The sequence below is a fragment of the Lepisma saccharinum genome, chromosome 1 (genome assembly GCF_977018435.1).
Source record: "Lepisma saccharinum chromosome 1, izLepSacc3.1, whole genome shotgun sequence".
NCBI lineage: Eukaryota > Metazoa > Arthropoda > Insecta > Zygentoma > Lepismatidae > Lepisma > Lepisma saccharinum.
In genome coordinates, this window is record NC_139229.1 from 183,720,646 (window position 1) to 183,792,734 (window position 72,089).

At 36.6% G+C, this 72,089-nt stretch overlaps 1 protein-coding gene across 2 annotated transcripts; it reads right to left on the reverse strand.

Moving 5' to 3' along the window:
* Positions 1-14,612: 14,612 nt before the first annotated feature.
* Positions 14,613-51,722, reverse strand: EMC10 (ER membrane protein complex subunit 10). 2 transcript variants are annotated; one of them, XM_083144069.1, is made up of 6 exons: positions 51,469-51,722; positions 48,105-48,275; positions 46,129-46,221; positions 28,617-28,798; positions 25,541-25,637; positions 14,613-15,210 (listed from the first exon to the last, which is right to left on the reverse strand). In XM_083144069.1, exons 1-6 carry the CDS (start codon positions 51,526-51,528, stop codon positions 15,133-15,135), a joined length of 681 nt encoding a protein of 226 aa, XP_083000195.1. In that variant the 5' UTR covers positions 51,529-51,722; the 3' UTR covers positions 14,613-15,132. The 2 variants fall into 2 exon arrangements, with proteins under 2 accessions (XP_083000195.1, XP_083000186.1); XM_083144060.1 differs by lacking the exon at positions 14,613-15,210 and having other exon boundaries at positions 25,123-25,637.
* Positions 51,723-72,089: the final 20,367 nt, after the last annotated feature.

Below are 72,089 nucleotides of genomic sequence, written 5' to 3' on the forward strand. Positions count from 1 at the left end.
GGAAAAGGCATACAGGTGATCAAAAACTGGGTGGAACATGTACAAAGTTATATGCTAATGGGTACAATAATAGTACGTATTTATATTTAAATAGGCATTCCATGGTATTCTAATCTGAATTCTTAAAAAAATTCAGGAACAAAAAGCATTATGATACATTTATACATCAATATAGTCAATGTGAAGCAGTAGAGGTGTGCTGCACTGAAATAGCCTAGTGATATGAGGCAAGCATCAGTTCAAAAGTGTACAATTTCCATCTTCACATATAATTCTAGTTTAATAATTCCATGGGTTTCCTAATTAGGAATTTACTAACCATGTGCATTGCACATGACTCCAAATAGTGTTAATTTGTATATTATTGGGTGGGAGTGGTGGGACTTGCATGAATATGCACAGTGTAACACATAATTAACCAATGGCAGGGTATGACATAGATATATCAGTCTGTCCACAGTCACATGGCGGTACATTAAATACACTGGCAGGTTGGTCTACACATACAACCCTAAAGCACGTTAGGCCATTGATCACATGGTTCAGATGTCAACTGTAGCTTTGGTAGATAGGCGAGTTGATTTTTCAATTAAAATTTGAAAAAAAAGTGTTGCAGTGGTATATTTGTGTATGGGGGCAGAGAAACTAGTTTGTACAAACACACAGGTACAAGAAAAGCATGAAAGTTTTTTTTCTTCTACCATGAATCTTTTGGTCGCCTACAGTTGGATATTTGCGGTTTGTTCATTCACACAAGTGTTCGGTCAGTGGCTTGGCTTGCCTATATGATGAATACCAATACTGATGTCTGTTTGTGTGTGTGTGTGTGTTTGGGTGACGGGCACTGGGTACATTATTCCAATCGCAATTGGACTGGTGAATTGGTCAGATTTTCTTTTAACACAATTGATTGATTGATTTAGATTATTCAACTTCGCGTTTTGTGCATCCTGGCTAATTTGTGAAGATGGGGATGGGTGATGAAATTGATGAATGGACATTCACAAACAACCAAGCCAGAGGGGGATTCGAACCTGGGACCCTTGGCATCGCAACACGATGTGATAATCACTCAGCCACAGGGTCCAGCTATTAACACAATTGTTGGTCCACATCACGACCAAACCAGTCTTGACATAGGTGTAACCATTGGTTCTGATTCGTGTTTGGATTGACTTTTTAGTGATGATTCAGTTGATTGAAATTATTGCAATGTGTTGGATTTGTAGTGGGACCTCAAATCTCTAAGAACACTAACTTTTCAATGTCCTATAGTGGGACTCGAGAAACAGATCAGTATATTTAAATTTAGATTTTAAAAAATAGGAATTCTATGGTACTCAAATATCAAAGTGACAAGAAATATGGCACGCCAATATGTAAATCAATAGATATGCTCCATGTGAGGTAGTCAATATCTCGAGAGATGACTTTCACTCAACTGATTTTCAACTCACTTCAAATTTGTGAAATTTCCTTGTCCTATTATCGATTTCTAGATGAACAATTCCATGGGGCATTTTCCTTAGCTATTTCCTAGTTCTGTTTCTTGCACATATGGTTTAATAGGTATCTTCTAGGGGGGGGGGGTGGCTGGACTTGCATGAACATGCACAGTGTAAGATATAGTTAACATATTGCAGGCTACAACTTGGATACATCAGGAATGAAGGATATTTTGTTTCTCACCATGAATCTTTTGGTTGCCTACAGTTGGATATTAGCGGTTTGTTCATTCACACAAGTGTTCGGTCAGTAGGTTGGCTTGTCTATACGTGTCTATACGATGAACACCAATACTGATGTGTGTGTGTTTTTTTGTGTGACGGGCACTGGGTACATGATTCCAATCGCAATTGGACTGGTGAATTGGTCAGATTTTCTATTAACACAATTATTGGTCCACATCACTTCTATTAACACAATTATTGGTCCACATCACGACCAAACCAGTCTTGACGTAGGTGTAACAGTTGGTTCAGATTGGTGTTTGGATTGACTTCTTAGTGATGATTCAGTTGATTGAAATTATTGCAAAGTGTTGATTTTGTAGTGGGACCTGAAATCTCTACGAACACTAACTTTTCAATGTCTTACAGTGGGACTCGAGAAACAGATCAGTATTTAAATTTGGATTTAAAAAAAAAAATAGGAATTCTATGGTACTCAAATATCAAAGTGACAAGAAATATGGCACGCCAATATGTAAATCAATAGATATGCTCCATGTGAGGTAGTCAATATCTCGAGAGATGACTTTCACTCAACTGATTTTCAATTCACTTCAAATTTGTGAAATTTTCCTGCCTTATGATCGATTTCTAGATGAACAATTCCATGGGGCATTTTCCTTAGCTATTTCCTAGTTCTGTTTCTTGCACACATGGTTGGAAATAGTGTTTAATAGGTATCTTCTAGGGTGGGGGTGGCTGGACTTGCATGAACATGCACAGTGTAAGATATAGTTAACATATTGCAGGCTACAACTTGGATACATCAGGAATGAAGGATATTTTGTTTTTCACCATGAATCTTTTGGTTGCCTACAGTTGGATATTAGCGGTTTGTTCATTCACACAAGTGTTCGGTCAGTAGGTTGGCTTGTCTATACGTGTCTATACGATGAACACCAATACTGATGTGTGTGTTTTTTTTTGTGTGACGGGCACTGGGTACATGATTCCAATCGCAATTGGACTGGTGAATTGGTCAAACTTTCCAATTGTTGGTCCACGGTCCACATCACGACCAAACCAGTCTTGACGTAGGTGTAAGCGTTGGTTCTGATTGGTGTTGGAATTCTCTTCATAGATGTCTTGGTTGTGTTAGTTTTGGAATGGGACGGATCATCTCTACAAACACTAACCTTTGAATAGCTTTGCACTGGGACTCTGCCCATTCAGAGAAACAGATCAGCATATAAACTTGGAGCTTTTAAAAAAATCGTATTCTGTTTTCTTCAAATATTGAAGAAGTGACATGCAATATCACATGTCAATAAGGAATTCGTAGATATATTCAGTGCGAAGGAATTAATATTTCCTAGAGATATGCTGTATTCAATTGATCTGCAATTCACTTCAGTCAAACGTTTGAAATTTCCCTATATTTTGACCGATTTCTAGAATAATAATTTCATCGGGCTTGTTTACGCACTTCCAAATCCTAGTCCTTGGGCACATGATTACAAATAGCATTTAATTGGTATCCTCTTTGGTGGGGTGGATGAATTTTACGAACATGCACAGCGTAAGATATAGTCAACTTATAGCACAGTACAACATAGATATATCACAGAGTAAATTAAGATATGACTTAGATATATCACACACTCTGTCGACAGTCACATGGCGGTACATTATATACACTGGCAGGTTGGTCAACACAATCAAATCAACCCTAATGCAGGTTAGGCCATTGATCACATGGTTCAGATGTCCAACTGTTGCTTTTGTGGATGGGTGAGTTGTTTTCTTCAATTAAAATTTGAAACACACAGTGATGCAGTGGTATATTTGTGTATGGGGGCAGAGAAACTAGTTTGCACAAACCCACATGTACAAAAAAAGCATGAAAGTTTTTTCTTCTAGCATGAATATTTTGGTTGCCTACAGTTGGATATTAGCGGTTTGTTCATTCACACAAGTGTTCGGTCAGTAGGTTGGCTTGTCTATACGTGTCTATACGATGAACACCAATACTGATGTGTGTGTGTTTTTTTGTGTGACGGGCACTGGGTACATGATTCCAATCGCAATTGGACTGGTGAATTGGTCAAACTTTCCAATTGTTGGTCCACGGTCCACATCACGACCAAACCAGTCTTGACGTAGGTGTAAGCGTTGGTTCTGATTGGTGTTGGGATTATCCTCATAGATGTTTTGGTTGTGTTAGTTTTGGCATGGGACGGATCATCTCTACAAACACTAACCTTTGAATAGCTTTGCACTGGGACTCTGCCCATTCAGAGAAACAGATCAGCATATAAACTTGGAGCTTTTAAAAAAATCGTATTCTGTTTTCTTCAAATATTGAAGAAGTGACATGCAATATCACATGTCAATAAGGAATTCGTAGATATATTCAGTGCGAAGGAATTAATATTTCCTAGAGATATGCTGTATTCAATTGATCTGCAATTCACTTCAGTCAAACGTTTGAAATTTCCCTATATTTTGACCGATTTCTAGAATAATAATTTCATCGGGCTTGTTTACGCACTTCCAAATCCTAGTCCTTGGGCACATGATTACAAATAGCATTTAATTGGTATCCTCTTTGGTGGGGTGGATGAATTTTACGAACATGCACAGCGTAAGATATAGTCAACTTATAGCACAGTACAACATAGATATATCACAGAGTAAATTAAGATATGACTTAGATATATCACACACTCTGTCGACAGTCACATGGCGGTACATTATATACACTGGCAGGTTGGTCAACACAATCAAATCAACCCTAATGCAGGTTAGGCCATTGATCACATGGTTCAGATGTCCAACTGTTGCTTTTGTGGATGGGTGAGTTGTTTTTTTTTCAATTAAAATTTGAAACACACAGTGATGCAGTGGTATATTTGTGTATGGGGGCAGAGAAACTAGTTTGCACAAACCCACATGTACAAAAAAAGCATGAAAGTTTTTTCTTCTAGCATGAATATTTTGGTTGCCTACAGTTGGATATTAGCGGTTTGTTCATTCACACAAGTGTTCGGTCAGTAGGTTGGCTTGTCTATACGTGTCTATACGATGAACACCAATACTGATGTGTGTGTGTTTTTTTGTGTGACGGGCACTGGGTACATGATTCCAATCGCAATTGGACTGGTGAATTGGTCAAACATTCCAATTGTTGGTCCACGGTCCACATCACGACCAAACCAGTCTTGACGTAGGTGTAAGCGTTGGTTCTGATTGGTGTTGGGATTATCCTCATAGATGTTTTGGTTGTGTTAGTTTTGGCATGGGACGGATCATCTCTACAAACACTAACCTTTGAATAGCTTTGCATTGGGACTCTGCCCATTCAGAGAAACCGATCAGCATATAAATTTCGAGTTTTTAAAAAAATCGTATTCTGTTTTCTTCAAATATTGAAGAAGTGACATGCAATATGACATGTCAATAAGGAATTCATAGATATATTCAGTGCGAAGGAATTAATATTTCCTAGAGATATGCTGTATTCAATTGATCTGCAATTCACTTCAGTCAAACGTTTGAAATTTCCCTATATTTTGACCGATTTCTAGAATAATAATTTCATCGGGCTTGTTTACGCACTTCCAATTCCTAGTCCTTGGGCACATGATTACAAATAGCATTTAATTGGTATCTTCTTTGGTGGGGTGGATGGGTTTTACGAACATGCACAGCATAAGATATAGTCAACTTATGGCACAGTACAACATAGATATATCACAGAGTAAATTAAGATATGACTTAGATATATCACACACTATGTCGACAGTCACATGGCGGTACATTAGATACACTGGCAGGTTGGTCTACACAATCAAATCAACCCTAATGCAGGTTAGGCCATTGATCACATGATTCAGATGTCCAACTGTTGCTTTTAGATGGGTGAGTTGATTTTTCAATTAAAATTCGAAACACAGTGTTGTTGTGGTATTTTTGTGTATGGGGGCAGAGAAACTTGTTTGTACAAATCCACAGGTACAAGAAAAGCATGAAAGTTCTTTTCCTCTACCATGAATATTTTGGTCGCCTACAGTTGGATATTTGCGGTTTGTTCATTCACACAAGTGTTCGGTCAGTGGCTTGGCTTGTCTATAAGATGAATACCAATACTGATGTCTGTGTCTGTGTATGTTTGGGTGACGGGCACTGGATACATGATTCCAATCGTAATTGGACTGGTGAGTTGGTCAGATTTTCTATTAACACAATCGATTGATTGAATTAGTTTATTCTACTTTGCATTTTGTACATCCTGGCTAATTTGTGAAGATGGGGATGGGTGATGAAATTGATGAATGGACATTCACAAACAACCAAGCCAGAGGGGGATTCGAACCTGGGACCCTTGGCATCGCAGCACAATGTGCTAACCAATCAGCCACAGCGTCCAGCTTTTAACACAATTGTTGGTCCACATCACGACCAAACCAGTCTTGAAATAGGTGTAACCATTGGTTCTGATTGGTGTTTGGATTGACTTTTTAGTGATGATTCAGTTGATTGAAATTATTGCAATGTGTTGGTTTTGTAGTGGGACCTGAAATCTCTACGAACACTAACTTTTCAATGTCTTACAGTGGGACTCGAGAAACAGATCAGTATTTAAATTTGGATTTAAAAAAAAAAATAGGAATTCTATGGTACTCAAAAATATGGCACGCCAATATGTAAATCAATAGATATGCTCCATGTGAGGTAGTCAATATCTCGAGAGATGACTTTCACTCAACTGATTTTCAATTCACTTCAAATTTGTGAAATTTTCCTGCCTTATGATCGATTTCTAGATGAACAATTCCATGGGGCATTTTCCTTAGCTATTTCCTAGTTCTGTTTCTTGCACACATGGTTGGAAATAGTGTTTAATAGGTATCTTCTAGGGTGGGGGTGGCTGGACTTGCATGAACATGCACAGTGTAAGATATAGTTAACATATTGCAGGCTACAACTTGGATACATCAGGAATGAAGGATATTTTGTTTTTCACCATGAATCTTTTGGTTGCCTACAGTTGGATATTAGCGGTTTGTTCATTCACACAAGTGTTCGGTCAGTAGGTTGGCTTGTCTATACGTGTCTATACGATGAACACCAATACTGATGTGTGTGTTTTTTTTTGTGTGACGGGCACTGGGTACATGATTCCAATCGCAATTGGACTGGTGAATTGGTCAAACTTTCCAATTGTTGGTCCACGGTCCACATCACGACCAAACCAGTCTTGACGTAGGTGTAAGCGTTGGTTCTGATTGGTGTTGGAATTCTCTTCATAGATGTCTTGGTTGTGTTAGTTTTGGAATGGGACGGATCATCTCTACAAACGCTAACCTTTGAATAGCTTTGTATTGGGACTCTGCCCATTCAGAGAAACAGATCAGCATATAAATTTAAATTTAAAAAAAAAATCGTATTCTGTTTCCTTCAAATATTGAAGAAGTGACATGCAATATCACATGTCAATAAGGAATTCATAGATATATTCAGTGCGAAGGAATTAATATTTCCTAGAGATATGCTGTATTCAATTGATCTGCAATTCACTTCAGTCAAACGTTTGAAATTTCCCTATATTTTGACCGATTTCTAGAATAATAATTTCATCGGGCTTGTTTACGCACTTCCAAATCCTAGTCCTTGGGCACATGATTACAAATAGCATTTAATTGGTATCCTCTTTGGTGGGGTGGATGAATTTTACGAACATGCACAGCGTAAGATATAGTCAACTTATAGCACAGTACAACATAGATATATCACAGAGTAAATTAAGATATGACTTAGATATATCACACACTCTGTCGACAGTCACATGGCGGTACATTATATACACTGGCAGGTTGGTCAACACAATCAAATCAACCCTAATGCAGGTTAGGCCATTGATCACATGGTTCAGATGTCCAACTGTTGCTTTTGTGGATGGGTGAGTTGTTTTCTTCAATTAAAATTTGAAACACACAGTGATGCAGTGGTATATTTGTGTATGGGGGCAGAGAAACTAGTTTGCACAAACCCACATGTACAAAAAAAGCATGAAAGTTTTTTCTTCTAGCATGAATATTTTGGTTGCCTACAGTTGGATATTAGCGGTTTGTTCATTCACACAAGTGTTCGGTCAGTAGGTTGGCTTGTCTATACGTGTCTATACGATGAACACCAATACTGATGTGTGTGTGTTTTTTTGTGTGACGGGCACTGGGTACATGATTCCAATCGCAATTGGACTGGTGAATTGGTCAGATTTTCTATTAACACAATTATTGGTCCACATCACTTCTATTAACACAATTATTGGTCCACATCACGACCAAACCAGTCTTGACGTAGGTGTAACAGTTGGTTCAGATTGGTGTTTGGATTGACTTCTTAGTGATGATTCAGTTGATTGAAATTATTGCAAAGTGTTGATTTTGTAGTGGGACCTGAAATCTCTACGAACACTAACTTTTCAATGTCTTACAGTGGGACTCGAGAAACAGATCAGTATTTAAATTTGGATTTAAAAAAAAAAATAGGAATTCTATGGTACTCAAATATCAAAGTGACAAGAAATATGGCACGCCAATATGTAAATCAATAGATATGCTCCATGTGAGGTAGTCAATATCTCGAGAGATGACTTTCACTCAACTGATTTTCAATTCACTTCAAATTTGTGAAATTTTCCTGCCTTATGATCGATTTCTAGATGAACAATTCCATGGGGCATTTTCCTTAGCTATTTCCTAGTTCTGTTTCTTGCACACATGGTTGGAAATAGTGTTTAATAGGTATCTTCTAGGGTGGGGGTGGCTGGACTTGCATGAACATGCACAGTGTAAGATATAGTTAACATATTGCAGGCTACAACTTGGATACATCAGGAATGAAGGATATTTTGTTTTTCACCATGAATCTTTTGGTTGCCTACAGTTGGATATTAGCGGTTTGTTCATTCACACAAGTGTTCGGTCAGTAGGTTGGCTTGTCTATACGTGTCTATATGATGAACACCTTTACTGATGTGCGTGTGTTTTTTTTGTGTGACGGGCACTGGGTACACGATTCCAATCGCAATTGGACTGGTAATTGGTCAAATTTTCAATTGTTGGTCCACATGATGACCAAACCAGTCTTGACGTAGGTGCAACCGTTGATTCTGATTGTGTTGTGGTTTAGTCTTGAACAATGATTTTGTTGATTTTTAAAATTATTGCAATGTGTTGGTTTTGATAGTGGGACTTACAAACACTAAACTTTTGAATGGCTTTTAGTGTAGACTGTCCATTCAAAGAGAAATAGATTAGTATTTAAATTTAGATTAAAATGCATTTTGATTGAGAGCTCTGTTATTCAGCAGGAAGATAAAATTGACTTCAACTTTCTATTACTCGGTTTGATTTTTTTTGTTGTTGTTGTGTACATCACAGCACATATGAAAAGTGTACTATTGGAAAGCCTGATCCCAAGATGGATAACAGACGCAAGAAACTCTGTCCATAAAAGATGAACCTAACTCGAAGAGCTGGTAGAAACAGACCAGGGACTCTTGAGAATAATGACTACCATGCTGATGACATTGGGTCTTAATAGGACTGTAAAATGTGTAATAGAAACATTAGTAATATGGTGAGAGAATAATCCAAAATAGAATTAGATGTTAAATGAACAGAAAACAAAATTAATGGTTGTAACCACGAGAGCAACATTCAATGTATAATCCCATATACAGGGTGACTGGTAATTAGATGTATTCCCTGAAAGGGGTTAAAGTAGAGACAATTTGCAATATATTTGACCATATGATACCCCATCCGAAAATTAGTAGTTTTCGAGATAATCGAATTTCAATTGTTTTTTAAAAAATGACAATTTTCCACATAATAAGATGAATTGAGAAAAAACTGCTCATTGTATGGAACTTATTTCAGCGTTTGCTGATAGCCAACAAATAAGTGGTTAGTTGAAAAAAAAGTTTTTCCCAAATAACAATCACATGTAAGTAACGGGTGGGTCTAAACTTACAAGTGATGATAAAAAATTGCACTCTTAGTTTATTTGGCAACGTATTAATAAAAAAAATGGTATGACACGAAGCGTACAAATTACGTAAATTACTTCCTTGATTCATCAGCTATCCAACAAGGTACAAATGTTGCTGACATTCACATTTGTGTACAAGAAATAACACTTGATTCATCTTCATGTGAATGGAATCAATGAACAATACAATTAAAGAACATTACACGTCTTGCTCAAAGTGGGCACCTCCGTTACGAATGCAGGCACGCAGGTTTTTACGGGTCATTTGGTCTCTTAACTCGTGATGTGATGGTGGCCTTGACGTGTTGACCAGCTGTTAAGATCCTCTCCCTGAGCTCTTCTTGCGAGTTTACCGGTGCCTTGTCATGTGGCTCCAAATGTAGAAGTCGCAAGGCGGCAAATCGGGGGATCGAGCCGGCCAGGGAATCGGTCCGCCTCGGCCAATCCATTTCTTTGGGTAATTTTCATCCAGCCACTGTCGCACGCCCAGGCAGAAGTATGGATGGGCGTAATCAACAATCATTTCATCGAGCCATTTTTCCTGCCCCAAATCTTAAATGGCATCACTTATGAACATTTTTTGCGGAACGGGATGGCAATGTTGTTGGAGGATGTGCCTCTAGCTACAAGACGTGACATGATTTACCAGCATGATGACTGCCCAGCTCGATCCCCCGATCGATTTGACGCCTTGCGACTTTTACATTTGGAGCCACATGACAAGACACCGGCAAACTCGCAAGAAGATCTCAGGGAGAGGATCTTAACAGCTGGTCAACACATCAAGGACACCATCACATCACGAGTTAAGAGACCAAATGTCCGTAAAAACCTGCGTGCCTGCATTCGTAACGGAGGTGCCCACTTTGAGCAAGACGTGTAATGTTCTTTAATTGTATTGTTCATTGATTCCATTCACATGAAGATGAATCAAGTGTTATTTCTTGTACACAAATGTGAATGTCAGCAACATTTGTACCTTGTTGGATAGCTGATGAATCAAGGAAGTAATTTACGTAATTTGTATGCTTCGTGTCATACCATTTTTTTTATTAATACGTTGCCAAGTAAACTAAGAGTGCAATTTTTTATCATCACTTGTAAGTTTAGACCCACCCGTTACTTACATGTGATTGTTATTTGGGAAAAACTTTTTTTTCAACTAACCACTTATTTGTTAGCTATCAGTAAACGCTGAAATAAGTTTAATACAATGAGCAGTTTTTTCTCAATTCATCTTATTATGTGGAAAATTGTCATTTTTTAAAAAAACAATTGAAATTCGATTATCTCGAAAACTACTAATTTTCGGATGGGGTATCATATGGTCAAATATATTGCAAATTGTCTCTACTTTAACCCCTTTCAGGGAATACATCTAATTACCAGTCACCCTGTATATCCATGGAGAACTACAAATTTCACGTAGTAAGAGAATTTACATACTTAGGGTCAATAATCAATTTAAATAATGACTAAACAATGGAGATAAAACAAAGATTAAGGATGGCCATTAAAGGATATTTCACCCTCATATCTACTAAGATCAAGCAACATCCCAAAAACATCATCATCTATAATAAACATAGAACTAATTCAACCAATAGTTACTTGTGGCTCAAAAACCTGGATATTACACAAGAAAAGGAGCAGGATAGGACACTGGGGGCTATAAAGATAGATGAGAACAAGTACAGAATATGGTAAAACAAAAAAGTGTATGAAATATACAGGATCCAGCAGAATGATCTCCCCTTTTTGAAACAGGCAGTCATTGCTGGTATTGCTGCAATAGTATTGTGAATGGCATCCTTCAATTCGTCAATTGTCTGCTTGCTGCCTATATTAGAGACTTCAGCCTTTAGGTATCCCCAAAAAAATCACAAAGGGATAGGTCTGGTGACCAAGGTGACCATGAAATGAGATGAGGTGCCCTGGAAACATTTGTCCCAGACCTTCCATAGAAACTCTTACAATGTGTGCTGTACCACTATCATGTTGGAACCACAGAGGTGTATTTTCATGTCCGTTGATTCTAGGCTCCAAGAAGTTGCACATCATCTCAACATAGCAGGTTACTTCCTCAAACAATGTATGGCCCTATGATTACAAATTTCACAAAAGCACACCAAACATTAACATGCTGACTGTGGAGAGTTCGCTCATGGAGTTGAGGATTTTGTGGGGACAATACTGAAAATTCTGCTTGCTGACACAGCCCGATAGGTGAAAATTAACTTTGTCACTAGTGACCTACAGCTAAGGTTACCATATGTCCAGTTTTTCCCGGACATGTCCTACATTAACCTACATTTTTGCAAGTCACATAATATTAATTAGGAAAATAGGTGTTTCAGTTGAACAAAGAGAAATCATGCAAGTTACATGTGTATGGACTGAGCTCCCAAACTCAATGGTGAAATTTACTTTGATTCAGTCATTGCCCAAGAAGAATAAAAAAGTTTGTCCTGCTAGAGGAAAAATGGAAGAAAATAATGAACAAAGTTATGGGGTCACATTCTGATGATGTTACTGTTCAATGCCTGAGCAGAATTTCTCGCCTTGGGGTTTATGCTGATGGAACAAGGTGTTCCCCAAGGTGTTCAATATTTTGATTGTAAATCAACAAGTAGGTTTGATTTGGTGTTTTAAGTCCACTTTGTGCACAGTAAGGTTAATCGGGACTGGACCTACAGTTTAAAGTGGGATCTGAACCACTATGTACCTCCGCCAGGTAAAACCTGGGACCCTTGATTACAAGGTGACGATACTACCACTGCGCCATCGGGAGACCCTACATGTAGTAAGAGGTGCATTGTTAAGTATGATTACAAGTTTGGAAATTTTGTATTTAAGAATTCATAAAGAAATATTTTTTTTATTAAAACTGAAAAGTGTCAATTTTAAATTACTTTCTAACGTGTTCTATAGAAATATATATTATTTATTGTGAATGTTTTGTGTCCTACATTTTGGAACATTGTCCTACTTTTCCCTTATAGCAATCTGGTAACCCTGCCCACAGCATCAGCTGGAACATTTTCCAACACGGTCACAAACAGCCTGTCAGGTGCGCCAGTCACATTCTGTAAGTTCCTGAACCACCATCAGTTTGTATGGATGGAACTTGAAGTCTCCGTGTAGAATTCTGCTGCAATATTGTGAGGAGTCTGAATGCAGTGACATCAGATTATTTCCGTTCTAAAGCTGAACCAGTATCTCTGAAATTGGATACCCACAACAATATGGTTTTCTTGTCAGGAACTCTTCTTATGTCAACCTATTCCAAAATGCCTACAAAATAGCTGCTGTGTCACAGTCAGTCACCACTTTTAAAATAAGTTTCCAGCACAAGTGCATGATGTTCACTAGTCCACGCCATGATGGCAACTAAAATGGCATGGCATGTGCTGCTTAAGAATATGTAACTCGAGTGCTCACTGCCCACTGCCAATGCGTGGCAGCCAAGTCAAATCATTCTGCCAGGCACTGTATAGGAAGATTTACACATAAACATATAAGGGTCTACCAATTAAGATGGATAGGGCAAGTGCATAGGATGGAGGAGAGCGGAGCGATTAAGAAAATCTTTAGAGGAAATAGAGTAAGGATACACAGATGCATCACATTGTACTGGAAGATGTGAAACAAGCAAAAATAGTGAACTGGAGAAAGCTAGGGATAGGGAAGCATGGGGGCAAAGGCTCAGCTAGGAGCTATACTGCTGTAAAGAAGAGGCAAGCAAGAAAATCTTTAGATCTAATTATTTGAAAACTGAAAATAATACTAATTTACTATTGTACCAATGTCACCATGGGGTATTGTGACATTTACTTCCTTCCTATGTTCCTCTTTTTGTCTGATTGGCGTATGGGGTGACCACCAACCTTCCCCCCCTCTCCTCTCTATCTCTTCCACACACAGCATATCAAAAAGCAAAAAGCTAGGGATTTTTGTTTGATGCAGGAAATTTTTCATCATCATGCTGGCAACACTCATTGTGGATCATTTACCAAAACTTGGATTGGTGGAATGGATTGCAACATGCAGTTCCTGTTATGGAAATTTACAAAAATAGTGATTGTGCAGTTGCTGTTGTTACCTGGTTCAGTTGTTTCTGATTTCTTCCTATGTGGGCACCTGAAAAGCAAGCTGTTTGCAAGGCAGCCACAGACCACTGAGGAGCTCCAAAACATCCATATGGAAATCAGCACTGTTTCTACTTAGATGATGTAATGTGTCATGTATTTGAGTTTGAACACTGTCAAGTTGTTCCATTATATGCCCGATATATTGAAAACATGAAGGTGATTTGTTTGCATGGCAAAGTGTAAGGTTTTGATTGATTGATTTATTTTACTTTGCCTTTTGTGCCACGTTTGGCTAATTTGCGAAGATGGGGATGATGAATGGACACTAACAAATATTCATGCCCAGGCCGGGATTGAAACCCGGGACCCCTGGCATCGTAGCACGATGTGCTAACCACTCTGATACGGGGGCCAATACAAAGTGTAAGGTTTCAATTATTGTACTGTAATGTTCGACCCATAATAACAGGTTTGCATTTTAAAATGCCCATTTTATTGAAACTGTTGAAATTCTGTTCTTAAGGGTTTGACTGTTTTAGGAGAGTGCAAATCTTCAGTGCTGATGCATTCATATCTTTAAATCAATCTCGAAAACTTATGTCAAGTGCATGGAAAATATAAGTAGGATATTTGCACATATGTTCAGTGTTACTGCTTCCATGCAAAAAATGCTGTCATAAATGCTGAAAAGTATGCACATTTTAATTACACTTCCTTCAATTCCCCTTGTCATAAATTATACAATCTTGCCATATTGATTGTCCCCATGTATATTAATGTAAAGAAATCATGAAATTCATAACCATTTTTATTCAGTAACAATAATATAATTAACATTTCAGCAGAAAACCTGCCGCTCGTACACAAGAATCATATTCATCGGCAACATACACCAACAGGACACACACAACATAGAACAATTTATTTTATAGCTGAGAAATGAATGTAGCTACTAAAAAAAAAGAAAGAGGTATAACAAATTTAAGAAACATTCAAAGCCCTTTACCTAATTACACATCAGATATATATACACATGGTGCAATGCATTCTACCTTATAGAAAACTGATTGTGCAATACTAACAATGGCTTCCATGTCTATGATCAATTACTGTGTATGTCGTACCTTAATTAGTTCTCAGACACCTTTCTTCACTGACACTGTTGCCGTAGAACTTCCCCATTGCTATAAGCCACACAGTTATGCTACATGCAGCATTAGAAAAAAGCTGGTGTGAATTGACCTTGGGAGAGGTCCTTACGGTGCCACGAGTGCATTGGTTAAACCACTTTTACCACCTTCACATGCTGTCTACCGACCACCTGCACCATCTGGGTTAGCTGCCCCTGATAGTACTACGAATATCAACACTGGAACAATGTACATCCACTGAAAGAACAAGAAAGACATATTGACAACGGTGCAATTTTCTCTCGCCCTAACATGCTACACCCTACTTATAAAAGGAGTTTCATTTTTGTAAGATCATTTGAAAGGAGTTTGCTGCCTAAACTAATCATTAGGGCTTGGAAGTTAATGACCAAAAGGATCAAAATGTACGACTTTGAAAGAATTTGAGCAATTCGACCCATCTGGATTTAAACTTGGTGATTTAAACTACTGAAGTTAAGGAAGAAAATAACAAATCTGTGCAGATGTACTTTTCATTTGTAGCTGCCTGCAATGCTAATTCTTTGATTTCTGGATCTGTAACCAGGTGTCAAGAAAGATTGGTTAAGTTTTCGCTTTGTCTACTTTATGCACAGCAAGGCTAATCGGGACTGGACCTACAGTTTAAAGTGGGATCCGAACCACTATGTGCCTCCACCGGGTATCGAAACCCCTTGATTACAAGGCAACGACCCTACCCCTGCACCATTGGGAAGCCCTATGTCAAGAAAGAATACACCTGTCTGTTCTCTTCCTCTCTCTGCACTTCAGTGAAGTAAAATATTGGCTTTGCATTGTGGAATTTAGTTCTAATATAATGTAGCTAAAATGCATAAAATGGCTGAGGGAGCAACAATAAATAAATAAATGCAATGAACATCTTCAAAAATATCTCTTCCCTCAATAAATGATTTTTCATAAACTTCCAAGCCCTATTAATTACCAAAACATGACAAGTGACAGGATACATCCTAAAATGTGGAGCAGACACTGACAATTACAGCAGTTTAGAACGAGCCCTATAGTGGTTGCTTGGAGAGATTTTTAAGATAGTCACTACTACAGGCTGCTCCCTCAAAAAACATAACATTGCAATATATTGCAAGATTTTATGCCACAAGAATCTAACACCTAAACCAGGGGTTTCCAAACCTTTTAGTTTCATGGCACCCTTAGTATTTCAAGATTTTTATGTGGGCCTATCTAATACTTGCAACGCTCAGATAGTGTGGTTAGGTTGCTTGCCTTAAGTTTAAAAATAAACACATATTTCAAATTCAGAAACATTTTGTGTAAAAAGCACTAATTAAGCACATATTTGGAACAATTATAACATTTCGTGGTGCCCCTGTAGACCAGCAACAGCACTCCAGGGTGCTGCAGCACACACACTTTGGGAACCACACAACTAAACAATGCTTAAAGATACCAACACTTGGAATTGCAGAGACCCTTGCTCTCTCAAACTTTTGTTCTGTGTCGTGTTGTGAACAAGTGGCCATCATCTGAAGAATACATCTTTCTTTATTTCAAAATGAGTGGCTAATTCACTCACTTGTATTGTTGCTTGAATTTCCAGAACCTACCTATCTTACAGTGGAATGTACTCTCAGACCTCTTATGGTCCCACAATGAAAGAACGAGACACTTGTAAAGGTCCTTGCCTTTAAAATGACCTCACAAGAAATGCCAGTACAGAGGTTTATTCCTATGATTAGACTACAAGTACTTTTGTAGAATTGAAAACCACTGGTTGTGTTTTCATGGACTGCTTAAGCAAGATGGGGAGTTCACAGCAGAAAATGTTTTCTTCTTATGAAAGTGCCCCAAAGAAGTGTGTAACTCTCTCTATGTCTTGTCATACTCATGCAACACACTATCCTAAAACAGATTTCCAAATTCAGTCCCGTGGAGAGCTACCAATCTTGTAGCCTACTTGTTGATAATCTTGAAAAATTGATTTTGTCTCTCATGGCGAGATAAGACTAGCTGATCTTGCTCAATTTGCATAAGATGCAACACTGCCAAAGTTTGCTTCAAAATCTCTGCCAGCACCTGCACTGTACAGCCAATCATCCATAAACTACTGAAAACTAATCAGCAAGCTACTGGTAGCTCACGATCGACAGTTTGGTGATCCTTGTCTTAAAGGATCTGATCAATTCTTTCACCCAGATAAACTAAGAAAGATCTGATGTATTCGCTCGGACCTTAGCACACATATGAATTATGAACACTTGCTGTTGTGGATCCTATGCTCATCACATTCTACATTTTGCCTCAGCCCAACACATTGAAAAAATCGTGAAGCTTTTCACGATGGTCATACAGGATGAAAACACAAATTAAGAGTGGGTACTGTTGCTTCAAAGATGATCTAATTTTGGTTGAGAATAATCATTAGTAGACCGTTAATAATGATGAATTCATACACACAACAATGAAAATTGGCATTTTAGTGATGAAAATTAGCAAGTTACAATTTAAGAGATAAAAATGGAAGTGGATATTTCTTGGGCACCCTATGAATGCAACTTTGACAAAAGATTTGGGTTGTTGCAAGTGACATTACAACAGACTTTGAGACGTGGCTTAATGCAACATCTGGCCATTCTCCAAGATAAACATATAATGAAATGATACAAGATTAAAGTCTGAGACCAAGACAATCACAACAAAAGACCCCGTTACTGAGCCCAAAAACATTTTGGAAGCAAGGCTTCAAAAGAAACTGCATGGAATCAGCATCTGACTTTGAAGATCCAAGCTGTAGGTTGGATACTTTATTATCAGGTGCTAATTCAATACGTATTTAACATGAAGTAACTGTTTTCAAGCACACAGCATGATGAAAGAATCTAACAGCCAGACATGCTCCACCATTAAATATTAAATTCAGCATGATTGGAACAAAAATACCTGCCACTCCATGATCAACACCTGAAAAATTTTAATTTGCTATTATTTGTACACAAACACATGCATGCATTTACTTATATACAAACACCAACACCTGATGCAGTACATGTATATTACAGTGCATGAAAAACAATAAAGCACATAAAAGGAATCAAAAAGCAAGCATATACAGGGTTTTCGTAAATGATTGTCGGGGTTACAAACAAGCACTGTATTTTACGTAATAAAGATAGATACATGCAATTTTTTGTAAAATGTTAGAAAACTCACGAAGTTTTTATGACAAAGTCACAAATGTTTCATGTGCTCGCCTCGCAATACCCTGCAGATATCTAAGTGATAGTCCATTTCCTGCCACACTCGGGTTAGCATATCACGTGTAACACTGTTGATGGAATTCGTTATGCGTGTTTTCAGTTCCTCAATGGTAGTGGGTAATGGAGGATAGTAAACAATATCTTTTACGTATCCCCAGAGAAAAAAATCGCAAGGAGAAAGGTCAGGGGGACGAGGTGGCCATGATAAAAGGCTTTCATCCTCATCACTCCCATGCCCAATCCAACGTTGTGGTAATTTTCTGTTGAGCAATGATCGCACTTCACAGTGGAAGTGAGGTGGGGCTCCATCCAATTGCATGATGAAGGTGTTAGAATAGTCTTCCACTTGAGGAAATAGCCACTCATTCAACATATCCAGGAATGTCAATGCCGTAACCATTTTCTCCATGAAAAAGAATGGACCGTACACCTTTTCTCGTGACACAGCACAAAAAACATTCACTTTAGGCGAGTCCTGAACCAACTCAACAAACTGATGAGGATTTTCCGTTCCTCATATGCGCACATTGTGTGTGTTTACTTTTCCACTTAGGTGGAATGTTGCCTCGTCAGTGAAAACGAAATTCTCGATGAAATTGTCATCGTCAGCCATGAGATTTTGCATATCGCTGGTGAACGTTTCCCATACACGATGGTCGTTACGTGTTAGCTTTTAATGCAGACTTAGGCAGTAAGGTTTCATGTTTAGCCGTTTTCGTAGAACACTCCATAACGTTGTCTTCAGAATGTTTAGTTCCTTGGATCCAGCAGGAATCGATTTCTTTGGGCTCCGTAGATAGGTTTCACGAACTTGCTCCACATCATGCTCCGACACTGATGGCCGACCTCTGCTTTTGCCTTCGCAAATGCAACCTTTTTCTTTGAACTGTTGTGATATCTTTCCAATATTGCGCATGAAAATGTTGTTGCACAAAACTGTAACGGACCTCGTTGCATGATATTCAAGGACACAGAACGCCTTCTCACTAGTAATATCTGCCATTTTGGAAAACTGCCGCCTAGCGGCAGAATCGGGAAACAAAGGTCTATGAAAGAAATAAGGAACAAAACGTGTTGAGCTTCTCAAAAATAACATGCATTTGTATTCACCGTGTCATTCACCCAGATAGATTACAACAATGAAGGAAACCCCGACAATCATTTAAGAAAACCCGGTATTGTGTGCATCACTACTTATGACACAGCTAGCAAAATATTTAGTCATTGCACATGAATTCAAAAGTCAGCAACATACACAGACATCTGCCAAGACATTTAATAATTCCACACTTGTCACATTAAGCATTTACCTATCCAACTGGTTTGTTAAGGAACCAATATTAAAAAATTGGTCAAAATTGTGATTTGACAGCTTCACTTTTTCAGGGTGAATCAATCAACAATCAACTTTTAACTTCACCATAATTCATTCATTCCAAGCATACGACAACTCTTCTTTTAATTTAAATTCACAAAACAAACATGGTTGAAAAGTCTTCTTCCATTGTTTCTTTTCGACACCACATAAGGCAAATAAATTGTTTGTTTTTTTCACAAGTTGCATGAAATTATTATAGGGAGAATAAATATGGTTTTTCGAATGTTACATGGGAGTAAGAAGAAAGAAGTAACTAAGTTCTCTACAGAAATCCCTAAAATAAACACAAACCTTCCACATGAAATTTTCCAAAGCTATGATGAAAATAATTACTTGCATTTAAACACAAACTTGCAACACATTCTTCAACCGGAAAAACTTATTTAAAATCTGTCTTCTAAATTAGGTTGCAACAAGTGGGGTTCTGTTATGTTCAGATGTGGAAAGCACCTACATACAATGTTTTCTTTCAATGTAGATTGTTTAAGCAGGACATAAAAACATGCTGGTGAATTAATATAATGTACTATTTAATAGTCAGATTGTGTCTATATCACTGTCACTATTACGTATACTACACATTCTTATCTAAAATTTTACTTAATTGTAATATGTGAAATTGGTAAGAGAACTTTAGCTTCTAAACCATTTGTTTTAAATTCAAGTTATGTAAGATGCTCAAGTGAACAGTGACTTGGAAATATCATCATCACAATGAATAACACAGAAAGCAATGATTCATACCTGATGAACTGCCTTTGCTCAGTCTACAAAAGACGCACCAATAAATGAAACAATGCTACAAAAATGTTGCATCAACATACAGTAACCCAACCTTTACGTAACTTGAATTTTACGTTAAGTCGAATTTGTAAAATGCTCAAATGTAACTTTGTAACAAACTGCAATATTTATCATTATTATATGTATGTATATTATTTTCATATATTATTTTATAAATGAAACATCACGGAGCAGTATTTACTCGGATATAAACTATTAATAGGGTTACCAGACGTCCTGTTTTTCCCGGACATGTCCTACATTTTAGCCTAATGTCCGGCGTCTGGGAGGAATTTGAAAAATACCAAAAATGTACTACATTTTGAGTATCACATAATTAGGAAAATACGTGTTTCACTTAAACACAGAGAAATCATGCAAGTTACAAGTCCATGGACTGCACTTCCAAACTAGTGAAATTTATTATGATTCAGTCATTATCCAAAAAGAAAATAAAGGTTTGTCCTTCTAGAAGAAAAACGGAAGCAATTAATGAACAAAGATTTAGGGTCACATTTTGATGATGTCAATGTTCAATGCGTGAGCGGAATTTCTTGCCTTGGGATTTATACTGATATAACAAGGTGTTTCCCATTGTTACTCAATATTTTGATTTTATTCAGGGTGTCTACCCGTCAAGAAAAGTACAGAAATCAACAAATCAGTCAAGAAATCAATAAAAAAAGTCAAGAAATGATAGAATTTGTGCTATCACAATGACTGAGTATTTGATTTTACTTCACTTTGCTGCCCCTTTGGCTAATTGAGAAGATGAGGATGAATGGTGCTAAGATAAGATGGATGAAGAAACAATCACATACATATAGGGACGACAATACGAGCCCCACATAAGATTATACTGCCAAATGCAGTTCAGGTTGCAATAATAGATAAAGCAGGTCTAATTCTCTTCTTAAATAAAGCTTCAGTTTTCATCTTAACTGTTTTTTTTGGTCGCGGTTTTTCCCTAAATAGATATGTACTTTCTTAATTGCTAATTTCCAATGTTACCTAAGTAGGGGTCGAATAAATAAAGGTTAAGAAAAACGAAAAAAAAAAATGTCAAGAAAAAGTCAAGAATTTTGGTAGATACCCTGCTATTGCCACACGGAAGACCCGGGTTCGATCCCAGGGTGGGTGATGTATGTTTGGAATTCTTCCGGCCTTGTCCCTACATAAAAAAAGCTGCTCCGGGGCTCACCTAGCCTTAAATTAATGGGTACCTGGGTGCAACCCTAAGGGGTTAAGATGGCCAAAGCATGGTGCTGATCATATCACCTCCAATATGATCAAGAATGTATGGGGCCCTACCCTCATATTCCCTAAATGTGCCTTCATGGCATGATGCTATATGCACGGGAACTTTAGCTTTAACTTTACCATGTTATTGAATTAAAAACTACCCAAGATGAAACTTCTGGAACCATTTCAAATTTCAGTAATTGCTGAATATTTGTTTGTCATTCCAGATCATAGTGAAGAGAGTACTTTCATTACCATCAGCACAATGAACTCACGAGAGAAATATTTTTATTCATAAAGTTTGTGAAAAGTTTGGTACTGGTTCCTATAAATTTCAAATAGTTTGACTGTCTGGTCTCTCATAAATATATTTTGACTATACCTGAAATTTTGAGAAAAATTGGCTCCTCTTAAAAGTAGCAGTTAAAACAGGTAGTAAGATGTGCATAGTTTAGTATGATTACAAGTTTGGAAATTTTGCATTTAAGAATTCATTAACAAATATTTTTTTTAAACTGAAAAGTGTCAATTTTAAATTACTTTCTAACATGTTCTAGAAATATGTATTATTTATTGTGAATGTTTTGTGTCCTACATTTTGACTTAAAGTCCTACATTTTGGGGTATTATGTCCTACTTTCCCCTTGTAGCGATCTGGTAACCCTAACTATAAAAGTATGAAAAATATATAAAAGAATATAGAAAAAAATTGAAATTACACTTTTCAAATAAAAAAAAGTCTTGTGACAGCTACATACAGTTATTACGTATTACATAAGTTGCATATGTATTACGTAAGTCGGGGGGGTTACTGTAGTGTTGATAACAACTCTCACATACTCACTCACTCGCTTGCTTTCACAGCTTTGCTCATATTGAATTAATTTTTATGACTATTTATATGTATATGTTTGTTACCACAAATAATATTGTTATAGCAAAGGATGACCTTCTGTATCAAAACTTTTAAAAGAGTTGGCCCCTTTGGAGCACCCTGAAAACAAAGTTAAAGATTTGCCAAAAACTCATGCAGACCTTTGTACGTCTAGGGTTAAAGTAAGATTTGGCATCCTCATAGCTGTCATGCAACACAAACAGAAAACTCCTTGTTCCAGTTGTCATGAGCATGCCACACTATGATGTCTTGGAACTGTGTGCCATTTTGTCCACCCCGTAGATAAGGTAAGAGATGGATCGGATCAGGCAAGCTCCATCACCATGGGGAATATGGTATGGAAAATCATTTTCCCATTTGTTTCCAACATCTCTACAATCATTTCCAACTCCAATGTAAATCCGATGATAGAAAATGTTGAAATAAAATTCCAGTCAAGAATCCTTTCATCTTCAATGCAAATCAGTTAAAACATTGAAAACAATAATCCAAAACCAAATACTTAAATTCAAGACATATTGTCAAGATAGAATGGACAAACATGCATAATTATGAAGCATTAGTTTGTATCAGAAATTAGCATTTATAAGAATACCAGACACGATTATTAGTCCGTTTTTATAGATCTCCGGTAAACACAACCATATCAAGATTAATACACATAGCACCATCTGTTATTTAGCATCCCTTGTCTGCCATTTATGGTTAATTTTGATGATGAGGATGAGTGATGATTAGATGAAATTGATGAAGGGACACTCAAAAAGTATGTCTAGGCCATGTTTTGAACATGGAAACTTTGGTGGAAAGACCAAAAATGTGACCATTTACGATGCTCACCTACTGAGCCAGCAACAACACAACCCCCTCCTTAGAGGTTGAATTTACAAAAAACCTTTTTCGTCGCTGCTTATGTAGTTAGAGGAAGACGCCCTTCTTTCAGGTTTCTACGTAGAGAAGTTTGGGCTGTAAAAGTATCAAAATAATAAAAAAAAAGTTTAACACTGCACCACCTCTCATTTTCAGGGTTGAATTTCGAAAAATCCCACCATAGTGGGGTGCTTACCTCATAAGAGGAAAACATCCCTAAAATTAAGCAGCAGCTCGGTAACATACACAGGCACTTACTTGGAAAAGGATTCTATATGTTTACAGGTATGAACATTTTCAAAAAGATACTTTATACACACAGAGCTGTAGATATAAAAATTTTCTCTGAAACAAAAGCAATTGGAATTTGGTATCTATGGCAAATTTGGAGTCCAAACGTGTATGCATATTTATGTGAGAGAAACTGGTCAAAATTATCTCTGCCTAAACAACCATAGATCAGCCTCCAATGTTGGTGTGTCTCATCTTCCAGCAGCCACCCATGCCACACAATGTAATGCAAACACATACTGCCTCCTAGCACTCTGCAACCTACACAGCACAGCTAAATGTCAAAATCATTCCCAACCACCATAAAAACTTCCATTTTGTCAGTATACATTAGGACACTAAAATTGCCATATATGGCAAGTTTGTATGCTATTGTTTAATTGTGAGCATCTTACAAATCTTGTGCATGCATAATTGCACAAGATTTCATCTTCTTGAAAACAGCAAATGTGCTGAAGTATAAGTAACTTTATGTACTACTGAGCTACTCCTTAGCCATTTATTATTATTATTAATATACTTGTACAGGGAGTGGTTCTTGTTCCATTCAATTTTGATGTTATCCACACTTTGGTTCTCTGGTGAGACCTACATTTTCCCCATGTAAACGTTATTTTCACTCTGGATCTGGCAACCTTGCAGGTCCAATACTTACTTCATTTTCTGCTACCTTTAACCTATATCTGAAGATGCAGCTTGATATGAGAAGTAGGCTACTGAGGACAGAAATTTGCACAAGACGAAGGAAGAAAAAATTGAAGGATAAGCATGGATTTAAAAGATAACCAGGAGTGTCTAAATATTACAAGCAAGGAAGAATATTACTGTGTAAAAAAATGTAGTATTGCTTACATTTTGCACTGCATTAAAAATGATGTGTAACATAATTTGTAGTACATTCCATCAGGTCATGCTACAACAAGTAATTTAATCTGGAACCAGGGTACGATATCTATTGACCTTCTTTCCTGTTCTTTTGTAACAAATTTGCTGCCCAAAGTTTCAAAAAATCTGATTCCTCAACTGTTTTTGCAAATAAATGTTGCATTTCACAATTGGAAAAATAAACTGTTCATTAAGTTCACTGTACAAAATTCCATGAATTTAATTTTACTCTTTTAACTACATTAAGACTAGCAGAGGAAATCTAGAAAGTAATTTTTCCACTGCAGCACCAGAACTTGTAAGGTTTTTTGAAGGTATTGCTAGAAAAATTATAAAACAATGAAAAGAATTACTCTAAAAAGCGGCATTATTGCCTACCAACTTTAGAAAATATCCAGATTTTTTCATAAAATTCTCCAGCATTTCAAAAACCCTACCACTCATGAATTCAGTTTTGAATAAATTGATTGCTAAAAAGGATGAACTTATCAGTATGTTATACAATCAGAAAGTTACAAATAAAAAGTAACAGCATAGGAAAAATTCTCATGCACAAGCTAGTACAACCACAATTTATTGTTTTATAAGAAGCTACATTACATCTGCATAAGCAGCTAAGGTGAACACATCACATTTCAAATTCTCTATCTCTACATGCAATAACATACTAAAAATACTTTTGTAATACTGCACAAGGTCAACAAAATATATATATTGCACATCTCACAAAACAATTCTACAAAAAATGCATGAGTGTAAGAAAGAAAGTAAAAAAACAAGAATAATAGTAAGATCTAAAAATGGAAAGTTAAAAAAGAGAGAGAGAGAATAGAGATTTCTATCCAAATAAACCTACATAAACCTGTCCCATCCAAAAATCATGACTTGTACAGCAAAGAATAAAACACACATCAAAACATACAATGAGAAACGAAGAACTGCCCAAACAAAATTTTCCAAAGCACTTACATATTTTGCAAAGAACGAGCGGTTATCTTTTGTTTCGCCCCTTTCTCTTGCTTCCTTCTCTTTCTCCTGCTTCTGAATGTATGCTGCAGTGTCCGGCCTGAAATATTTGAAGATAATTTTAGTAAACCATTGAAATTTTATACAAAATTAGAGAGCTATTAATACTGAAGTGATCCTTAAGGACATATCTAATGCAGAAGATAAGAGTTAATCAACCTGCCCCCCTAACATCATCTCTCCTTCATTGGTTTTGAACGGCTTCTAGCTCAGCGGAATGATCAGGCTTCCTTGGTTCAGACCCAGGCTCCCAGCAAAGTGAAAACCTCGAACCTTACTTCTCGTACCTTCACGGATCACGATTTTAGAACTGTGAGGAGTGCCTGGACTAGGTTTGATGCCAGCCTTGGTGCTGTGTGGAGGTACACCGGGCATCATACCATCTTAGTTTGACCAATGGTCCCTCCCCTGCCATATGGAAAACACGGGTGTTCCCAACCCATTCCTAGCCACGGCTGGTTAATGAATGCTTTCCATATTACCTGTACTTGACAGGAGTCCAATTGGGGAGGAGGTAAAGGGGCAGAATTACAAGTGTATAATGAGCACTCTGTTTTTGATAAGGAAAGGCAATACTAAAATGATATCTTATATACAACAATCAGCATATTTCAGACTGAAGTAATGACTTTCTTAGTTGTAAATCGTAAAGCTGTTGCTATGTTGATCAAGAGTGAATGGAGCCTCCCCAATACTTCCTTAATATTCTTTGACCCGTATTTACTCATGTATAATGTGCACATTTTTCGAAAAATTTTGCTCCCAAAAACCATGGTGTGCATTATGCACGGAATAATAATTTGGACAACCAACATGAAACCATACAGGGTCATTCCATGATTTTGTGACACTTGTATTGTTTTTTTATGTTTAAAGAACCATATCATGTTATATATCGTTGTAAAGCTTAAATTCTGCAGTTTCTGAATATGGCAACATTATTCCATTCAAGATGGTGACACTGATGTCCAATGCGGTTGAAATAAGCTCATCACAAAATGAAGGAACCTTTTGATTTTTATGGTACTTTGGATGAAAGAAAAGTAAAGGAAAAAGAAAATAACTATTAAAATGTATTACTGGCAAAAATAACAATATATATATGGAGTGTGTAAATGCCTTAATGGAAAAAATCTTGTGCTGCTAACTGCTAGTTTGAGGGTCCTGAAATTGCCTCGTATAAATGTTATGTTAATCAAGGGAAGTATATATTTTGAATCACAGGAAAAGTATATATTTTGAAGTTTTTTAGAAAAAGTAAAGAAGGAATGAACAAAACCACGTATAAAAGTTTGAAGGCCATTTCTCACGATTTTTCACTTTGAAATGTAATGTTCTGTGACACCAAGAAAAGCAGTGCCATTCTGGCGGAATTAGAGCATGCACCTCCCGTCACATAGGATGTGTATCAGCAGTATTTGTTGGCGAGAAATAATAGAAAATAACTTCCTGAGTACTGCAAATCCATAAGGTAATTTTGATCTCACTTTCTACTATTACAGAATAAATCAGGTGGTTAAAGAGTGAAAGCTTTGGGATGCTAAACATACTGGAGGTGGCGTGGGTTAGTGGCTTATTGTTTACACAAGAGGATATTCTCCTCTTGGTTCATAGCAACAGGTGATTCATTGAATAGGTATGATGTCATTCAATCTTGATCGGCATGCCAACAGCTTTATGACCTACAACTAAGAAAGCCATTTCTTGAACCTGGATTGTACTGCGCATTATATATGAGACATAATTGTTTGTCACTTTTCCTCTTCAAAATCCAGGTTGTGCATTATACACGCGCAAATACGGTACATACACAATACACTTGCATATACCAATAAATTCTGTAATATAATGACAGGAAATACACACCATACAATTACAGAGGAGCCGCAATTTAACATTTTTCAGGAGACCAAACTAAAGAGAAAATTTTACAACATTAAGCTCTATTGGGACTATGAGGATTGAATGTATAATGCAGGAAAATGTAAAAATCCAAGTCTCGCTGCAAGAAATGTTAAAACATGGCCCAAGTCTTGTATTACATCCCTAACCATACCATAATTACTCAACATAGGCAAGGTGCTCAATGTTGACTAACAAAGATTGCAACTATACGTTACACTGAATATATATTTCGTGCAGTATGCGAAGGATGAGCAGACTATTATGCAATTTAAAAATTAAATTTCAAGTCCTCAGTGCTCAACTGGGTTCCCATAATATTATATAACTTAGGATGCAAGAATTCAAAGAGCAGAATTTTAACTTCTTAAGGTATTATTTCACTTTAAAGAATGTGATACAAACTCACTTGCAACTTTTTAACACAAGACATTTTAAATCAATCAGCCTACATAACACAAACGAATTGAAATCAACGACTTTAAAAATATTGGCATTCATACGTTCTTAATCTAAATAGCTCCCTGTTAATCTACAAACATATGTACAATAGAAAGAAAGAGAATACTTGTTATTTTTGAGTGAAGACAATCACAAGATTTCTTAATGGAAAAAAGTGTGCAATAGCACAAGTTTATATTGTAACTTTCAAACATTTTCCATCTTAAAAAATGCAATGTAATGCTCTACAAAAGGAAAGACAAGCGTTAAAGGTTTGAATCTGTTTAGATATATGTTTCCAAGTCTGGTAAGTACTATTAGGCAATATTTACTCATATTAGAATATTATAAGTATTACTGCTTCACGTTCTATAACATACACCAAAGATAGGGTAGTTGCCATAGCTGAGAACTTATAAATTACGGTTCTTCCACAATCGAAGTTATTACAATGAAAAAAAATTCTTGGACACTTCGTACAAAACATATGAATATAAGTAGTACCAACTAAAACTGATTTTTTACTAAAAAAAATCAAATGCACATTACAATTATAAACCTGTTAATTAAATGAAACTGCACTCCTAGTTTAATTTACACCTTGCTAAAGAGTTACCATCCAATGTCAGCAAAGTGCAACAAGTTTGATGAGAAAGACAATGATGTATCTACTCACACAGGTCCTTGTTCCATGTGGCGTACAAACACAGTCGTATTGAAGTTCTTGAGATCTTCATCAAATGTTGGTCTTCCTTCGCACATTGACGGAGATGTCGACATAGATACTGCTACCACAGCTCCAGCATGGTCCAAGGTTACTGTCAGAGTATCTGACAGATGAGACTCGTACAAGGAACACTGTGAGGAATATAAATCTCATTTCAAGCTGCAAAATTATGGTAAAGGAGGAAACAAAAATTATTAACTGTTATTTTTATGTATGAAAAAGAGTTCTTGCTTTTACTGTGAAGATCTAAAAGAACATAACTGAATGTTAGAACATAACTGAATGTTGTTATTATTAATAATCCAATTTATTTTAATTATATGCATTTCATTTTCACGTGAATTTGTATTTGTTGTTTATAATTCCTAACTTTAAAGAAGTATAGTCTTTTCCTTTCCAGAAAGGTTTCTTTCCCTGAATGAGTTGTCCCATGAAGAAGTTAAAACAAAGTTCAAATTATTTTCCATGATGAAATATTTGTATAATGAAAAAATGAGAAAAAAGATTATATGCTCTATTTCTAATTTTGTGAAAATCAGTTAACAAACAAAATGCACCATGAAGGAAAACCAGTTTACTTTTACTTGCTGTATCCTAAACTTAACTTCAATTCAGTAAGAAACAATTGTGGGATCACTAACAACTGCAGACAACAAATCATTGATCATAAGCAACTCTCCATCAAATTTTCCACATTTCTGGCAATTTCAGTTTACACCAGGACTAGGAGGAAAAATAACATCACTGAAATATGTAGTGAATGCGAAATAAGATGCTTCTGCATTTGCTAGTACCAAGAATGTGAGCCATTACAAGGGCATGAACATTTCATTTTTGGCAGAAAACACGAAATATGATGAAATAACACACTGTAGTGTTTATTTTTCACGGTTTATTAAGGTATGAAATGAATTTTCTACCATGTTACCACAAAATGATTAAAAATGAACTGCAAAATCCAAAATAAATTCTTCAACATGAAAATTAAGAGTTTATTTACCAACACATTTTCTGAAGTATCCTGTGAATTATGCAAATGACGGAAAAGTTATTAATTCTATTGCAAATATTTGAGAAGCAAAAATGGACTCCTTTTCACAGGAACTTAATACTCTGATAACTACGTAAATGTACTATTATGAGGGAAACATTTATTTTGTGTAATAAGTGTAGTTTTTAAAATCAAATTTAAGGTTATATTCACTATTTTAACACCAAAATGGCATTTTATATAAGTTTTATTTTTTGTTATTTAACATCGCTTTTGTACCAGTTTTGGTTAATCATGACAATGAGGATGAGTGAAGAAATGATGAAATTGATGAATGAACACTTACAAAAAATGCCCATGCCCAGGCTGGCATTCAAACATTGATTTGCTAACCACTCTGCCACATAGGTTGGCAAAACACACACATGAAACTGTGTTGGAATGTTAGGTAAAAAAAGGTTTGGTGACTCACAGGTTAAAATGCAATTATTTCTTCACCATGATCAACAATAAAACTACAGTCACTACAAAGAAAGAGTAGTTTTAACTAGTGCTATGTGAATGTGAATACACATACAATCTGCCAGCTTTTAACCCCATATCTACCAAGGGGAGTGTACGCACACCACACCCCAGTACTGTTTATCTTGTTGTAACTTTAGAAAAAGAAAGAAAAAAAATCTTCAGGAATGGGATTTTTAAATTTTATTATGTATTACTATCAAGCATATCTATATCTACAAAGAAACAACTGTACTCAACAAGTTGTCTTGTAGAAATTTGAAGTTAATTACAATAGGGTGCATGTGCATGTACATGGGGGGACCCAAAAGAAACCAGAATCACTCTCTGGTGGGCAGGCCTATTGTAGTGCATGCTTCTGCCGCTAAATGCCTTTTTGCTGCTCTGAGGAAAACACAAATTTACAATGGTTTTCTTGCTTCAGGAATGGCAAATTTTCACTTGGAGACCAACCTCCAGGGGTCCCGGGTTCGAATCCCAGGCTGGGCATGGATGTTTGTGTGTCCATTCATCACCTCATCACTCATCCCCATCTTCGCAAATTAGCCAAAAGTGGCACAAGAAACGAAGTAAAATAAAGTAAATCAATCAATCAGACCAACCTCGCTCATGGCCGTATGTCAAGATGATGCTAATTCCTTTTTCTGATGTAAATGGCATTGTTCACGCAGAATTCGTTCCCAACGGGCAAACTGTTAACCAGGCATTTTACCTGTTTGCTTGACGTGATGAGATGTCAAAGTGGGGACACTACAACACGCCAGCACACAAAGCCTTGAGTGTAACACAATTTTTAACCACAAACGTCATGAACCAGCATGAATGCCATATTCACCCCATCTCACTCCACGAGACTTCTTTTTATTCCCCAAAATGAAAAAAGTCCTCAATGGAAAACGTTTTGCGGACATGGAAGAGCTTAAGAAAAAGAAACGGACGCATTAAAAAGCTAAACTTTACAAGTTTCGGGACTGCTTCGAAAAGTGGAAAACATGTTTAGGCTGGTGCATTGCATCAAATGGACAGTAGGTAAATTTGTAACACCTAAAAATAAATACACAATTTCTTATTACAAAATTCCAGTTTATTTTGTATTTGAGAAAATATTAGGATTCTGTATTTAATAGAAAATATACATCCCATTCTATTTGTGAGATCAAAATACAGATATACTACTTTATTTTGTATATGGAAACCTCGAATATACAATAGAAGTTGCATTTATAAAAAAAAATATTAATTACTTTTCTTAAAACATGGCTTATGTGCTGGGGTGCATGCACACCCCACTCGGTAAACAACATGACATTCTTAACTTTGGAAAATAGATGGTTAAGTTTGATTGTCTATCAATTTCAGTGTCCAAGTATCACCAAAACCAAGTCAATTTTTTTTGTTTACCGGCAAATGACTTTTAACCCTCACAAACCAGGATGCACGATATACATCACATTTGGAACATACTGCAATGCAGGTAATGTTCGGAGACACATATTTTGAGTACTAAACAACACTTGAAGCACCCTATAAGAAATTGGTAGCATTTAATTTCATTCTGGCTATATTTGAGGGGGAGGGGCAAAAATTTCAACACAAAAAAAAAAATCACGGCTTGTACAAGTACATTGTTAAAGTTTGAGGGAATTTAAAATTTCTCGCTGAAAACAAGCATGGCTTTCATATTACAATATATTTTTTTCTTTCGAAACTAACAGCAGCAAGTGTCCAATTTTTGTCACAACAATGGAATGGTTTGGCTCGGAGCCGAGACAACGTGTTACTGCAGGTGAGGAGGTATGGCTCAGATGCCAGTATTTTCGATCCGTAACATCCCGCTTATTTTTATGCATATAACTTTAGCAAGCAGACAAGTATATTTAGAGTGCATAACAAGAACTAACCTGTGTTATAAGAGTTGTTCAAAGTGATAGCCAAATGCAATCACACACTCCCGGCATCTTTTGATGAAATTTTGATTGACATATTTATTCTATTTACAAGTTGTTTTCTTGCCATTGTTAACCCGGCAGGACATGTGCTGGGTAAAAAAAAATACCAGATGAAAATTGCATCTTAAGTCCAAATTTTAATTGTTTCAAAGCATGTAAATAATAATATCTTCAATGATTAACGTAATTTTATTAAGTTCGAACATTTTTATTTTACAAGGGAAATTCGGAAAAAAAAAAAAACTCCATTTGCACATGTGCGAGAAATAGCCGGCAGTGATCAGAACGCTACATTTTAAAAGTAGCTTCGCTACAGCTACAGCTACATTTACCTAAAATTAGCTCACTACGCTACTCCTGTTCGCTACTCGCTACTTTTGCGCTACTTCTGCATGAAAAACTTAAAACAACCACATGGATATTCAAGAGAAGCCCCTAGTACAATAGTTACACTTACTTGAAAACAGATTCTGTGATTTATTATTATGATTTCAGTCTTTCGATAATTTTGATAGCAGTGTTATCTCAGTTACTTATTTTTACTATAGTGTTTGAGAATAACATACCTATGTGAGTGACATATCAATTCAAATTTGATATATGAGTATTGCAATTAGGTACTTACCAAAATTAATGATTATAACTATATACAAATATAATTTGTTAGGATTATTTATGTTTACATATCAACATATTTTCTCTTGAGAATAAATATTTCATTTTTTAATAGACTGATATGAAGGCAGTATTTTGAACGAAAAATATATCGCACTGACTCTTTCGAGGATGCTAATTGTTGTGAACATGATGGATAACCAGATTTTCTGATTACCTACATAATTTTCACTGATATCCATAATTAAGATAAAATAATTCTTCTATAACTGACATTTCCACTAAAGGTTTATGTATACCAATTTAAAAAACTACACCATAGAAACATGACCCCTGGGTGTACTCGCGTTTCTGCCTGTTCAATTTAAGGTAAAAAACGAGACATCCAAAGTTGCGAGGCCAGTGGGGCACTCAAAACACGATCCACCATGTTGATACATCACTGGTCCTTGGTTGTTTTGTCGTCTGCTCTTCGAGAGCCCATTTTACAATGTCTATGGACAGACAATGGGTGCGACAGTTTTACCATCTGTGCAGGTTTAAATAATGGAAGAAGGAGCAATAATTGGAGGGTAAACTATGCTTTGTAATAATAATCTTTCTTATTAAAATATTCCTGCTGCCCACGTGGAAGATTAATGAAACGAGGTCTTACACGTGTGTATGTTCTCAAAAATGTTTGTCACTGATTACTTTTTAAAAATTAATTGGAATTTATCATATGTATCGAAATTTACTATAACGTGTTGCACAAAAGGGGAATAACATAAAAATGTGATATTTATCAATTTTATCTTCTTAGCCTTAAAGGGAATGTTAGTTGGGAGAGAGGTTGAATGTTTGCTCGGACATTGGGGATAGCTGGGGGATGCTTCTATGGTACGTACAAATGGAGCTATGGTTTAAGTAAGTTTTCATGTTAAGAATGCTTCCGTGAAAAGACAGTGGAATTTTCGTCATCTTGTAATCAAAGGGATCCAGGTTCAATACCTGGCAGAATCACATAGCTATTCGAATCCAGTCTCAATTAGCTTATCTACAATTAGCCAAAAGTGGCAAAAAGCGACTCTAAATAAGAGAATTAATAAATAAACCATTCATCCTCATTGTCATGATCACCGAAAGTTACAGAAAAGGGACGTAAAAGTAGAAGAAAATACGTACATTTGGAGAAAAAAAAGAAAATCTTAATTTCTGCAGGAAAAGTCAATAACTCGTATGTACCTTTTACAATACCATAAAATATATTGAAGAAACTGACGTGTAAACCTGAGCGTTCTAAACATATTGTAATTTTACAATTTGTGAATAAATATGACAAAAATAATTGTAATTCCAGAAAGTGTATGTCTATCATTCTTGTAACAATAATTTCTTGCTGGTGAGATTCTATAAACTGACAATGATCAATGCTGTTAACGTACTGAGCCATTGATTGCTGGCACTATTGCTTTGTCACTGTAGTGGAAAATGGATCACTCGCTTTAACACTGCAAGTTGTGTTTGTTTTACACAGTAATTAATGACATTGTCCTGTCTCTTACACCATGGATATCCACAGGATTTGTTCAGAGGTGCCGCAAGTGAGGCATGTTTCTCCCCCAAAATAGTGATGTAGCTCAAAAAACATAGATGTAAGTCTGAATATATTAATATATGTCAGTTAGTTATCTGGATATTAGTATTATTCAGTTACTAATGAAATAAATTACGCAGATATCTATAATCTGCGATATCAAGATATTTATAATCTAGATTATCCGTATTTCCATGAAATATGTAGACTTTGTATCTGTGAACCTCCTGCAAAAGTATGTGTTATTGTCTATTTTTTATACACTGTTTCCACATTCAAAATTTACCTCAAAATGCTCAGAAGAAATGTAGCTGTAGCGAATTCGCTACAACTACAGGAATATTGTAGCTTCACTACAGCTACAATTTTCAAAATGTAGTGCTGCTACAGCTACAAATTTTGTAGTTAGCTACAGTAGCGACACTACAAGTAGCGTGCTACTTCCGACCACTGATATCTGGGGATAGCGACATCAGTCCTGTGGAGCTGTGCACAGTAGTTCAGTAGGCAGTGAGAAGTAGAAGGAGAAGGTTGTGTTGCAGTTGACTCGTCAGCTATAACAATTGAAAATGAACGCTCCAATAGAAAATCCCGCAAAATCTGAAGTGGGTGCGGTTTTACGATTTCTGTGTGCGAAAAAACTTTCGGCAGCTGCGATTCATCGCGAAATGTGTAATGTTTATGGATCAAATGTGATGAGTGAAGGTATCGTACGTGAATGGTGTTGCATGTATAAAGATGGACAAACTGCCGTGCACGATGCGGCAAGAAGTGGGCACCCATCTGTAGTCAGCAATAAACTTGTGCAGAAAATTGACAAAACGGTCAGTCTGGGATGTTAAAGGAGTACTGCTAGTGAAGTTCATGAAGCGTGGTTCGACCATCAATTCAGAAGTCTATTGTGAAACGTTACGACAACACAGACGAGCCATCCGAACAAGTGTCGGGGCATGCTGACTTCCAGTGTGGTGTTGGTTCACGATAATGCTCGCGTGCACACCACTGGATGCATTCAAGAACTTTTGGAGCAGTTCCGTTGGGATGTTTTTATCATCCTCCCTATAGCCCAGATTTGCACCGAGTGACTACCACCTCTTCAGGCACATGGAACAGTGGCTTGCGACGTAATGCTTCGACAATGACAATGCAATTCACGATGCTGTTAGAGAGTGGCTTCATTCCCAGGCAGGAGATGTTTTTGCAGAAGGAATTTTAAACCTTGTAAAACGTTATGATAAGTGGCTCAATTTGAACAGTGATTATGTCGAAAAGTAATGTAATGTTGTACTTTTCTAATGTGCATAATAATATTTTTCTAATGTGTATAATAAAAGTTCTGTATCTACAAGTGTCTGTCATTGATAACCAAACGGCGATTTTTTTCCCGACTTGCCCTTGTATTACGCAAAGATGAAGTTGAGAAAAAATGAGAAAGAAAAGACTGTAAGAAGAGCATTCTCTGCCATAACGTAAGTATGTGTGCTAGGTAAAAAAATACCCACAAGAAAAATTACTAATAAATATGAATTTTAATTATTTTGAAGCATATAATTTGTAATACTTTCATTGATTAATATAATTTTATTGAATTTATTTTGAACATTTGAATTGAATCACAGGATTGATAAAAACGAGAAAAAATAACATGTTGAAATACCAAACTAAAACGTATGAGCGGACCGTTGGGTGAAATTTACCCAGGCAGTGTTTCTATGGTCTAACGAGCAGAACTAATAAACTAACTGGCAGCCGATTCAAGGTCCCGACACTCGGAAGGGATCATTGGAAACGGAAGAGTGGCCTCAGACAATAATCGGATGTGATCAGAAAATATATTTCAAAATCGACTGGGTAATTTTTACCCATACGCATGTCCTTGTGGGTTAAACACTAGATGTACGTTGTCAGCGTAGTTACAGTGCTGTTATTCTTGATCATTCTTTGAAAGAAAATGCCACTGCATCGACATGCAAAAGTTGATTGTTTAGGCACTGGGGGAGTGCAAAAAGCAACACACTGTCTGAGGCTCATGTTGCAAATGAATTGTTGCTCCCCTATCAGTACAGTTCTGTTCATTTTAGCATGCAGTGTAATTTCGCTCTGTTTAATATCAGTGCATGTGTGTGCATGTGTGTGCATGTTTGTCCAGTGTGATAAGTCTCTCATAGATCACATACATTAGCTTTTGTTAGCTTTTCTGTGTAATTCCAGTGTGTGCTTAATAAGATTGTGAGACCATTGAAATGCTAGCCGAAAAGTTCCCGTTAGAACAATGATTTTTAATGCGTGACATTTATGTAAAAACAGATTCATGTCAAGATGTTTGTAGGCAATTTTTACAGAAATTCCATGGTGTTGCAGCTCCAGGTAGAGAAACAGTTAAGCAACTTGTTCTGGGATTAAGAGAAACAGAACTTACAAGAATTATAGAAGAGGAACTTTTGCATGTCAATGAAAATTTATCAAAAGATGCTGGGAGTGTGAATGCAGTTGGTCATCACTTTGAACAAATCATACAGGGTCTCTACCAAAATAACAAATCCAAAATTCTTGACTTTTTCTTTTTTACCTTTTCCCCTTATTTTTCTTAACATTTATTTAACCTTTTGCCGCCCAAGGCCTTTTTCACAAGTAAGCCTCTATTGCCCGAGCCGATTTTGAGTAAAATGCAGAGTTTCAATTAAATGAGTGTAGATCAGAGGCTAATTGCCCTAGAAAGATGAGTGATATACCGTTGTACGTGGAATGAACCAGATTCAGACTATATGAATTTTTTGAAAATTCGGCGTATATGTAGCGGGAAGGAGGGGGCTAATTCTCAAAATTCCAAAATTTCGGAAAAAAAATTTGGTTCCCCCACCCTCCCCTCAAGAAAAAAGTACATGACAGTGTCGACATGCACATGGAAATGATCGCTGACATGTAAGGAACACAAAAATATTTGCATTATTATCATATGACCAATGTAACTTGAGTTGTACCCCCAAAAGGAATGGTCGGCACGCCACTGATTCAAGCTTCAAAATGCAGCGGTACCTTGAAATGACTATAGCTCAGAAACTAAATGCCCTAGAGATATGAAAGATATACCGTTGTACGCAGAATGAATCACAGATTTAGACGATATATAATTTATGCACATCCGGCGTATATATGGAGGGGGAAATCCCCTGAAAATACTTTTTTTTAAAAAAAATGGGGTTTCGCCCCCCGCCCCCCTGAAAAAAAGGATATGAAAAGTTCAAAATGCACATAGAAATTATCGAAACAGAAAAATATTTGCATCATTGTCGTATGACCAATGTAACTTGAGTTGTACCCCCAAAAGGAATGGTCGGGATGCCACTGATTCAAGCTTCAAAATGCAGCGGTACCTTGAAATGACTATAGCTCAGAAACTAAATGCCCTAGAAATATGAAAGATATACCGTTGTACGCAGAATGAATCACAGATTTAGACGATATTTAATTTATGCACATTCGGCGTATATATGGAGGGGGAAAGGGGGGAAATCCCCTGAAAATACTTTAAAAAAAAAAAGGTTTCGCCCCCCCGAAAAAAGGATATGAAAAGTTTAAAATGCACATAGAAATTATCGCTGGCATGTAAGAAACAGAAAAATATTTGCATCATTGTCGTATGACCAATGTAACTTGAGTTGTACCCCCAAAAGGAATGGCCACTGATTCAAGCTTCAAAATGCAGCGGTACCTTAAAATGACTATAGCCCTAGATATATGAAAGATATACCGTTGTACGCAGAATTAATCACAGATTCAGACGATATATAATTTATGCACATTCGGCGTACATATGGAGGGGGAAAGGGGAGAAATCCCCTCAAAAATACTTTTCTTAAAAAAAAAAAATGGTGTTTCCCCCGCCCCCCGAAAAAAAGGTCAAAATGCACAAAATGCAAAATTTATGCAAATTTGGTGTATATATGGAGGGGGAAGGGAGAAAACCCCCAAAAATTATTTTAAAAAATTGTCACTTCACCCAAAAAATGTCCTCGCACTTGGGCACAAAACGACACCCATGCACAACATTCACGGACGAAAAGCTAGAACGTAGTGACAAATTAGCGCCAATTCTTGCAGCTGCTTGAAATTCTATTTTTAGACAATGCTGGGTAACCCCTGTTGCCACTTGTGCTAAACAAAACAAAGGTTTCCTTCAGCACGCTTCGAAATTCCATTCTCACAACGCAGATTCAACAACCAGTCTTCCCCCTCCCCCCCCCCCCCTGCTTGCGCCCTCACGGAAAACTTTCATTTTGACATCGGATACTGATAAACAAGCTTCCTTCGAATGCACTTAGCAGGAGGGAGTGAAAAGCATTGCTTTAGAACAACAAAGCCGGTCTTCCTTTATCGGCATAAAATTGACCTTGAAAAGAGACGCAAAAGAGAAGTCCCTTTTCCTGCCTTTCCCCCTCCATTTTCATGAAGACAAAAAAAATGCAAAAAACCATTTCTGTTAAATACATGTGTTAGGAACAATATAAAAAAAAATCGAAATTCTAGCCAAAAATAGAAAAGTTATAACGTAAAAACTACTACCTTGACACAGCGTCTCGATCGAGACGCTTGGTCCCCTTAGGGTTACTTTTGGGTATCTCGTTCGAGATGCTTGGGCAGCAAAAGGTTAATCACCCCCTACTTAGGCATAGTTGTGAAATTTAGAAAATAGGTATTTTTACTTAATGGAAAACCCCTACCACAAGGACGGTTAAGGTGAAAACCTTAACAAGGGATTTAGACTTGATTTAATTATTCATGCTTGTAAAAATTAATGCTTCAGGCTTCATCCTGGATGGGGAATGGCCAAATTACTTTATTTAATATTACAAAACTACATGCATAGAAGAATGTAACTCTCAAGAAACAAAGTGAATAAATGTTAACCACAACTAAATATAATTTTAGATTTCCAAATATTCAATTTTATCAAACCTCAGTACAGGTATATAATAATGGAAGTTCACAATACTGTAAAAAAAAAATAGCAAAACTTTTTGTCCACAAACATAATTTCTTGACTTTTTCTGGACCTACCTATTGATTTCTTGACATTCTTGACTGGTAGAAACCCTAACACAGGTTAGTACTTGTTACACAATCTAAATATAATTGTCTGCAAAGTAAGTGGGATGTTATGGATCGAAAATGTTCGCATCTGCGCAATGCCTCGCCATCTGCAGTCATGCACTATCTTGGCCCCGAGCCAAACTGAATGCACTGCATTTTGTAAATTAATTGTTTTTCTGGGCATAGGCTTGTAGCTTAGACTGTACTGAAAAAAAAGTAGCTACGCTTTCAGTAACCCTACTGTTCCTAGTTACAGATGTATAAACTTGCAGAAGTTTAAATTTCCTGCTGAAAAAAGGACCGAATTTACATTACATTTTTCTCTCTCTGAAAGTATCAGCAGGAAGCGCAGAATTCTTGCCACAAGAATGGAACACATATCGCACAATATACAGGTACTGTTTTGAAATTATATGTTCCGGCTTTGCCTACGTGGGTGTCTGATGAAGTTAAAATTTTGTACAAAAAATAAATTATTAAAAATATTTTCATCTTTTTTTTTGTTTCAACATGGCGCCTGCCTCTGATCACTGTGGAATTTGCTCCAAAGGAATTTATGGAAAACAACAGGTATTGGCATGCTGTCTGTGTAATACAAGGTTTCACGTTAAACCATGTTTGAAACTTTCTAAATATGAAGTTGAATTTTTTATGGTGAACGACATATCTACCTATAAATGTACGAAATGTTTACAACAGCGTAGCGATGAAACTCCTGTGACGCCACGACCCGTTCCGGTGAATCGTGTAGCTGCTCGCGATAGTGCCAATGAAAACATGGACATAAATAGAGAAAATAATGAAGAAATGGCAATACATAGTGATAATAGTGATGAAGATGATATTGATCAAGAACATCAACTTGGAGGACAAAAGCCAGGTAATGTAAACTGTTTCAGTTGCTGCCATGTTAAAGACATTATGTCAACATTGATCTCGACAGTGCAAAATTTAAGTGATCAAATTCAATCTCTTAAAGCCGAAGTGATTGTATTGAAAGAACAGAATGAAGTACTAATGAAAACAGAAGAAAAAAAGTTTCTACAAAACACTTATGCACACGTAATTCAAACGAATCTTCCGAAAGAAAAACAAAACACAATCGGAATGCCCCGCAGTACTCCTTGTTTACCTTTATCTACAGTAGCTCACAAAACTCGCACAGATAAGGGATCTGATAAGTTTCTGGGTCAATCAGTGCAGTCGATAGAAAACAACCAGGTTTTAAATACATCTGGTTCCAAAAACACTCGTCAAGCTTCGACCTTGCAAAATGTAAACAAACAGGTGAACGACGTGAAGAAATCAGTGCAAGGTCAGAATCCATCTACTAGGTTAGCAGTACAACGCAAGGTTTTTCCTCAGAGAGCTCTATTTGTGACTCGACTTCATCCTGAAGTTTCAAATTCTGACCTTCAGCAATATATTGCTGAAACTTCTTCCGTAAAAAAAATGGTATGTACAAGGCTGAAAACTAAATATGATTCTTACTCTTCTTTTCATGTATCTGTTTCCCAGGATGACTATGATGTACTATTCGATGAAAATATCTGGCCTAAAGGGGTATTAGTAACAAGGTTTTTTGGCGAATTGAAAAATGACAATATAGTTGCCAACAAAGAAAAAAGTGTATCTGATACAAATAGTAACAGTAAGTCTGGAGAAAACTCAACTTCAAAAAACTAAGTAGTTCTTTCCTTAGTAATAATATGATTAAATGTTTTTATCAGAATGTTAGAGGAATTAACACCAAATTTGAAACATTAGTAAGCAATATAAATATTGAAAATTATGACATAATTTTTCTTACAGAAAGTTGGTGTAAACAAGATAGAGATTATTTTATAGATTTAGATCCAATGTACAGGGTGATAAGAAAAGATAGAAATCTGGATTTAAACAAACAGAAATCTGGTGGTGGTGGTTGTCTTTTATTCATTAAAAACAAGGTTCAGTTTATGATCTTGGAATCACCTTTTACAGAATTGGATGTAATTTGGGTAAAATTAATGTCAAATCATTCTGTTCCAACCATAATAGGATTGCATTACTTGCCACCTGATTTAAACTGTGACTTGTTTGCAAACTACTTTGATTGGGTAGTTCAAGAAATGTTAATGAAATACAATAAAATAATTTTAGTTGGAGATTTTAATGCTGGTGGAATTGACTGGGCTACTGGAAACTTGTATTGCTCTAATTATTATGTTAAAAGAAAGGCTGAAAAAATTGTTGAAATCGCAACACTTTCAAATCTAATTCAGCACAATGTATCGTATGAGCCTTCACTTCCTTTTAATGTTTTAGATCTTCTACTTACTAACATTTCCACTTGTAACATTAGTTTTAATGAACATCCTTTATCTAAAATTGATAAGTTTCATCCACCGTTTTCATTTTATTTTGAATTGGATAGGTCTAAAAAAGACAATACTGATACAAGGGAAAATAATATTTATAGATGTCTTAATTTCGCCAGAGGGGATTATGTGAATGTTTATAATGAATTGTTGCATTTACCATATATGGTTGAAATATCTAATGATGTACAACAATCTGTTATGGAACTGACTAGAAATGTGTATGCAATATTAAAAAACAATATTCCTTCAAAAGTTAAAAGAACAAACAATCAACTGCCTTGGATGACTAGGAAACTAAAGAGAATGATCAATAAAAAGAGAAGGTATCATGATAAATTTAAACTTACAAATAAGTGTGTATATTACAGTACTTATTCCCAATTAAGGAAAGATGTTAAAAAGGAATATTCTAATGTAAAGGAGCATTACTACTCCTCCTTAGAAAACAATGTTTATGGTGACAAGAATGCTTTTTGGTTTCACTTTAATAGAAAGAAGAGAGAAAATACTATCACTGAAATTATTTATGATAATGATGTACTGTTCAATGAATATGATATTGCTAATGCTTTTAGTGAGCTTTTTCACAAATCTTTCTCAAAAAGAAGTCATGTAAATTTTAAAAATATTAATCTTCATTCATACACCAACCTAATTGATGTACCTTTTATCTTGGAAAAGGATGTAAGTGATACAATTAAGAAACTAAAAGGCAGGTCTTCAATAGGTCCTGATGGCATACCTAATTTTATTTTGAAAGCAAACAAAGATGTTTTTGTACCATTGTTAACTAAAATTTACAACATGTCACTTACTTCTGGAATATTTCCAGATATCTGGAAAAATGTGTTTATTGTACCTGTAACTAAAAACAAAGATGGAAAAGCCAATGATCTTAATAATTATAGACCAATTACTATATTAAATTCCATGGCAAAGGTTTTTGAACACATAATTGCTGACTATTTGTCTTTTTCTTTTAAACAATATATTGATGGAAATCAGCATGGATTTTTTAGAAAAAGGTCTACTATCACAAATTTATTGGTTTTAATAGACTCTCTTAAATCTAACATTAGGAAGCAATCCCAGACCGATATTTTATTTATTGACTTGGCTAAAGCCTTTGATAGTGTCAGCCATCAGCTATTAATTTACAAACTCGACCAAATGGGATTATCACCACGATTTCTGAAATGGTTTTCCAACTTTTTAGTAAATAGAAGTTTCTCTGTTAAGATTGGTGAAACAACTTCTTCTAAAAAAGAAATACTTTGTGGAGTACCTCAAGGGTCGCCACTTGGTCCAATTCTGTTCGCTGTTTTTATCAATGATGTTACATTATGTTTTAAATCTAGCACATGTTTACTATATGCAGATGATATAAAAATTTTTAAGAGTATATTAACAAATAATGATGTCGCTCAACTTCAGGCTGATCTCGATAGAATGACATATTGGTGCAAGATTAATGAAATGGAAATTAACTTGAGAAAGTGTAAAGTTTTAAGATGTACTAAGAAAGTTCATTATATAGTCTCCAACTATTTTATTTATGAAAATAAAATCCAAGTGTGCGACAGTCATAAAGACTTAGGAATAGTAATAGACTCCTCTCTCATATTTGATGAGCACATTTCAGAAATTTGCAAAAGAGCAAAGAGAATGCTTGGTTATATATTTTTCTCATGGAAAGTTTTTAAAAAGGAAGATACCTTAATATTCCTGTACAAACCGATAGTTCGTCCTATTCTTGAATATGCAAATGAATTATGGTTTTTGACTGCAACCAGTCATCTTCAAAAAGTTGAATCAGTTCAAAAACTTTTTATCAGGTTATTATGCACAAAGTTTAAAAAAAATTACTATGACCAACATTACTCTGAATGGTTATCACAGTTGAATGTTTTCCTTAGAAGAAAGAAGAAAAATGAAAAGGTTAAATTTTGTAGAGAAGATATTAAATTTCCAAGTTGACAGTGAATACTTTTTGAATAATATAGCTTATAAAATTCCCAGATATTCCCATAGGTATATCTCAATTCTCACATGCCTAAACAAGGCAAGAGGTTTATTAGCTGATCTTGTTGAAACCTACAATTTGAATTTACGTTGATGTATAAAATTGTAGGATCCACTGTTTTATTTTATAATTATGTATTCAATTTTTTAATTTTGTATAACATAGTGGTTGTTTAATCGTTATCATCACTTCAATAAATATGATCATTATTATTATTAGAACAATACACAGTTAATTGTACAATATTATATAACAATAAACAATTATGAGTATCAGAGATATAATAGATCTCATTGAAAACTGTAACTTGAAGTGTAAATGTGCTAACTTGTTATGTTATGTTATTCTACAGCTTATGTATTTTATTCGTGTAACTTTGTACTTTTGTATTTGACTTAGTGCTGTACAAGGTTTCATACTGTGCTCAACACTTAAAAATAAACGATTATTATATCTTGTATATGGTAAATGGAAATTGTTTTTTTCTTTTCGACCATAGGCTTGTAGTCTATATGAAAAAAAAAGGAGATACAATTTGTAACTCTAGCATTCCTAGTTACTGATATATACATTTATATTTAAAACCTTGCACAATTTTAAACTTCTTGCTGAAAATGCCCTCCCCGCTCAGGCCTTATTGTGTAAACCAGGTCCCAGCATCTAAGGGTTAACTATGCAGGGTGGCCACTCTAGAACCATGACAAAAACAAGTAGATGTTTTCTCTATTTCAACCTTACCAGGGTGAATATTATTATTTTTGTACATATAATATGTATAACTTTCATGTGCAACATATGTTTTACACATATTCAAAATGGAGTGATATAAAATACATGGCAACACTAAATTGTTTACATATTCAAAGTTTCCTTAAGAAACACACACACACACATACACATACATACATATATATATATATATATATATATATATATATATATATATATATATATATATATATATATATACACAGCATATAGGTATATTATTTATATTCACTACATAATCAATTCATCCACCTGATAACAAACCAACAGCAAAAATTATAAAAATTCTCTCAAATGTGCACGCTCCTTTTCCTCCCAACAATTGTTCATGCATTTAAGGCAAAATCCATTAAGAGAAGTCTTATGTCTCTCTCTGGTAATTTACAATGCATTACAGAAAACAATTATATTGCGAGTGAAGTGAACAAGAAAATTTTTAATCCATTTCTTTGCAAACTAAAAACAATATTGATTTAATAGGGCGCAAATAATTTCACGAGGCACCATGGCATTCTCTCTTTTACAACTTTTATCATTTAGATTGTTCAGCGGCCAGGGCCAACTCCCGCCGCTCCCTAGCTACAGCTCTGAACTTGACGAGTCTAAGAAAAGTAGGCATTGCGAGCGAGAAATTTTATGAAATGTATTTTTATTTTCATAAAATTTGATATCGAGGGGGATAATGTGACCTTGGCCATCAATGTTTGCCCCCTTGCCCTCCTTAGAATTGATTTCCAATCAAGGTTGGGGGGGGGGGGTTTGCACCACTGATATGCACACACGAATATGGTAACAATATGAAGTGTCTGTGTGATTAAAATGCATCTAAAAATTCTAATTTAATTTAATTAAAAAGTATATTTAAACATTTAATTTGAGGTCCTCACTTTACATTTGCCATTTCCCATACTCAGACTCGAAATACATCTACAAACACAAGTCACACAAATGTTATGGTATATATTCTAACCTTCCAAAAATTGTTGTGTAAGAATTTCAAACTCAAATCTACGTAATCACCTTATCTTGCAATAATCTTCTGCCTGTCAGATTGCTCCACAAAGGACAGTAACAAAGTAAACAGATCGAGAGAATTCTATTTTATTTTTCACACATTATTTTCCTTCCTCGATAAAAATAAAAACTCAACTGTGAAAAATTTACGTAATCAACTTCAAAGAAATATTTTCTGGCAATAAACTTCTGTCTGTCAGATTGTTCTGCAAAGGACACTACCAAAGTAAATGGATTGAGAGAATTCTGCTTTATTCTTCAAACAGCTTTCTTATCCTCCTTGTTTAAAATAAAAGCTAAACTGTGAAAATCTTGCACCTCAGGGAATTTATAAAACTGTGTAAATTCAATGGGATTTTGGTTTATAAAAGCGGCAATTTTTCACGTCTATGGATAAAAAATCATGCATAACTCCCAGAGCCAATAATTCACACATAATTTCCGGAATTATGTTCTTAACCTACCCCTGCTATGTTCTTAACATGAACATAAAACTTCACATTTCATTGTAAAATGAAAGACATCAACCAGGATATTTAAAAACCTTACCCCTTTAACAAAAGTCAAAAATGAAGTTTCCTTTTTATCAGCTGTTATGGCTGTGGCTTTCAGCCTGTATAATCCATCTGCCCTGTTCAGCTCCTGAAGAGAAAAATATCAATTATTCCCATATCATGAAATAATTCTTACAAATTCAATGAACAGCTTTATTGATTGGTTTGCTTTATTTTACTTCACCTTTTGTGCAACTTTTTGGCTAATTTGCGAAGATGGGGATGAATGATGGAATTGATGAATGGACACTCACAAACATCCATGCCCAGGCCAGGATTCAAACCCGGGACCCCTGGTGTCGTAGCACGATGTATTAACCACTCTGCCACGGGGGGCTGGCGAACAGTTTTATTCAACCATCTCATGTTTATTACAACAGCACAATCTTAAATATTTCTGCACACATTTAAATCATTTTTGTTTTGTAATAAACCATAACTTTAACATTTTCATTTGATATTCTGGCATGGACATATTGCAGCCAGATTACTATGGTCCTTGCATGTTTGTTCTCCTTTGAAATTGATGTGCATGTAGAAAAAAAAACCTTGACACAGAGACAGAGAGAGAGAGAGAGGGCATGCCAGAAGTAACAGCACAAACAAAAATGGTGAAAAGTACACAATAGCAGAAAATAAAAAAGTCTCAGTAAACATGGGGTCGCATGTATGGTTTTGATCTGCCACTGACTTGATTGATTGTGCACATCCTACGCTTGTCACTTTACAAGTAACGTGCCTGCTAGGCATTCCGTCCTGTTCAGGATGTTAGTCGCAATTATCTCACAAATGGTTCAATGCGACCCCATGTTTACCGAGACTTTCTTGCTTCTACTATCATGTACTTTTCAACGTTACAGTTGTGCTATCACTTCTGGTACACCCTGTATACATACTAAATTCAAACTAAAACTAGACCAATGAATATCTATTTTAAATTAATCCCATCGTAATACAATGCCAGGGGTCCTGGGTTCGAATCCTGGTATGGGCATGGATATTTGTGAGTGTCCATTCATCAATTTCATCATATCATCACTTATCCCCATCCTTGCAATTAGTCAAAAGTGGCAAAAAAAAAAGTGAACTAAAATAAACCAACCCAAGTGGCATAAAAGCAAAATAAAATAAACCGAGCCAACTCAAATTAATCTTCCTTGCATGTAACAACACTTCATAATCAGAAGTTAATTTCATCCCATGTCAAATTGTGAGCAACAGAGAAATTTTTTGGTGCTTTTAAGATTGCCAAAAGTAACTAAATTTACATATTTTAACCCGGCTTCATTCCCACCTAGTAGATCCCAAGGTAGATCATCCAACCAGTTACGGGGTGATGTGTGGTCAGCATGACGAACCTCCAGTCATTGTCATAGGTTTTCTTGACCAGTTTGTTACTCATTCGTAGCTCCCCAATTTCTTCACAATGGTGCGTGGTCACTGGTCACATACACAGGTCGAAATGTCAAGAGAAAAGTTGTTACGCTTCCTCCAGGAAAATCAAACCTGTGCACATTCAGTAGCCGGAGGTCAAAGCCTGATGCCTTAGACCGCACGGCCACAGTCCAGGACACTTTGCATTGAGAACTATAAATATAATGACAATTTCCATAATAAAGAACATATATTAAGTGTTTCCAGTACACCAAACTAACTCTCTTGAAAATCTAATAACTACCCTCTACCAGCCCCACCTGTACCAAGGATTTTATAAGGCACCTGCTAGTTACCAAGTACAGTATCATGTGGCACAAGTCACGAAACTTCCAATTACACTGCAACAATGCTTTCTGCATTTTGTACCATCTTGTATTTTTTCAATATTAAACCATACATTTCGAATTTATCCATTTAAATAACACGTGTGGATTTAGCCTCAGAAACTGCAAAGGATGTGAAATTGCACACAAAATGAAAAAGCAAATAGTAGAAAATACAAAAATATAACAATTCAAAACATAGTTTACTTACCTTTAGCTTTGCTCTTTCTGTAGGTCCCAGTGGATTCTGGGAAACTGCCAGTGCACCAGTCCGAATGCTGTGGATGCTGATTGATCCACGGTCGATGAAAATTGGATCAACCACATGATCCAAGGCATGTTGAAGCTTCAATGTCACTTGACCATCATATTCCACATCAGTCTGAAAAGAAGAAAAATAAAGTCATACCAATTATGTATAATATAAAACCATAACGGTACCCTTGACCCTCTGTAACCCCTCGAGAAAGTGAAATATTTTGGATGCTTTACAAAGATAATGTTGTTTATGAACATTTTCTGTTGTTTTTAGCTTGCGGAAGTGTGTAATTGTGAAGTAAAGTATGTCTGTTACCTTAGCATGAAGAAGAAGAATTAGTTGAGTTAGATCAGTTCAAGCGGCTCCGGCACCCACCCAGCGTCGTATAAACTGGGTACCTGGAGGAAAGTCTGGGTGGAGGGTAAAGATGTAAAGATGGCTAGGGGCATGGTGCTGACCACATAACCCCCAACTTTGGCCGTGATCAAGAAAGTGTGGGGCCCTAACCACAACCCCTATATGCCTTCATGGCGTGGTGCATAACAAAGGGGAGGACTTTACTTTTTTTTTTAGATCAGTTTGACTATCTTAATATTACTGCATTTGGAGCGAATTTACAATATAGACAGTATCTTTAATTTTGTTAATATTTGGTATACTAACTAATTTATTTTGGCCTTCTAATCACAAATTGGCATGAGTTTACAATACCGAACCACTCTCCAATTTCTATGAAATTTCGCATACTTACTAATTGAGATCTCCTAATCACGAATCTGCATCTACTAATTGGCGGTCAAGCATGGAAATTGTAAAATACAGTGTAGAAGTTGTAGAATAACCTTGTTAAATACCACGATGATTCTCCATACAAAGCAATTGAGAACCCTGTTTCTTTCGCAATTCGCTACGATCTTCCTTTTCGCACAACAGTTTTCCTACCTTGTGTTCTGATGTCAGACGAGGAATGCCTATGAGGTTAGGTTAGGTTCCATTAGCATAAATACAACAAAAAATTATTATTTACGCTAGGAGAACTAAACACACTAAAATTGAAAAGCTTTCTGCCTTGACGTCAGAACACAAGGTTGGTCAAGTTTTGTGCGATAAGTGAGACCCAATTCGTTACGCTGTGTTCAGCATGGAAGAATGGCGGGACACACGCACAACAGTTTTCCTACCTTGTGTTCTGAGGTCAGACGAGGAATGCCTACGAGGTTAGGTTAGGTTCCATTAGCATAAATACAATGAAAAATTATTATTTAGGAATGTGAACTCGTTTGATTAGGTAAGTTTGGCAACTGTGTATTGCACTGATTTCTTCATGTTGGGAAAATGGCATCTTCCGTCGAGCTGCTGTTCTTACGGTAGGTAGGGTTACATTACGTTAGGAAACATAGTTTATTTCATTTTTCTCTTGACAGGCAATTATTACATGCAGATTCGTGATTGGGAGGTCTCAACTAGTGAGTAGGCGAAATTTCATAGAAATTGGAGAGTGTTCCAGTATTGTAAACTCGTCTTCAGTGGAGCTGCTGTTCTTACGGTAGGGTTACATTAGGAAAACATAGTTTATTTCATTTTTCTCTAGATTTCCATACTTGACCGCCAATTATTACATGCAGATTCACGATTAGAAGGTCTCAATCAGTGAGTAGGCGAAATTACATAGAAATTGGAGAGTGGTCCGGTATTGTAAACTTGTTCCCACGAATCTGTTGTTAAAAAGGGGGTAACGTGTGCAAATCGGGAAAAAAGCAGATGTAAGTGGAATATTTTTTTTAGAGCTGTATCGCATTGTTTTACGAACAAAACTGTAACTAAGTTTGCCTAACCAAAACTTACCGGAAATGGTTTGTGGGGCTACCTGTGCATAATGTACAATTTCTACACGTGAACAACAGTTTCGTGATTAGAAGGCCAAAATTAGTTAGTATACCAAATATTAACAAGATTGGAGATACTCTCTATATTGTAAATTCTTACCCTGCATTTTCCCGTTTCATATAGCTAGCTACATGTTATTTAACATGGAGGAAGAATAGCTGGCTGTTTAGATAACATGATTCATACGTCTCACTTGAGAACAGAAACAGAATGACCTTTAAAGGATTTTAACATGAATTCACGTTCCTTCCAAAGGCTATAGTCTAGTTATCGTTCTTCTTGCACACTCCTTCTTGCCCGTTTACAAAACCGTGCTAGCAGACAGCCGGCGCTCCGACATCCATAGGGTAAGTAAGTTTTTCTTTTTAAACTTTCTGTCACTAACCATTCACGGGAACGAGGTATGCCTACAAGGTTAGGTTAGGCTTGTTAGGTTAGGTTCCATTAGCACTCATTTCACCCCTAAATATGTGCTTCATCATCGAAAAATGTCCTCAGTACGTTCAATCACGCATATCCGTACAACATCGGTTTTTCTCGATTTTCTCCTCCAGGAAATTTTTCCTCGCCTTGGGATTTAGTTTGTTGGATTCCTTATACAATAACCTTTCCAACAATATATGACACGTATTCCTTATGAAAAGGACGTAAACTAGACTCTTACCCTTCCAAATCTTACACCGGTAAAACTTCGATAGTGTCCCAATGGATTTCTTCATTTTTACACAAGAAACTACTTACCGAAATGAGTTTCTGTAGCATTTAGAAGATCTTGTTGGTATTTTCTTTCATCGAGAATAACCGATGTTGTTCGTATATGTTAAATTGAACGAAATGAGTGCTAATGGAACCTAACATTGTAGGCATACCTCGTCACCGTGATGGTTCGTGGGGCTATCGTGAATTTTTGGGGCTACCCGTGGATGGTTTTTGGGGCTAACGTCAATGGTTTAATAATTACTCTTTATGTCAGAAATTGAACTTTTTTCGTGAAAAAAGCAAAATAGCACCTTGAAGAATCTTTCGCAATGCAGAATAGGTAAATACGAATGTTAAAAATGACGAAATAAACGAGTGAGAGGTGTTGGGACGCTATCGAAGTTTTATCCTTACATCAATCTCTTTTCCATTTGCTCCCCCTGCATTTGGTAAGAAAATGTAACATACTACATGTAACACATTAATTTTGCAAGGCAAACACTCAGTGGTGTAAATGATATAAAAAACACCAGAGTATCTGAACCACATCCTGGAAAACATTATCTTCAAGTGTTTACAATGTTGAAACCTATTGCAATTATAAAAACAAACGTTAGCAAAAGTTGTAAAAGTATTTAGAATAGCCTAAATAAACTTAAACACAAAAAAAATGTCCAGTTGTAAGAAGTGATAACGTAGCGTGAATTAATTGTTTAGGATAAAAACTTACGGATGTAACATATGTTCCGCACAGGGTAACCACAATGCAAATTGCAACGTTAGGCCACATGTATGAAAGACTCAAATATACACAATGATAATTTGCTCTACACAATAACAATATATAGCTTGCTTTCAGATCTTCATTGGCACTTCCTTTATTTTAATTACGTGTTCTCCATGCTTAGGTTTCAAATTGCCATTGCCAAGTCGCAACTTCCAGCCGTCCGTCCGTGCCTTAGCCTTCACCACAGATTACATACTCGCCTACGCCTTCACGTTCACGAACAGTGAAGAAAAACAATCGACCGTGTCCGAATCGGGTGTCACTTATCGCACGCGGTATTGAACACCATCGTCTACTGACGGACCCTGGCATATTGGAAATGAAAAGAAACAACTAATTTTTCATCGAATAATACTTAGTTTTAACCTTCAACATGTTCTGCTTATTGCTCTTAGGTAATAATACGAAATATACAAGTTGTTTATTAATTGTAATAATGCTTATATTGTGGTTGTAAAGGTCATAGGACACCTGTACTTCAGACTATGGATTTAAGGAACACATTTTCGTTATAGGCCCTGCGTATCTATATAGAATGTATCTAGCCCCCGTAAACACCTAGGGCCGGTCTTGTTTGCACCGTCACATAATACGGGGTCTGTGTCTGAGTACTAAAATCTTCTTGCCTAAACGTTGGAAGCGGCCCCGGCGCCCACCCAGCGTCGAATAACATGGTACCTGTGGGAAACCCTGGGGGGTAAAGGCGGTCAGGGGCGTAATACTGATCACATCACCACCGCTCACGACCGAATCAAGAAAGTGTGGGGCGTTACCCCCACACCCCCTATACGCCTTCATGGTGTGGTGCTATGCACAGGGGGGCCTCCCCGATGGCGCAGTGGTAGCGTCGTCGCCTTGTAATCAAGGGATCGTGGGTTCGATACCCGGTGGAGGCACAAGTAGTTCGGATCCCACTTCAAACTGTAGGTCCAGTCCCGATTAGCCTTACTGTGCAGTGGCGCAGGAACGTTTTTCATTTGGGGGGGTACAAAATTCAGCCTCCCATATATATATATATATATATATATATATATATATATATATATATATATATATATATATATATATGTCCAATCAAGTGTAGCAATAATAATAATTAGGATAATTATATTTAATTAAATTAATATATTAATTAATTAAATATGTACATTAATTAATATATATTGTATTGTTATTATGTTATTATTACATGAATAGGTAAAAGATAGTAAAAGAATAGAAATATAACAGCAAGTATTCATTATCTAGCGTACGTGTAGTTAAGATCGCCAAGATTTGCACAAAATCAACTGCCCTGACAAGGAATTTAATGTCAGATAGAAAAGAATTGAATATTTATTGAATAACAAAAAAAGGAGTTAGATCCAATTAACGAAAAGTAAAGTTCCTGATTAATATTTTATGGATATTATCATTAATAGTGTGCATAAATCTTTGGAATCCTTCAAAGCCGTATGAGCCAAATTCCTTGCCTTCCAATAAGTTCAGCGGAGAAAACCATCGAGTATACAGGTGCAGCAGAAATAACTCTCGGATTTCATTCGTGAATAACAAAGCAACGATCGATGTTATGCAAAATTTTATTTCACATTTGAAAAGAACAAGGATTACCATTTTGTTTCCCATATGTACCGAGACAACTCCATGAACGCCCCTACTTTTTTGAGGAAGACGGCACGCAGTTAATGTAACGTCTGGCCCTTATGTATGGTATGGATGTTACGCAACTTCCTGCAGCCGCAATCGAACGAACGTGGCAAATTGGCTGTGTTGTTCCAACAGGATTGTGCCAAAGCACACACAGCACGCGTATCGATGAACGTGCTACGTGAAATGTTTCCAGGGCGTCTGATCTCACTTCGAAGTCACCTTCCATGGCCAACTCGTTCCCCCGAGCTCGCAACCTTCGTTTTCTTTCTGTGGGAGTACCTGAAGGCTAAAGTTTACCAAGGAAGGCCGAGGACATCTGAAAGATTGTATCAGACAGGAAAGAGCGGCAATACCGACCAGACATGACTAGGAGGGTAATGCAGAACTTCAGAGCGAGACTTCAGAAATGCGTACGTACACTGTGCAGATCGGCATTTGAACGATATCATTTTAAAACAAAGTCAACTATGTCACACAAAATGGTGACTTGTGGCAATTTTGATAAAAAATAATTGGAACATTTTGTTCTTTGGAAATGTGCAATAAAATGGTAAACCTTGTTCTTTCCAACTGTACAATAAAGTTTTGCATAACATCTATCGTTGCTTTGTTATTCACAAATGAAATCCGGGGGATATTTCTGCCGCGCCCTAACTTTTAATTGTTACGCTGTTGAAGCATGGTATTGGCATTGATGGAAATTGAGTATAACAAATGCTAAACAATTATATTTTGATAAATTACTTTCACTACTTGGTAAGTCTTTCGGGGGGAAAGGGTCCGGACCCCCTGGACCCCCACAAAACGTCCTTGATACCTAGGTATAATGTGAAGCCATGAGAAATATTCTCTTTTAGAACAACACACACGAATGTCCTGTTATTTAATGCAAAATATACATAAATATTCTGAATCATATAAGGCTAAGCTCTGGACCTCATTCTGGGCTTCTTTGGATTTCACGGAACGGAAAATCAGGAGTGAGGGGGATCTTGATTTACCCCAACCAGCAATAATATCTTCCACCCACTGGATATAGAAACTACATTATATAGAGTTCCACTTCAGTTCCGTTCATTCTAATTTTAAAAGTCCCATAGCTACGCATAAAAATATATTTAAACAATTTATGGCAGATGTGTACCACATCCAATGCCTTTTGGTATTTTCTCAGACATCTATAGGGTGTTGTATTAAAAAAGAAAAAAATGAGTTCAGATGGTTCCCAATCAATTCGTAAGAAGTCTAACTTTGAAATATTTGTGAAACATTTGACAAATCATTTATTTGTAATATAATTAGCTGTACCTAATGACGCTCTTCAAGTACTGAAAGTAATATCATTCGGTACATTTACATAACCGAAATCCTTCAGCTCTCAGAAGTAGCAAGGAAAGCCATACATAGGCTACGCTCAAAAGTTTATTCTTTCTATTCAATTTTTGGTGGACAATGTGAAGAGCCGGCCAAGGTTTATTTTCGTATGTAGTGGTATTAAATGCAGATACATGCGTGTGTTTTAGGATGACATGTCAATTTATCGTTTATGTGAAAAGGTAAACTTTAAAGTAAGTAGAAACATGTGCGCGTCACAGTTAAAGATTTTCGCATCTACAAAGAAAATCCAAAACACATTCCCACCTCGCCGGACTCCGTGGCGGAGGGGTTAGCATAGCGCGCTATGACGCCTGAGGTCCCAGGTTCGAATCCTGGCCTGCCCATGGGTGTTATTTTTGAGTGTCCATCAATTTCATCATATCATCATCACTCATCCTCATCTTCGCGATTAGCCAAAAGTGGCAGAAATGCGAAGTAAAATAAACCAAATCAATCAATCAAATATTCCCATCTTACTCCCAGAGACCTTGTAAATCCAATCCAAAATCTACCAATAGAACCTGCAGTGAGTCTCATTTATCTCGTGCATTCATCTGACTAATGAAATTTTCTTACAGTTTGACTTTAGTGTTTAACTTAAAATGGCGGTGTTGCATTCGATATCACAATTAGATTTTAAGCAATTAATGTCCAATTATAAGTATACCTAATACATAGGTAAAAAATAGTCCTCCTCCTGATAAAATCGCAAATTGCACCCTGTTTAAATGTCTAGGAAAGATTTCATTTCACCTAGGAATGATATCGCGATGCGATGAGTCGAGAATTGTTACAGTCTCATTTCGTCTCCTGTGTGGTGAGGTCCTGCTCGTTCTTGTTTGTGCTTATTTTTCTTTCGGTTTCCACTCTGAAGTTATGAAAACTTATTCCAAATTCACCTCATTCACAGATAGGCTAATCGGCACTCTATTATGTAAAAATATATATATATTAATATATAGGTTTAAGTATAGTTTTCCCAACACCCTCTTACAAATTTATGAAAAATATGGGTGAGGTACAGGAGTGTATTGTACCCCCCCCCCCCCCCAAGCTGGTCTGTCGTGTCTCGTCTGCTTCGTGTAAGTGTTCCGTTTCGGAAAATTCCATTATAAATATTCAAAAGAAAATGGGGTCAGTCATATACTCTTCTGATGAAGATTTGTATCTTATCTTCGAATCGACGCGACCACTGCTTTAGAAATGTGTACCCTCCCTTACGCAAAGCAGCAATCGTCTGCAGCGTAATTGTCTGAGAGTCAATCTGATTCCATCGTTCCACACACATTTTAAACAATTAAACAATTTTCATCTCCTTAAAGAGGTTTCCAAGAACTTAGGTCAATGAACTAACTAGTAGCAAGCACAATGTAGTATAATAAGTTTAAAATTAAATGTTTTGAATTTCTGTGGTAAGGACTATAATGCTTACAATTTATAAACAATAATACATTTTTTTATTTGGCGAATTGATAATAGTTAATTTTAACAGTAGCACCTTCCGTCTGCTGTCAAATTACCAAAGGGGGGTACAGGGGGTACAACTCGATTTACGGATTTAGGGGGATACAGTACCCCCCTTCAAAAATTTGCGGGGGTACAATGTTCCTGCCCACTGCGCCACTGTTACTGTGCATAAAGTGGACTTAAACACCAAATCAATCAATCAAGCTATGCACGGGGGAGCACTGGTTAAAAACTGAGGCTGTAAACGGGCATTCAGCACATATAACATAAGCGCAAAAGACAAAGCACATGACAACACACGACCCTACAGATGATTATACTGGCAGTAGGTCCAGACGCCAGAGCCTCGCTGGCCTGCAACATTACTGAAAGTGAGATTCGCATCCTTAATGGAGTTCCAATGGTCATAGGCGTAGCTAGAACTTTATATTTGGGTGTGCAAAAAGAAAAAAAAATGAGGTTTTGTACCTTTTTAATAGCATATTTTGCAACACAATCACTTGGCTTTTAAACTGCACTGATGTTTGTAAAGGAATATAAATTCACTAAATGACAGTGTTGAAAATTTCTGAATATATGTAGTAGAAAAAATCAAATTGCATAGAAATTACACACACACACAAAATGTTCATAAATGTTACAAACAAATACATCAAAATACACGTCATCTATAACAAGAGACGTCTGTACAATGTTCTTAAACTCATCAATAACTTCATTTACATCAATAGACTAAGCTTTTTCTTGTTCCACAAATAGCAAGAGCAGGGCTTCCAATCTATCCTGCTTCTGAGTTGCTCTTAATTTAGTTTTAACTTGGGTAAGCTTGGAGAAAGCTCTCTCTCACGCGTCTTGTGACAGGTATAGAAGAAAAGCGCTGTAGTACAGAGTATAATTCAGTAAATATCTTCATTCTCCAATGACATAAAAAATCGAAAATCTATAGACACTCGTTTCATCAGCGATAATGCACACGTTTGTACCAAGTAATGACATTTTCAACTTCTTACAAACTGCCGCTTATTTTTCCTCTTATTGAAATATCTGTCTTTAATTCTCTTTGATAAAGCAGCCCATTAGGGTGTGCCTAGGCACACCCGGCACACCCCGTAGCTACGCCTATGCCAATGGTTAAAATATATTACAAATATGTTGTTCATATTTTGATTGCATCTGAAAGTTGGAACTCTTCCGCTTAACATGATTGTAACATGTGGTGTTAACTATCAAGTGACCAGATACAATATTATATTTTATGAAGTAATGCACTTTAGAAAAAGGGAACAAACTGAACCTACAGATTTATTTAATGAGATGGATTCAACTGATTTTATTTGTAGAGATATAGCTTTATTGATTTTCAGTTGTTGATTTCCATTATTTAAATCATGTAAATGTCGCCACAATGATAAGAAAACCTGTGCTAGAGCGATAACAAATACTCTGAGACTATAATGTTAAAATGTCATCTCCATATACCTAAACGTTCCTGTGAAAAAGGAACACGAAGTTCCGACAATTAGACTAACATGGTCCAGATAGACAAATTTGAACTCCCCTTAAGGCACCCTCAGATAAATTATTTTGTGCACGCCTATGTTCAAAACAGGAAAAAAGAAAAAGAAAACGAAAGAGAATACTAATTTCAACCTTGCGTTTTCCCCACAGCTACAAATGGAAGAACATTTCAAAAAGGTCTAGAACTAACAGAAAAATTATACCAAACCTCGTCTTACAAATCATTGTTCACGGGTGAAGAACTGACTTGAAACTTGAAATTACATTTCGAAATTAAGCTTTGGAATCTTTCACGTGGAGCACGTGGTTCCTTCACCGCCAATGGTAAAAACATCTAGAGGAAGGCTACATGGCACGTCCAAACTGACTCACAACGTGAAGAAAATGAATGTGTTCAATTTCTAATAATGTATTCTATATTAATAAAAATAGCATTTCGAGTTTGATAGCATTTAAGAGTTAATTCTTGTGGTAGTTGCAGATCTCAGAAGAGAGTTTCATTGCTTTCTATACCTCCAAGTTTTATCCGAAAAACCACCCGTTCAATGCATTTCTTGCTCTGTATAACTACGCCACTGATAGGGTTTAACGAGTGTAGAAGAGGAAGATAGATGGGAAGACTGAGAACAATCGTCTTTTTTTTTTTTTAAAAAAAAAAAAACAATTTGAACGCAAAATGTTGTCCTACTTATTTTTGCTATCGGCTGGCAGCGAGATGAGAACTTACAGCTGGCGTAAGTAGATCACGTGGTTCCTTCACCGCCAATGGTAAAAAAAATCTAAAGGAAGGCTACATGGCACGTCCAAACTGACTCACAAGCAATGGTTGTTAAAGGTCCGGGAATTGTAAATTAATTCAATTCCCGTCCGAGAGAGAAAATCAGCAAGTAAAGAGCCTTTTTATGTTTAAAGTTTATGTTTATTCGATCCAGGAACCTTTTTTCCGGCTGAATTTAAATACGGTCCAGGAACTTTTTTTCAATGAAACAATACGCGACTTGTGCTGAATTTAAATTATGCGAGAAAAAAATGTTCCGGTCCTGCAGTGGAACCCAATAGAACCCATTAAAATTTATGGGTTCCTGGACCTTGAACAACCCTGCCCACAAGTGGCAACTAGGCAGCATCTCGATTCGGACGACTTCGACGACACAGGAAAGCGATGGGAAAGACCGCAACGGTGTGCTTGCCGGTTAGGACACGGCCATAGAGTACCACGAGAAGTAAAGCCCCTATCACACGGAACTGGATTTCTAGTTAGTTGGCGATGAACTAACTTTCTGGGTAGTAATCATGGCCGCCTGGCTGACTGCTTGACTGGTTTTGAGGAATAGGACATGTTCTAATTGCTACTAACTTCTTCGACTAGATTCTGTGGAACAGCCAATCAGAGCAAAGTTTGGCCATGTGAAGATATTCTGTGAGTTTGTAAAGTAGCCTTTTTTTGTCTGTGACTTCCGAGTGCATACAACACGAAAGGCATGTTTACAATTGAAAAAGCTAAAATATTCTTCCATACGTGTATAGTAAACGTTGTAAAGTACGTATTTTATCAGCGCCGTTCTTCTCTACCTAAAACCATTTAATGCGATGCGATATTCCTCTCGGTTGGATAGTTATCGTATTTTAAAAGTGTGAAGTGATACGTTGTTTACATCTCGCGCGGCCGCCATTATGGGAACGAAATACTATCGACAAGTACGGTATAACAAGTACCGTGTGAGGCGAAAACTAGCAAATGGGTAGCCAGTCCAGCGTCAACTAGAGCATTCCAACTAGAAATCCAGTTCCGTGTGATAGGGGCTTTAGTAGCTGTTTCGGAAAAGAAAAATCATCCTCTGATGCCGACTTCGACGTCATTTACACTGTAGGTGTCTGCAACTTCTTGGAAATGGAAGTTTTTATCCCAGAAATTCGATAATAATCAATTGAGACTAAAATTGTATGTAGAGTTCAATATTTTCGGTGACTGGAAGTTTCGAACATTTCTCATTCCAAAAATTTCTCGATTGGTCGAGAAATGGCGAATATTTCCCGTCCCGCACAACACTACTGGGGACTGATCTGAAGGACCTCATCTCACAACAACTAGTTAAGCAACAAACAATCTTGAAAAATAAATATTGCAAGACTTCCCCGATGGCGTAGTGGTAACGCCCCTACCTGATTCGATACCACGTGGACACATATAGTGGTTCGGATACTACTTTAAATCGTAGGTCCAGTTCCGATTAGTCTTTCTTTGCCTAAAGTGGACTTAAAAACAAACTCACACCATAAATCTTGCAAGGACAAGAAAGTCCGGTTAGAATTTCACATCTAGAATAAACTTCAACTTAATTTCATTACAAGGACGGTTGAGGGCGGTGCTCTACCATCCATCCCAAAACTCCACCAAGAATCCCTCCAGGTAGGAATTTCCACTATGAGCACTGAATATAACCGTTGAACAGATGTCGTGAAAACTTGTTTATTCTTACATAAGTGTGCGCACACACTCTGATTACTGTACACAGTTGTGTGTGTGTGGGGGGGGGGGGGGTTGAGGAAATTTCGGTCTGGGTCCTAATGTTAATGTCTTCTTCCTCTGATCCGGAAATGGAAGTCTCATTTTCTCCAAGTAAAGGGAGGCCGAATCTAAACAAAATTCACGTCCCAGTGGCAGCGACATGGGTGGTAACGGTTGCCCACAAATTACTCTACCCACCAGAACAAATTGAATAAATTCACACTACGAACATGTGAATGCTTCAATAAATAAATGTGTTCTGGTGTTCCCTACATGAATATTTTGTTCGTAAATATTGTTTCCAGCAGAAATGTTCACAAGTTATCATTACACATCAAATTTTGATGTCTACGAAAATTATTGAAGTTATGCAGAATAAAAAAAAATGATTGTTTGTTCCATATGTGCGTAAAACTTTCCTAATAAGACATTAATTTTAATTCAGATACATTTCTCGGATGCAAAAATCTTGTAAGCCATGGAAAGTGTTCATAAACCATCAACCAGTACACAGCACTTGTTTCAATTCAAAACTCATAAATGATAAAAACTATTTTTGACAGTTCTGAACAAAATATTCATTTCTTCGCCATTGCCTAGCAAGCTCACATTCTATCACTGTCGCAGATATATATAAATGCAGTAGGGGAACGTTAGGCAAGACTGGATACTTAATGTTTAACCACATGGAATGACTACTAAATATAGTGGGTTTATGTTCAATGATGTTTAACTTTTATTTGGGATTTTTGTTATTTTTATATGGCATAAGTAAAGGGGTATATGCGGTAATGTCTGCTGGGATGGTCTTCTAATTCTAATTATACTTTGTTAGGTGCTTGTGGACAGTTGCTCAGACTATCTCCAATGAGTTAAGATTGGTTTTAATTTTATTGTCTTTTATTTTATTTTTCTAATGAAGAGCTATAATTTGTGTGGATTTTATATCTTTCAGTTTAATTTGTGATTTATTTTTATTGCTTTTCCACTAGTTGTGGCTTGATTAGGTTCTTGCTTGGCTGAGACTAACCGAACTCAATTTTACTTTGCTGACGGGGAATCTAAGCTGGTTTCTGCGTATAATGTGGATGTAGCGTGGGGGTTGCTCTAATTTTTATGTCTGAATATGCTAGTATTTTATGTGTAAGTGTTTTGTTTAGAGTTATCTTATGAGGGTGTGATACTTTTTCTTGTTTGGTTTAAGGGTTATTTTTTTAGGATTTACATATATTTGGGTTTCATGTTGCCTTACCTCTTTTTCGTTGTAAGTTGGCGTGGAGGGACTTTCTTCGAATTATGTATTATTCATTTTAATTGGTTTTGGGTTTTTAATTGTATCTTTATATTTTTTATCAGAAGAAAATATCCATTCATAAAAGACCGATATTTGAAACTCTAGTTAAATGTGTACTTTACAGCGAAACACAAGGAAACACTTTATTATGGATGTTCACATCTTCCATTGATAGAAAATGTGAAAAACGCAGATCATTTTTCTTTTTTGCCTGTTTTGTCTAAAAGTGGCGGCGTGGACGAATGAGAATTGGATGTAATTAACGAATCAACAAAGAAACACCCTTCCTAAGGCTGGGACACTTGTTTACGAGGGTCGAGGTGCACAGAACACGAGCCAAGAATCACCTTAGTCACACTATAGTTCCCAAAGATCCTGATATAGGCAGTTGGGAGAAAAGAAAAAGCCCCTGAAGTTAAGTAACCCGAAGGGGTCACTTATGTTACTGAACAAACAAACGTTTATGGATGAAATCCGCGCTGAAAAGAGAGAGAGAAGCGGGGGAATCACAGAACTAAACTTTCCGACTGGATGTTCGTGTCAAGTCAACCTCCTGGAAGTTATACAACCTAGTGTTCCTCATAGTTATGCTGGTTGCCTATAACGTACGTGACCTTCAATACATCTCGGTAGAACTATAGATAAAGCATTTATCTGTTAAATCAAAGACTCTATTCATTCTGCCCCCGCTAGGTCACAAGCAAACCTTGACCTCACATTCTCAGGTGGCGTGGGACAAAGTTTCCACCACACGAACTCGAACAGATCGTTACATTGGAAGAGACTATTCTCCTTGCCGAGTTAGTCAACCATCGTATAAAATGAACAACTCCTTGGTTCATCAGGTCTCTTCGGGGATTAATGAGTAGGACTTTGACACATTTTAACATTATGCTCACGATCTCACTGTCTGAAGAGAATTCAAACAGTAAGGGAGGCATGAGACGATAAATAAAGTCGGACTGCAATACCGCTGTATAATGCAAGTCCCCCACCATCTCGCCACTGGTTGGTGCGCAGGTGGGGTTTTCTTTGTCAAATGAATGTTTTGTTTACTTATCTTAATCGAAAGCGTTATTTCAAATATTTTTGCTCTCCTTTTCACCGGCCTGATAGAAAGCAGCTCAAGTGGGAAAATATTGATATTTTATATGATGAACGTTGAAGTCTCTAAGTACACGAGTTATGGGACAAACAGAGACATCATGCCTTAACCAGGATTTAAACTTCGGACATCTCTCACCACTCCATAATGGAGGGCAGCCTGATAATGTTCTTTTCTGCATGAAGTCAATGGAGTCACAGTTTGCTCAAGATAAATTTGTCTGTACAAAATTTATTTCAGGCTAGAAAAATACATTAGTCATTGTAATGACAAAGTTCTTCGAATAAATACAGTACAAAAATGTAAATAGTCGCGTGAAATTAGCCCCACCACATAATGAAAAAGCAAAAACGAACATGGCAATATTTAGGGCATAATTTGTGCACCTTATCCTGGAATTTTTACACGTTCGTCTAAGGAATTACAGGTATTAGAAATTCTGATATTCATGTGTTACCAGACCCAGCACTGGCTCGATATGGATCAAAACTAGTGTCCAGGTGGTCCAGGGGCGGCTCAAAATAGAATTATCACCTGAAAGAGGTGGATTTTTGGCGCCCCCACTTTCCACCCTGGTTCCCCTACGTTCCACTCCAAATAAAACCTTGACCATGTTACATATCTGCTGTATTAATAAGAAAAAATATTAGCCTTATTTAAAAAACTTCAAGTATTACTGTTAAACAATAAGTTTATTATAGACATGCATTTATTTAATACCTAAAAAATAATATCAAAATAACACCAATCTCAGTTTAAATTGCTACATGATTTTGCATGTATTATGTTATGCAGCAGTAAATTCAAAGATTTCTTCCTTGCAAAGATTGTATCATTGAATACAAGGACTATATTGAACTGTGCCTCTGGAGTCGCTTAATTTTTACTTAGTTGAGTACTTATTTATGCGTGTCAATAAGTTGACTGTGTGCTTTAACCTGTTGAATGATGCAAAACACTTCTATTATCCTTTCCATCTACTATCTATTTTTATGCACTGTTTTCATCTTTCCAACATCTTTTCGTGTTATTATAACTTTTATTAGATTGATAATTATCCCCAACAATTTATTTATATTCTTTTATCTTGTGTTTCAATCTATGATTCTTTTTCGAAACTCCTTCCTTTCCACCTCGTGTTACAGAAATGTCTGAATTGAAACAACTCTTTTTTTAAACAAATAACCACCACGCTTATAATCAAAATTAAAAGTTTTGGTGCTACTCAAGGAGGACACCCCAGATTGGCGCCCCCTTCTTGAGGGCGGCGTTCCGAGCAGTCGCTTGGATCTTAAGCCACCCCTGCCAATGTCAATATATATTGACACTATTTCTGAATTTGCGCACGCTTCTCTAAGAAATTAGAAGCATTATTTCTTAGTTGTCTTTCTCACAAGTCCCACCACTTGTGCAATCTATCCTGGGATTGATTTACTCTCTTCTAAGGTATACGGTGTATATGGTCTGACAAGGTTCTGTCGAGTTCGTTTCCTGTCTAGGGTTAACTCAGTATTTTATAAAAGTGCCTGTCCCCTGACTTCCGCCAACAAGATATGGGTAAGAAATATATAATGCGGTCGGGGGGAGAGGAAAGGGCAGTTTTTGCGGGACAGTTATGATAGACGGTTTATAGAGAGTTGCGAGAGGTTTTGTGATAGACATTTGCGATGAACAGTTTTGTGATAGAGAGAGTGACGATAGACAGATTAGTGAATGAACAAGGCAGACATTGAAGTTTAGTGAACACATGTGTGTGTGACTGAGTGCCAACAGCCCTAGGCAGAACAACACCGCAGGCCATTACACCAGCCAGGTATGTGTTTCCAGGGGTTACATAACATAGTACAATAAATTAATGAAAAGGGTTTCGGCCTAGTGTTCTTTGGCGGTAAGGGCGCCGTAAAACGAAAAAGTTTTGGAACCGCTGATTTACATATTTTAATTCCCTAACATGATATTTTTAGCAACACGCCATTAATGGAAAATATTGTCAATGCAAAAGCAAAAAGGACAATATTATTTTTATGAGTGATGACATGATGAAATTTTTGGAGGGACACTCACAAAGAACACCCATGCCTTGTCCGGGAATCGAACCCGGGACCTCTTGAGCCGTAAGCATCATTCCGCCACAGAGGTCGAATTTTAACAAAGTAATCAATGCTTTTGTAGAAAAAAATCAAGAAAGAAATCATTTGAGTCCAGTATTATAAATAATAATCAATCAATTCTAATTTATCATAAATCTTAATTTGTAAATGAGTAAAGAATGGCTTGTATTATTACACAGTATCTATTTTATAAGTCAATTTCTTCACATACTTATTATTAGTCTCTAGCATTTGTCGCAAACAAATAAACATTTATTTAATCGTAATCAAGAGAATAATATTTACCAGTCCATATGCTAAAATGTGAGCCTCCTTTGTATTCGTAGAACTAGCCATTAATCAAATTAGAGTTTAATCTGGACATCAAAATGAAACGAAACTTGCAGGAGCATGTAGTACTACTTGAGTTGCATTTCCCACGAACAGTCCCAAAGAATCTCTTGCGAGTTTCGGAGATATGACGTCATCAGTATGCGAAAAAAGTGCACTTTGTTGGAGTCACAACAAATTTACTCTTATTTCTTAAAAACTGTTTCACATTGTAATGTTACATAAGCGATATACAATAGTGACTAATATGTGCCTAATATCGCCATTTATTTTGCCAGGTTCAATTCCCGGTCTGGATATGACTGATTTTGTTCTGATTGTCGCTCATCGTCATCTTCGCGATTAGCCGAAAGTTTTAAAAATTGGAAGCATGGTTATTAGAGAAGTATATAATATTGTGGTTACACTTCGAGATGTAGAACGTTAAAAAAAAAACTATTCGTTTTCGCCTTTTTGACACATTTATCGTTTTAACAATGTATATTTCCTATGGTTGGATGTCGACGCTAATATTAAATAACCAGTGGTCTTCCCAGGATTTACTGAAGGTTAAGGGTTACCTGTTTTAGTAATCAGTCTTTAGTTTGTAACAATTTCCTAGCTTTTACGTTATTATTAGAATTATTGGGCCATGTTGAAGCTATGACCCAACACCTCCTCCCATTGCACGCCACTGAAAATAGCTCTCGTTTTCAAGACTCTAATGCATTAATAATTTTAACAGCGTTTCTCATGTATATTTATGTATTTCGTGATATCTGCATTGAATGTATTACATAGTAACACATTGTACTGTAATTTATTCAATAATTCAGAGAAATATTTCGACTTTCTTTGAAAATATTAAACCGTCCCATCCCCACGGTCCATACTAATTTTCTTAAATCACATTTACTACATGCCCATCAATTCCCTCGACCCCAGCAAGAATATCTCTTATCTAATGTGTGTGAATGTACATGTAGGATATATATACAAATAATAGAACCACTACTAATTTACTCACAGAATGAAAATGGTTAATGTGCTGAGTCAGCACTTCCTTATTTTGGAAACACATAAGTGAAGCTGGTTGATTGATTGAAATTTTGGGTGCGTCAGTACTATTCCATTTTGCACCCGCAAAACCTACAAGACTATTGTTTGTGTGGGATTGGCAGTGGAAGTTTGCAACACTCCAATCACTGTCGCCGAAAGCTGAGTTTGCAACGAATTTCATGGTACCGACAGCTTGTTGACTGGCCATCGGAAGACCAAGGCCATGACGAAATCTATTTATAGACGTTTTTCAGCTTGCAGGGGCTGGGAGGAACATTCTTCCCACGATATGCTTGACCTCTTTTTTTCTAATGTACATGACGTCGTCTTTCGAAGCTTCGAGTCTTTCAAACTTCCTCTTTGCATGGAAACTGAGCGTCTTTGTTTTTCGACACAGGCACGTATCCAGAAATTATTTTCGGGGGGGGGCTAAATATCATTTTTTTTACAGGGGTATAGACAGAACCTCGCAAGGTTTAAGATCGATGGTGGCGATTCAGTTCCAAAACGGTGGGGGGGGGGGGAGGAAAGTTTACTTTCTCTTGGTAGACAAAGGTTAGCATTAAAAAGCCATAGTGCAGGGCCAAAAATGGAGAGCAACTGTCTCCTAAATCATCTGCCACTTTTTAAGCTGCTGTTTTTTTTTCTTTCTTTCAGAACGTGATATCGGGACATTTTTTATCACTCGACTCCTCTGTTGCAATGTACGTTGTGTTTGTGCCGAAACAATCTCTGTATGTGTATGTGAGTCCGTTTCACGAAGCTGTTATTCAATGGACAATCCATTTGAATGTGTTCTCCCAGGTTTGGAAATTATCCTTTATGGTGTTCTCGCCTGCCTTCGAAACGTAACCTTTACAAAAATCCTAATTTTCCATCCTTGTGACTTGCAGTGGCGTATGCTGGTTTTAACTAGTGGGTAATCTCAGACACTTGATTCATCCACCCACTCCTGAAGTCTCCCTGCAAATTTACCTCAACATTCATACAGGATTTACGAATGTATGTGTGAAAAATGTTACCTTATTGTTGCGACCACTGTGGAATAATTGTTGTGATTGCACTTGCAGTTAATCTACGTTTAGAATTTCAAACAATAAAACAAGATAATATAATAAATCTATAAGAAAAAACCTGTAACAAAGAATATGAAAGGAATTCGGTAGTGAAATAAAAACCCTCCATATTAATTGAAGTGTAAAATTCAAGTTACCCCAGTACCCAGTTCTGATTCCTGATTTTTGTTTTTATACACGGAAGTTTGAGTTCAAGACCTGTGGTACAAGATATTCTACTGGCCTACCTACATTAACTATTTGCAATTTCTCCGGAAAAGATCCCGTTCCAAATATTTTCACACGAAAATATTATATTATATCCATTGCCTTTAACTTTAAACACAGCACTAGCACGAATACTAAACCACTAACAGCTAAACAAATATTAAATTCTCGAATCGCTACAACACGCATTCAATTCCCTGCGCCAATCTTCTATTGTGGTTCCTTACTGCTTGACACAGACTTCATATTCCCTGCGATGCGCGAGGTTCTATAAGTTGGAATCATTGCGTTTTTTGTTTATATATTTTACATTCAAACATCTTTTATCATTATGTTCATTATTAATCTAGAGAGGGGGAGAAGCAACTTAAATTACCTAATATGTGTGTACGTATATATATAATTTATTTCTGATAGCTTTCCCTTTTAAAAATTATTCATTTCTGTGAAAGAAATACTCTCACTGGTTTTGAAGGCTACAAAGAAAGTAATCACGCATTTTAAAATACAAAAATGAATAAAAGTAAGCATATAAATAGTTTAATTACTTCATTGATCGATTTATTAAATTGTTATTTGACGTCGCTTTTCTGCCACTTTTGGCTAATCACTACAAGTGATGATATGAAATTGATGAAGGGACATTTACAAAGAGCACCCATGCCCAGCCCGGTATTCGAACCCTGGAGCTCTGACGTCGTAGGGAGCTGTGGCAACCACTCCGCCACAGAGGTCGGTGTAATTTCTTGAATTTCTAACTAACTAACTAACTAACTCCCTAGCCTTCTTAAACCCGAAGGTTCATGGCTGCAGCAACACAGGCCTTCCATCTTTCCCTATCTTGAGCAAGTTCTATATACTCTTTTCCATCCCTACCGATTTCCCTTAGGTCCATCTCAACGTTGTCCCTCCATCTTCGTCTTGGCTTTCCTACAGGTATCTTACCATCAGGTTTCCCAACAAGTATCCTGTAAACTCCTCTTTCCTCTCCCATTCGTGCCACATGGTCTGCCCACCTAAGTCTTCTTGATTTAATTATTATAATAATATCTGGACATGAATATAAATTATGTAGTTCTAAATTATGTAACCTTCTCCACTCACCTGTCTCCTCATCCCTTTTAGGTCCAAAGATTTTCCTAAGGATCTTATTTTCAAATACTCTCAATTTATGTTCTTCTTTCAATGTAAGGGACCAAGTTTCACATCCATATAATACTACAGGCAAAATTACTGTTTTGTATATTTTAGCTTTTAGTTTCTTAGATATTAAACGAGAAGACAAAAGTTTATGAAGAGAAAAGTAACATGCATTTCCTGAATTAAGCCTATTTTTATTTCCTCTTTAATATAATTTTCATTTGTTAATATTACTCCTAAGTATTTGAATTTCGAAACTGGTTCAAACGAGTTGTTATCAATAATTAGATTTTGATTATTACTTAACACTTGGTTTCGGCCTGTAAGCATATATTTAGTTTTCTCTTTGTTAACTTCCAAACCTATCTCTTTAGCAGTTTTGAAAAATATTTTAGCATTATTCTTAATTGTATTCACATCATCCCGCAGTAAGTCTACATCATCTGCATATGCTAACAACTGAGTCACACCATTTAATTTTAGTCCTTCTTTAGTTTCTCTTACCTTCCTAACAGCATATTCTAAGGCAAAATTAAAGAGCAATGGAGATAATGCATCTCCTTGCTTTAACCCATCATGAATTGTAAATTTGTCAGAGATATTAATACCCACACGAATTTTACTTTCTGTTTCACTGGTGCATATTTTTATCATACTAACAAGCTTCTTAGGTATTCCAAACTCTACTAATATATTATATAATTTATCTCTTTTGACCGAATCATATGTTTTTTTTTAAATCAATGACTAGCTGATGGACATTTTGATTATATTCCCACTTCTTTTCAAGTGTCTGTCTGATGTGAAAAATTTGATCTGTAGTTGATCTGTTACGTTTAAATCCACATTGATAATCACCTATAATTTCATTAGCATATGGGGTTAGTCTTGAATTTCTAGTTAAATTTTAATTTATTTAATTACCGTCATCTTCAATATTAAAGCTTTTTTTTTTTCCTATGACAATATCTGTTGAAATAGCAGATATCAGGAAGACAGAAGCAAATGTAAAATGAGAATTAACATAGAATTGGTTCGCAAATGTTGTTCACATTTCCCTGTTTCTCGCGCACTTTCAGATGTATTTTCTCTACTTTTCTTTTCAGTACGTAATTTGCGAACCCAGAATTCTGTTTCCTGAGAAATTTCCCTGTCGTAAACAACACAGCTCCTACGATACAAAGGCCACAGGGGAAGAATGGCAGAAGAGGGTGCCAGCCGAGGGAACGGCAAAGGCTCTGGGGTGGAGAGTGCGACCGATGGACTCTCTCCAGAAGCAGCTTACCCTTGCCACGGAATAACCGCGCCTGAGAAGCAGTGTTTCCTTCCCCTCCCGTCAAGGGATTTAAGAGGCCATATCATGGGCAGCGGAAAAAACAGACCTTCATTCAGAACACTTTTACTCGAAAACTATTTGAGACATTTGAATGAGCTTTGTGGTGAATTGATTAGAAAGGATGAATCTTAACAGTGAATATTGCAATTTTTTTATCACTTCCATATTTTAAAAGATATTAGATGTCAAATATCTCACTTTTTGGATCGGCGTATAGAGCCCGATTCTAAGTTACTGTAAAAATTAAACCTTGCAAGGCTTTCTTGCATCCTTCCTGAGTAAACTGATTTTTTGTTTTTTCAAATTGAGAGGCCCATTGTGACAATACGCCATTTGCAAACATTGATATGCATTTTCAAACAGCTTTGAGAATGGCTTTATTCGAGCCATAGCGGGGCTGGCCATCGGCTGGCGGGGTTATGTTCAAGTCCTACAAGTTCAGCCGTCTGCCGATAGATGACTCTGACCAGGTTTTACAATAGTGGGCGTGGCTTCGCTTACTTCTTCTTCTACCCTTGGTATTGTCTTTTCCCTTGGGGGCGGCTTTTGACCGTGCTCCGACCATTTCGGAAAATCCAAAGTTGATTTCCTTCACCCGGCTGTTTTTTCATTGTGTTCCATTTGTCTTATTTCTATTTTCCAAAAGGATAAATACATTAATACAGAGACTGTCCCAATTGAATCTTACATACATTATAGCAAAATTAAAGTTAGTTTTAAGTCAATTACATGCTTTAATAGGGTAATCGGGACTGAGGCTACAGGATAAAGTGGGATCCAGACCACTGTGTAGTTCTACCGGGGATCGAACGTGAGACCCCTTGAATACAAGTCGAGATAATTACTACTAATTTCATCGAGGAAACTCAAGGACTTATTTGGGGAGGGGTCCGGACCCCTCCCCAAGAAAGACTTTCCAAGTGCAAAAATTAAATAATGAAAATATATTTGTGTAGCATTCATTTATTACATAATCGATGGTTATAATTTCCTTTGAACTTATTGATTGATTTGTAGTTTCTAAGTCCACTTTTTGCACAGAAAGGCTAATCGGGACTGGACTTACAGTTTAAAGTGAGATTCGAACCACTACTTGCATCCACCGGGTATCCAACCCGGGATCCCTTGATTACAAGGCAACGACGATACCACTGCGACATCAAGGAGGCCCACTCTTTGAACTTATTGGAAGAAAGATTGGAATTAGGGGGCTTAGAAGGACAGTACCAATTACCAAAGATTTATGATTGCACGCTACTATTTATAACAATATACATAAAATATTAATCAGGAACTTTACTTTTCGCTAACCGGATCTAACATTCTCTTTTATTCAATAAATATTCAATTCTTCATCAATTTGAAATGAATTTCTTTGTCAGGGCACTTGTTTTTTATGCAAATTATGCCGATCTTAACTACAGGTAAGCTAGATAATGAATACGTGCTGTTATCCGATCTTTTTACCTATTTATGTTGTAATAATATAATTTTAACTTAAACATCATATTATTATTATTATTCCTGACACAATTGGTTCGGTGTATTTCTAGATACGTGCCTTGGGAGGCCCTACAGAAATTACAGCGAAATCAAGTGAGACAGTCGGGTGCTCTTTCAAACTCTAAATCTTGTTCTTGTCCCAAGTTATGTAAACGCTCTCTCGTTTTCGTCTCGATCTCTGAATATAATTTCAATTATAGTCACATTAACTTCAACGCATTTTAAAAATACAATTTGTGTCTATACAAAGAACACGCTTGGGCAATACATTCACATTTAAAGAACGCCGATCTATTTCATAAAGAGGTAAGACAACTATGCTGAAGGTAGATATTTAAATTTTAAAAATAATTCACTGCACATTCAATTATACTATATGTAATGTTATGTTATAATAATGGAACCCACATCTTGCAAATTTTTTAATTCTAGTTTCATTGATATTTTACTTTGGATATTATGTGAATACATTAATCGTGATGGAGGGAGAAAACACACGGGAACGACAAGTGACCGGCGACACGTGTCGCTTGAGAATTTCACCAATCGAGCGTAGGCATGTGCTGCCTGTCATGCCGCTACGGTGTGAAACATTGCTGCTGATTGGCTCGTTCCCAAGCGACATGTGTTGCGTGTCGCTTCGGTGTGAGTTCTCCCTAAGAGGGCGAGTGACAATTAATTCAATTACATCTTCATAGCTTCTTCGTGACTGAAAGAAGCTACTCGTGTCGCATGTCGCTCGGATTGGGACTTTCTCTCAATATCGTGTATCATGTCGACTCGGTTTGTTGTTCGTGCATGTTTTGCTAAACTGAATAGGCTCTTGTTGCTTGATGTGAATGTCCCGTGTCGCTTGGGAACGAGCCAGTCAACAGCAACGTTTCTCAATGTAGCTGCAGACCG

Excerpts from the sequence above, each read along its gene's own strand:
- EMC10 (XM_083144060.1), bottom strand. The coding sequence starts at position 51,528 with ATGTGGCCTAACGTTGCAATTTGCATTGTGGTTACCCTGTGCGGAACA. Across the intron at positions 48,276-51,468 it reads GCGGAACATATGTTACATCC|ACTGATGTGGAATATGATGG; the intron begins GTAAGTTTTTAT and ends TCTTCTTTTCAG. Across the intron at positions 28,799-46,128 it reads TTTTGACTTTTGTTAAAGGG|TGTTCCTTGTACGAGTCTCA; the intron begins GTAAGGTTTTTA and ends TATTCCTCACAG.